The following is a 72,089-nucleotide window of genomic DNA, read 5'->3' on the forward strand; positions in this document are numbered from 1 at the left end:
GCCGCCTGGTGCTGTGCGGCATGCTCCTGTGCCGCGCCGGGTCTGGCGGGGCCAGCCGATCTGCCGGCGAGGAGCCCGCGGCATGGCGGCAGGAGCCGGGACAGCGCGGAGGGATTCACCCACCCAGGCAGACCCGTGTGACAGAAAAATGGCGGCGGGAACGGGTATCCCCGCCCCCGCCTAAGAGGATGACATCAGGTAGGACGTAAGCGGCGGGACGCTTAAAAACGCCGCCGCCGTGCCAAAGAAGGAACGCCGCGAGTGAGGGGGGGGTAGAGGACTCGGTGAGGGTCTTGACTGGCCAGCAGGGCCGATCTGCGGACGGCAGAGTGAAGCAACTCCGCCAGCCTGTTGGCCAAAGGCAAGGTGAGCCCCTGGCGAGACTGGTGCAGCCAGGGACGGGGAAAGGAAGTAGCCCAGGGCAGAGCCATTTTTAGGCTGGTGGGCTGACGCGTTACAGCGGGATGCCCCGTCAGCCGGACCGGAGCTAGACGGTTCCGCGTACTTAGGGCCCGGGCCCGGGTCTGTGGCCTGTGAGCAGGGGCGGGCCTGGGCCCCCCTTTCCCCACCCCGCGGATAGCGGGAGAAACCGAGGTTAAAAAAACCCCCACAACGACCTGCAACAAGCACACAAGGGTGACGCTTAAGGCGGCCCGCCCCTGTAACAGGGGCCGGGCCGGGGGTGCAGTCAGGTGAGACTGGTACAGCTACAAAGAAGGGTGTCCTGCTCCTTGCATCATTCCTTGGGAGGCCAGATACATTTACCTTTACTGCTTCTCAGCTCTGCAATCTGTGTGCAGGTGGCCTTGTAACTTCCCTGGCCCTTGGAGCATGGCCTATCAGGGGCGTTGCTGGGCAAGGTGTGGGAGGGTCCTGGCTCCACAATCCTCAAAGGGTCAGGGCCTCAGACAAAAGGAGTAGGCAGGGACTAGCCTCTCCCCGCCAGCACTTCAGTGCCGCCCGGGTCTCTGGTGGTGATGTAAAGGCCCTAGAGCTCTGTCAGCAGTCCTGTGGCCTATCGGTCAGTACAGATAATTATTTAACCTTTATTTGTTACCCTAGAATCTAGGTGCCTCAGAATCTTTGATATATTTACCCACATACACTTGGAGTGATTGGGCAGTGCCATTATTCCCATTTTACAGGTGAGGAACTAACATGCACGGAGAAGTTAACTGACTTCCTTAAGGTCACACAGGAAGCTTATATCCCAGGCAGGCATTATAACCAGCTTTCCCATATTCTAGACTAAAGCCCTAAGCACTGGACCATTCTTCTTTTCTGGAATCCCAGAAAGCATTTACAGGGACAGTTTCTGTGCTTGAGGGAGTATTTGCACTGCATTTGTGAGAAGCAAAAAGGGGGGCAGAAAAGCCAACAACAATCCACCCATAAGTATATTCCTCATGTCTCTTTAAAATCTAAGGAAATCCTTTACAGACCCTGTTTGAATGTCTCCAAGGAAATGTTTACTTCTGGAAATGATCTTTGATTCAGTGCAAGGTGAGTCAACTTTTCAAGCAATGAAACGTTATTGCCTTCTTGTTTATTTGGAAAGTTTATTCTGCTTATTTAACTAAGAAGAAATTACTGAAAGGCAAACAGAGCATCCATACAACCCAGTGAGGCAGCTTTATCCAAGCCTTACTGAACTGTGTGTGAAGTCACTGAGCTGTATCCACACATACAGTGCTATGAATGCCCTCATTGTATCGGGAACATAAATATTGTCTATAAGCTCTGGGCTCCTGAATAACACACGCTCTTAAAAAGGTTCAAAGACTTACTGTACTTTAAACTCTAGTAATACTGATGTTGCTTGCCTTAGACATCTGTTCAGAACATTCCTTTAGTCAGCACTGCTCCGTTTTATGAGAAAAAATCTGAAGAAAATATCAAGCCATTACCATTACATCATGTTACTTACTTTTCACACCTCTGTAAGGTACAAGTTTATACAAGCTTAAAAAAATCAATATGCTTGAAGTGAAAGTTTGCCCCCATTTTGTGCACAGCAGCTTTCCTGGACTGATAGGCAAAGGATTTCTTAGTCAGACATAAGACTTTAAATGGTATTTGTAAATAAAGTGTTTTAATGCAAATCTGCATTTTGTAACAAGCTACCGGGCAGCTTCCATCTCACTGATCTCAGAGACCAGATTGTGGTATCAGCAGGAGGAAGTTCATAACCATTTAAAATAGTGTCATCTTAAATTCTCAGGGGCCTAGTTTACACCAGGACCTTAGTCTGAAATTAGACCCCCAACGTTAATTTTCTAAGCATTGCAGCCACACTACTAACCCCGTTATTCCAGAATAAGGGGCCGTGGAATTTGAACTCTGTAGTCCTGCTTTTCACACTCAATAATGCTATTCCTGAACTTGTAAGTCTAAAATAACTTTAGTGTAGGTGCTCGGTGTCATTACCATAAAATCTCGAATATAATGCACTGAGATGAATAATGCGCATCCTGACTTTTGAATTTTATCATAATGAAAAAAATCTATACTCCTATATATAATGCACACCCTATTACCTTTAAATTCGGTTGATTTTAGTAATGTTTATAACTTATTTTCATAAATGTCAGCAATTAATTAACTATAAACTATTTCATATGACAAGTAAGATGTAAATTTCATATTATTTATTGTTTTTAAATATTTTAAAGCACTGTAGGAAACCCTGCCATTTCAGTTGATGTTGATTTCATGTTTAATGCCGTCTTAGCATGGCGTTGGCATAGTGGAGGTTCGTTGTCTTCTGACGCGGAACTGCCAAAATAAAACTTTAAACAATAACTCCTATATATAATGTGCACTTTGACTTTGACCCGGAAAAAAGTGTGCAGTATATTCGAGATTAAATGGTAATTCAAACTAGTTGGCCTCTAGGAGTCCTGCAGCTTTCCAGAGTGCTTCTTGGGGCTCTGAATCATCATAGATACAGAAAGCTCCATTAATGTGAATAACTACCTTGGACTGCATTTGATCTTCTCCGTAGTGAGAACACAGAACTTTGAATTTATAAAATCAGGTGCCCAGAAATCAAATTTAGTAAATTTGAAATAATCGCCTATTATAGACATGGCCAAGCAGAAGTAAGATTTATTTATGTATGGGAGGTGGGTGTGAGTCTGTGTGTCCTGCTTTAGCAAGGCTTTAAGGATAATCAGTTCTGATGCTTCAGGGCATGAGCTTGTCAGCAGTACAATGCAACTAGAGAAGAGATTTGCTGGTGATTTCCTTTTTTTGAATTGATAAGTACAGGTTGAATCTCTCTAGTCTGGCATTCTCTGCTGAACCAGAGAATTTGCCAAACCACAGGCGGTCAATATTGTTTAGCAGCATTACCAACACTTCCACTGCTTACTGGGCTCTTAGAATCATAGAATCATAGAATCATAGGACTGGAAGGGACCTCGAGAGGTCATCGAGTCCAGCCCCCCGCCCTCAAGGCAGGACCAAGCTCCGTCTACAAGAAGACATGTAGGGGTAAATTAGAGCTAAATAACAACACAGAACATTGAGAACAAGGACTGGTAGCTGTAAACATACTTTAAGGGACTGCAGAAAACATAAGAGGACATCCAGCTAACTCACATCATGCAGGGCCACGGATGTTGTAGGACCAAAGAATGCCAGGCTAGAGAGTTTCAACCTGTAGTAGACTGATATCCAGCTTGAAGAAACATAATGGCTACGTCTACACTGGCCCATTTTCAGAAAGCGGCATGCTAATTTTAAACTTCGTAATAGGGAAATCTGCGGGGTTTGAAGTAGGAATAAGAGATCCTCCGGAATAGGGCTTTATTCCAGAGGATCGGGCCAGTCTAGACACTCTTTTCCGGCTTTTCTACAAGCCAGAAAAAAGCGGCGGACATCTTTATTTAAATCCCGCGGGGGATATTTAAATCCCCCGCGGATTTCCCTATTACGAAGTTTAAAATTAGCATGCCCCTTTTGGAAAAGGGGCCAGTGTAGACGTAGCCGTAATCTGATAAGCTACAGCACCAAAGAAAAGTGTCATGTATCTTATTGTTTTATAGCCATCCTGTTTTATTCTTGTCCAGTGTCACTAGATTATTTCTAACTATAGGAATCTAAACTTTCCTATCATCGAAATATCTGAGCATGTTATGGATGGCTTCTTGGATCACCAAATACCTGGGCATCACTTTTTTTTTTCTGATTATCTATTTTTTTTTCCATACATAAAGCTTCTAAACAAAAACAATATACATGTCTCTGTGGTTCCAAATTCCAGCTGGAACCAGAAGAGACAGAAAAACACCCAAAGAAAGTCTGTACTTTACCCTACTTTATACATAACCAGTAAGTATTGAAAGTTTGCAAAGAGTTTGTACCTGGTGCTATTTAGCTTGATTTTATATGATCAAGACTTGTGGGTAGTTCAGCTAAAATTTAGATAAACAGCCCGACAATGGCATAGTTAATTGCTTCAAACTCAATCTCTGAAATGTTTGTGGTTCATTCATCGCTAATATATTTTTATGCTCATCAGCTGTGATTTCATATTTGCTCTTGTGGTGAAACATGAATCTGTCCTCATTCATAAAATCATACATTCTGAGGTCACAAAAATGACCATGACTGTATATTCTTCCCTCCTTCATCATGAAAACAGGTTTTAGTTTAAACTGTCTCATTTATTTTCTTTACAGTATGGCAGGGTAGTTGTGCTTTACTGGGGGAAAACAGTGTGAACTGCAACCTTGTCTTCTGCTGGGAAGATATAAGACCAGATCCTTAGCACAATGTAAATCATCATAGATCCACTGAAGTCAAAGAAGCTAGGCTAGCTTACACTGACTATGGCTACATCTACACTGCTTCCCTTTTCCGCATGAAGAAATGCAAATGGAGCACTCATTTGCATATGTTGCACTCTCATTTGCATTTCATCCTCGGATCCCTTTTGCGCAAGAGTTTTTTGTGGAAAAAAAGCGCTGTGTAGATGGGAGCCTTTTTGCGCAAAACTCCCCTTTTGTGCAAGAACCATTCTTCCTCATTTTTTGCACAAAAACCTCTTGCGCGAAAGGGATCTGAGGAGGAAATGCAAATAGCAGCGTGACATATGCAAACGAGCACTCCATTTTCATTTCCTCTTGCGGAAAAGGGAAGCAGTGTAGATGTAGCCTATGAGTCTAGCCTACAGACATTTTTTCTCTCCAATTTTACCCTTTCAGTCAAGGGCAAATTTCTCTCCACCCATGTAAGTCCTAGTATTATACAGGTGAAGTGAGATGGAAAAGGCCTGGCCAGAATGTGGATATAGTGTGCTTCAGAGTAGAAAAAGGAAGGATGTGATTAGACTAAATAAAAAGAAAAAATATTCAGGCTGCTGAAAGCTGATAGGCCCTTGTTTTATCCCTGGGAAAGGATTATGTAGTGGATCAGTTCTTCCAGCCCACCTACACCACTAGCACAGGATGCTACTATATAACTGCAAGTCCCCTCTTTCTATTATTCAGGACTTTTGCAGAGATACATCTCTGGGGTACACAACAGTAGAGGTCCCACTATGCAAGAAGTCCAGTAGTGTCCTCTCTGCAGTCCCATTGCAGAGATTATGTGGTACAGAGATTTGCAATTATTATTTACTTTCTTTTGTATTATAGCTATGTTCTATTTAGTCATCTCTGAGTTATTTCATTAAATCCCAGCTTAAACGGTAGGACTACAGGTAACTTTAAAATCCTGCTTAATAAGGTTATTCTGTTTGATCCCTAAAGTACTTTTCTTGATTTTAATATTTTAATATTTACTTTACAAAACTGATGACTTTCTGTTTTCTCTTGCTCTTTTTTTTAACACCATCTTTGGTGGTTGAGCGGAGAAGAGAATTGAAAAGCCTTGGCCATTCAATAGGAAAAATAAAATCCTCCTGAATAAATCTTCCAGTCAGCAGAGCATGTTTTGTGTTTGGACTGTTTATGAAGTTTACTAGTGATAAAGGGTCAAATTTAAGCCAATAGCCATCTAATATAATGGAGGGGGTTGGTATTTGTATCACCTTTCTCAGGCAAACATTGCAAAAATATTTAAATATAGTTCATTCTATTTTATGGCTTCAACTATTTTACTCCAGTTTGCTTTTAGTGAATATTTTATTGAACACGTTTACTGTCAAGAATGTTTATGAAAGCTACTCAGTTTAAGCTTCACAGCTGATCCCAATACAATGATGGATCCAATTAGTACCCCGAAGTCCAAATCCCTGAAAGACAGGAAGGCTGGCCAGGACTTCAGATACACAGAATTGAAATTCCTTGCTTTTCCATAGACTCTCTGTGTGACAAAGAGCAAGTCATGTAGCCTCAAGTTTCCTATCTGTAAAATGGGTAAAACAGTACTTCCTTACAAGATTTTATGTTTTGAAGTTAATTATCTTAAAGATTATGCTGTGCTCAAAAGCTACCATGAAGAGGATCGAATAAGAAACTACGATAGATAGAAATTTGGAAAATTTGAACAAAGATTGAATTCTGAACCTCACATATTGTATCATTTTAATGATTATTTGAGTGTCAATACAAATCAGTCACATTGGTTGGTCACATTATAATTGGCTTCAGCTACCATTCCAAAAACTGTAACATTCTTTGCTTGCAGTGGCACAACAAAAGGTTTCAAATTCTTTCCTGCCTTTAAAACATCAAAGAAAACACTTCCAGCTTCACTCTTAAAAGCAATAGCCCTTTGGTCAGTATAAGTAGATGCAGACATATCTATAGCCATGGGAGCTGGTTTTTGGATTTGGTCCATGTTCAGTAGTCAAATTGGTATATGGGAAGGAAAAGTAACACCAGCAACAATGAGTTTCAAATCAAAAGAAGATTACTATGATTAAGTCCTTGACTATATTTTTTAAATGTTCAGTGGTATAACTGCATCTTTGGTACATTACCAGATTAAGGTGTATTGCTATCAGCCTTGCTTTGGTTAAATTAGAAGTTTGCATTAGTCTAAATGATTTGAGATGCTTATACAGCTATGGATTTCCTTAATATAGACAGGGCCTAAAACTATTATTTGAAGGACAGATTAAAACATTGAGAACCGGGATCAAGTTTCCACTTTAAATGTGCATCTACACTGCACCGTTATTTCAAGATAACTAACGTTATTTCAAAATAACAATGTGAGCATCTACACAGCCATTCCGTTATTTCAAAATAATTTTGAAATAACGGAAGGCTTAATCCAAAATCTTTAAACCTCATCCTACAAGGAATAACGCTTATTCCGAAATAGCTATTTCGAAATAAGTCGTGTGTAGAACCTCCACTGCCGCTATTTTGAAATAACCCCTCTCCAGGGCCATTCTAAGTTATTCCTCCCCAGTGCCTCCTGGGGCTCTAAATTGAGACAGCATGACTACATTAGGGAAGCCTGCTTCGGACTAATTTTGAGGCTTCCCTACAGTGTAGACGTGCTATTTCAAAATAAGCTATTTCGGAATAACTATTCCAGAATAGCTTATTTCAAAATAAATGTGCAGTGTAGACGCAACTTAGATGTGTGTAACTGAAGAGCAAATGGACACAGTAGTACCTGAACTCTGCCCATTGATCCAGCTCCCTCAGAATGTCTTGTACCATTTCACAGTTCTGCATAATTCCAAGATGCAGTAATTTTTCTATTAAATAAAAAACTCACAAAAAATGTTTTCTTCTTTCCTCCAGTCATAACATTCTCCTAAAAATCACACCAGCTCAGGGTGAACAACATTCACTCTTGCTTCACTAACAATCTAGTATACAAAGATCCTCTAAGGCTGCATCTATACTATCACTTTTGTTAGTACAAGGTTTTTCATTCCGAGGGGTGAAAATACACTCCTCTGAGTGATGTAAGTTACACTGACAAAAGTGCTGGTGAGAACACTTCTGGGTCAGTAAGAGATATTCTCCCAGGCTATGTTCCCTCTGGGTGGCACTGTTGCCTCCTGGCATGGCGTTCAGCTGACTTCTGCACCACTCAGCCAGGCCGTTGTGCAGGAGCAAACAGCACAAGCAGCTGTTTGGGCCCTGCGCTCCCCATGCATCACCATCATGCCGCATGGGGAGCGTGGACCCCAAACGACCATTTGCATCGCTTGCTCCCACGCGGTAGCCCGGCTGAGCAGCACAGAAGTCAGCGGAGCGCCACGGCGGGAGGCAACAGCACCACTCAGAGGGAACAGCCAGTGTTTCAGCATTAGGGTATGTTTACACTAGCAGCCTATTTCAGAATAGGGCTGCAAATGTAGGCATGCAGAATTGCAAATTAAGCCCGGGATTTAAATATCCCGTGCTTGATTTGCCTCTTCCAAGCCGGGCGCCATTTTTGAAATTCACAAGCCCAGAATAACTGCCCTCGTCTACACACGGCAGTGAAACGGGTGTTTGAAATAAAGCTCTGTTTCGAACTACCTGTTATTCCTCTTGCAATGAGGTTTAACAAGTAGTTCAAAATAGGACTTTGTTTGTAGACACGGGCAGTTATTCCGGGCTTGTACATTTCAAAAAAAAATAAATGGCGCCCAGCCGGGAAGATTCAAATCAAGCGCGGGATATTTAAATCCTGGGCTTGATTTGCAATTCCCAATGCCTACATTTGCAGCCCTATTCTGAACTAAGCTGCAAGTGTAAACATACCCTTACAGAGTCACAGACATTGGGCTACTATATATATGATAACAGCTTTGGTAGTGTGGACAGTCGCCTTATTTCAAAATTTTGAAATAACTCCCCAGTATAGACGTGCCCCTACTGACATAGCTACTGTCACTTCTTGGAGGTGGTTTTGTTATATCCATGGGAGAGCACTATCCCATTACCATAGAGCAGCTACGTGGGAGATCTTATTGTAACACAGTACACCTGAGACATTGTACACTTGCTCATACAGACATGGCCTTACACTAGAAATAGGAGCTTGGTGTCATTATTTTGGCTTTCCAATAGGACAAGCCCCAAAAGTAAAGTTTAATTCTTTTGATACACATTTTAATAGCATTCCAGTTATTATAGAAATGGGTTTCCCTCATAATGCTTGATACTAGAGAAATGTTAGTGTTCTTGTAGACACAAGATTTACTAACATGTTCTTCACCATGTATATAGACTGATTTTTCTTTAAAGACGGGCACTGCTTATAATCAGGCAAGCCGTTAAAAAGGTAAATGGGCCTTCCTTTGCTATCCTGTGAATTCAAGGTCCTATTCTGAAGAAACTGTGCTGTTGGCTACAAAATTTAGTCCATGATACACCTATCAATTTTACTATTTAATGTCCAATATCATCTCTCTGTGGAGATGTAACTACTGTCACATAATTAATAGTTCTGTATATTGATCACCCTGTACACCCTAAGGAAATGGTGGGAATGTTTAGCTAAAGGCAACTCTGATGATTTCAGAGACAAACAGGATGTAGTTATTCAATTTCCATTTCTTTTGGCACTATATAAAATTAGACCTCAAACTGAGCTATGAAATTTGTTTATGAGGAGAAACTACTGGAAAGGTTAAGGAGTTATTCTGATGAGGATTTGAAGCAAGATGACTCTAAAATAAAATTCAGATCAATATCTAAAATCAGGTTAGATCTGCTCAATGTTTTATATTCAATCCATTTACTGTATTTAAATAAAAAATGGATAATTTTCACAGAATGGAAATGTGTTAGAAAATCCATTTTCATGTTAGAGTTCTGTGTTTTATGTAAAAAAAAAAACAACATCCTAAATCATGAAAACAGATTCATTAGAGTTTAGGCACTTAATTTTTTTTGATTGCTGTAATGTCTCAGCATAACATTGTATTTAATTTATTTTTCCCAACATGGCTGATTTTTTAAAATTTATTTTGTTTTTTCAACAAATCCTGAATTATTTATTTCATGGGAGGAGTAAAACATTTCCCAAGTGGCTCTAAGGCTATCAACTCAAATACTCTGTCAGGATTGAAGTTTGGCATTTTTATTGGATCTTTGCACAGGAAAGACCTTAAAAGCAAAATATCATGGTCTATAGAAAAGTTATTTCAAGTCAGCTTTAGAGATTTCCAAACTATAATACCATTTTTCTCTTTTTTTCTAAGGACTATACTGTTGGCTTTTGGTAGTATGAGATTCTAGATTTATTGCTGAAGGAATATGAAACACAGTACCAATAACATGTTTTTAGAACTCCCCAAAGCTTTTCTAAAATAGATTTTTTTGTAAAATATAGACTATAAGATGGTGTATTATAGTATCAAGGGTATATTTACATAATTCAATTAGGGTATGTCTACACTACCCCCCTAGTTCGAACTAGGGGGGTAATGTATGCATACCGAACTTGCTAATGAAGCCCGGGATTTGAATTTCTCGGGCTTCATTAGCATAAAGCCGGCTCCGCCATTTTTAAAAGCCGGCTTGTTCGAACCCCGTGCCGCGCGGCTACACGCGGCACGAGCTAGATAGTTCGAACTATGTAGTTATTCCGAACTATCTGTACGCCTCGTGGACGTAGTGTAGACGTACACTTAGAGCTCTGGCACTGGTGACTAATTCATCCATCCCAAATGTATACAGATACAATATTTACTCCCTACTACACTGTCCCAGTGGGAATGGGTAAAATTATGCTGACCTTAAGAATAAGGATGAAGATCCTGAATGCGATGTAGTTAAAATCATAAAGGCACATTCCTTGACTCTCAAATATGTAAAAATGTATATAATAAAATAACCATTTAACTGAAAATCTGGCAGACTCTTAACTTGTACCTTTCACTAGCAGAGATGCTTAATTATTTTAAACTAAGAGCTGCACATATTTTTAGAAAGGTCAAGGGATCACAATCAGATGAACACTCAGGAAGCACAAATGGAGCAGAAACCACCCACAAGTCCCTTTATTCAGAATTTTGGAGGCCTTTTGATTGCTGAAGGTCCAGTGTAACCACCTCCTACATTTTCTTTCCTAAAGTTCATACTGCAGTTGAGTGTGTCATGCCATCTGGAATGATTCACGACTATGAGGGCCAACCGCAGTGCAGACTGTCAAAAAGCAGGGCAGAAACTCCTAACCAGTGGTATGTTCTACAGTTAGGTTTCACCAAGTCTGTAACCAATGTGAACTCCTAAAGTAGTACAATAATCTTACATAACCTTACAATCACAGACAGCCCCCTTGGGCACTCCAAGTTAGATTGCCACAGAGGAGAGCTTGACTTAGTGACACTCACTTGGGCCAAAGATCACAAAATATTGAAGTTGCTCCTAGTTACAAGAGACAATTCACTTATCCCAGGTCAATTTGTATCTCTGTGCTTGTAGCTAATCCCACAGTCAACAAAGAAGAAATAAGCTCCTATATTTCCAAAAGGTGACAGGGATGTAGTGATCTGTCAGAATTAAATATTTTTAGTGCTAACCTAGGATCTCTGTTTTTGTCTCCTTGTCTCGAGCTCTGTGAGAGTCCAAACAACAAAAAGAAAAAAATCATGTCATCTGTCTTTATTTCCCTTTTTCAGAATCCACGATAGGATGAGCCCTTCTGCACGTAGCCTGTATAAAGGAAGTTAGCAAACTATATCATGGGGTTTCACAATGGCCTATTTAGCATTCCTAGCAGAATTTTTACAATTGTGAAGCAAACTGTAGCTATTAGCACATAGAATGGATACAGACATTGCAAGTAAGATTAATGCATGCAGCAACTTACCAGTATTTTATAGAATATCAACACTACTTATATCCTTATAAGTCTAATACTTATCCTGAACAATGCTAACATACAGGTGAGCTGGTCTGGTTTCCAGCAGTGAATCTGTGGGTTCTTAGATGATGCCTATAGCCTTGGAAAGACTGGCACCTAGTCTACCAGCATTACAGAGTGGCTGGAATGTGCTGTGTTCTGGCCATTTCCAGCTAGTTTATACTTATTTAGGACAAGTCACAGAAGACCATACATACAATTTTCTTAACACAGTCACCCTTAAAAGGCATAGATTGGACACTGCTGCTATATCATTACGAATAATATAATAAATTATTATTAGAAATCACGTATAATAATTGGCTAGTGAAATTCCTTTGTAGAAGAATGATTACTTTTAAAGCCATGACTGAGTGACTAGGTAGGTTAAAATATTCCCCTACAATTTTCTGTGTGTTACAGTTCCTGATGTCTGATTTGTGTCTATTTATCCTTTGTCTGGTATGGTCAGTATACATGACAAAGGGCATTGCTGGCACCTGATGGCATATATCATACTAAAGGATATGCATTTGTATGAGCCCCTAATATTGTGGCTTATGTGGTTATGGAATGTGAAAAGAAGTCAGTAACATATTTAGAAAACATGGCTGGAGCCCTGCATAGCTACAAATTTGTATCCACAGCTGCAACTATATCTGCAAAAATGAAGCACGGCTATCCACATCTGCAAAAGTGGATACCTGTATATATAAAGCAGATATCTCTGTATTTGCAGAGCTATAAATATGGTGTTACATGTAGAAGTGGTAGATAAGAGAAAGATTGGAAGATCCAAAGGTACTCTACAGCTGGCCAACATTTTTTTTAAATGAAATGTTTTGGCCAATTTTAGCTGAAATTTTGACATTCAACGAGAAAACAAATCAGTCAGGTGGTTTTTTGTTGGAAAGGTGTGGGGCGGGGGTAGGGAGTAATTTGTCCAACTAGAGAGCTGGCTGGGATTTTTGTTTATTACTTTTTGAAGTCATCAATAAAAAGTGAAGAAAATAGCTATTTATACTAGGGCTTTTTTTCTAACCAGCTCTATTCTATCATACTACAGACTATAAAACTAGATAGTCTGATCTTTATAGCCCAGTCCTGGAAAGGCACCATCAGACAAAAGGAAAAATCAGGGACCAATGTAGCTGGAATCTTTAATGCTCTGAAGGAACAGGGAGCTGATGGAGATGTCACTGCTAATAAGTGAAGGCTGACTTTTTTGCTCGTGGCTTCAAACTTTGATATCTCAAAAAATAAGATGGATGTGAATCTAAAAGAAGCTTGAAAACAGTGTCAGTCTGGAGAGGTGCCAGGATGATTCTTAACAAAATACCAAGTGCCATCTTTCAAGACCGATTCAAACATAAAATCCCTTTATATTAACTGCAGTATCAGTCATTGCATACTACACCTAGAAAAAAGAGGCCTTTATCTCTATCTATATATTAAGAAGCCACACAGGAGATGTTTATTTGCTTCCCCTCTGAGCCACCCAGCTGTTCCTTCCATTTGTGGTCTTAGGGCTAATTACATAATGTCCTTAATTTATACCCACTGGTAAATCAGATCAGAGCATTACCTGGAGGGCAAGCTCTAATTAGAGGAATTTCAGAACAAATTGTCTAAAGAGCTTGTTTGGTGTGATTAAATGCAAGTGATGGGCCCCTCTCTCTTTTTCCTTTAAAAACATGAATATTTACTTTGCACTAAAACCTGTCAGATTAAAAAGATAAAAAAAATCAATAACAGCAGTTCATAGTAAGTGGCTATAATATGAGTGGTATAATCATCAAAAGCAGCAAATATAAGTTTTCTTATCTGCAAGTGAATGTCTATATCGCTGAATATGCCTCACTGTGGATATGTCTCCACTGCACACCTAGCTCAAAATAAGCAATGCAACCTGAGTTGCATAAATTGCGTAACTTATTTCGAGTTAATTTTGAAATAGCTTATTTTGAAATTTGGCGCTGTCTACACAGCACCAAATTTTGAAATAGAGCAGTATTCTGAAACGTCCCTTAATCCTTGTGTAATGAGGTTTACAGAGGCATCGGAATAGCACAACTGTAATTTCAAAAGCTATTTCAAAATGCTGGGTGTGCTGTCAATACGTGGAATAACTATTTCGGGATAGAACAAGTGTTCTGAAATAGCATCACTGTCTAGATGCACCCTGTCTGGGCATCTGTCAGAAATCACAATGTGGACTGTACCATCTAAGACTGCAGAAGGAGCAGGGAAACTAGTGCACCTCCAAACATTCATGGTTTTAACAACATAGTTTTTGGAGATGAAGAAAAGAGATTTACAGCAGCATCTTTCATCTGAGGCTAAATTATTGTTTTTTCAAAAATTAATCAAGTCCCATACACCCCTATGGGCTATGTGTTTCCTTTTTCTAATGGATAAACTGAGGTTCAGAGTGGTTAATGGGTATATTGCAGCACAACTCAGTAGGGATGCATCTGTACTGAACTCTGAGCTCAAAATAAGCTATGCAATTTGAGTTACACAAATTGAGTAGCTTATTTTGAGGTTATTTCAAAATAAACAGCTATTCCAAAATGACCCTTAATCCTCACAATAGCATGAAATATTGAAAGATATTTAAAAATAATGAGCTCACTGTCAAGACACAGAATACATGTTTTGGGATACCGGAAGTATCCCAAAATAGCGCCACAGTGTAGATGTACCCTAGGAGCTGTAAGTGAGAATAACTTCCATCTTGCCTCAATCATGAGAGAAAGTGTTGAGCTAATATTTGAAGTGGATGGGGAACTCTGGCTCCCCTCATCCCACCTCACTGGCCAGAGTAGCTGATTGTGTACATAGGAAGGTGAAGGCCCTTTATGGACAGATGTGCATGCAACTGGATACAATTATTCTGCCAAGGGCTCCCATATACACATATTATAAATGGGTACCAACCCAAGTCCTAAAGTTATCTCCCCCAAAAGTCTGGTGGAGCTGAGATCTGAACTTCAAAATTTGCTGCAATCTTTATAATGGTCGATATTCACTTTTGGAAGCTTGGATACAGAACCAAACTTAGCTGCTCTGCCTTAGCTACACAATAATTTAGGTGCATGGACCCAGGTCCAGTACACAGTTAGGGTATGTCTACACTACAGCGCTAGTTCGAACTAACTTAGTTCGAATTAGTTAATTCGAACTAAGCTAATTTGAACTAACGCATCTAGAACTAAAAACTAGTTCGAATTAGCGTTTTGCTAATTCGAACTAGCGCGTCCACACTGATTGGACGCAGGGGGGCATTTAAGGGCAGCTGAAACCGGTTCTGGCAGGGCATCAGGTCAGTAGTTGCTTTGTGTGGCTGCTGTCTGAGGCTATCTGAGGCTCGTGCTTAAAGGGAACCCCCTGGACAGCCGGTTCTCAGCTTTTCCTGCTTGCTTGCCAACCTCGCCGAGGGACAGCAAAGCGTCGGTCTCTGTGCCCATCTGTGTCGGTGCTTCCCTTCGGGGGGGCTGCCGCAGGTGGCAACATGGAGCCACGGCTCGCCCTGCACCTTCTGGTGCACTTTCTGGACTTGCTGCTGCAAGCCTGCCAGAAATGGCTCGAGGCTGCCTGGCACCACCTGGGGAACGTCAGCCCCCTGCCTCTCCGCCTGGCCGCCCTGGGGGCCGTAGAGGAGCCGCGTCGGTGCCCCGGCACCGGCGTGCCCTGCCGCGTCTGGCGTCTGGACACCAGCAGCGACTGGTGGGACCGCATCGTCCTGGAGCGCTGGGACGACCGACAGTGGACCCAGAACTTTAGGATGAGGAGGGACACCTTCCTGGAGCTCTGCGAGTGGCTCACCCCTGCCCTGCAAAGAAGGGACACTCGCATGAGACCTGCCATCCCCCTCCAGAAGTGTGTGGCCATCGCCCTATGGAAGCTCTCCACGCCGGACAGCTACCGATCCGTCGGGAACCAGTTCGGTGTGGGGAGATCCACTGTCGGAGCGGTGCTCATGCAGGTACGGTGCTCGTCGGCCACTGAGCCGGAGGGGGAGGGGGGCTGCGAGGAGGGGATGGGCCGCCCCAGGGACAAAGGTGGGGGTGGGAGGAGGCGAAAGCGCTCCGCACCGGAGGGGTCGGGCTGTCCCGGCCGTACTACACGCCGCCAGGGGGGTTGCTTCCAGGAGTGGGGTGCGGGGCACTGCCAGGACACGCACGCTCCCAGCCACCCGGGCGCCCCACTGATTGGTGCTTTGCTGTGTCTCTCTCCGCAGGTGGTCAAGGCCATCAACCAGGTGCTGCTCCGCAGGGTGGTCCACCTTGCCGACCCGGACGCCGTCATCCAGGGATTCGGCGCCCTCGGCTTCCCCAACTGCGGGGGGGGCCATCGACGGGACGCACATCCCCATCCGTGCCCCGGAACACCAGGCGTCCCGGTACGTCAACAGAAAGGGGTACTTCTCCGTGATCCTGCAGGCCGTGTGTGACCACCGGGGACAGTTCACGGACATTAATGTGGGCTGGTCCAGCAAAGCACATGACGCCCGGGTGTACCGCAACTCCTCCGTGTGCCAGCGGCTGCAGGCCGGGACCTTCTTCCCCGACCGCCACATCAGGGTCAGGGACGTGGACATGCCCGTGTGCCAGGTGGGGGATGCCGCCTACCCACTGCAGCCGTGGCTCATGAAGCCCTACACGGGGCACCTCAATCCCTCCCACCAGGCCTTCAATGCCAGGCTGACCAAGGCCCGGATCGTGGTGGAGGGGGCCTTCAGGCGACTGAAAGCCCACTTTCAATGCCTCCTCACCTGTCTGGACCTGGCTGAGCACAACATCCCTCCCGTGGTGGCGGCATGTTGTGTGCTCCACAATTTGTGTGAGCGGAAGGGGGAGGCTTTCCTGCCAGCCTAGATGGCTGAGGCTGACCGCATGGCTGGACACTACAGTCAGCCCCTCACCGCTGCCGTCCGGGAAGCCCAGCGGGGGGCCATCCGGATCCGGGAAGCCCTGCGGGAGAGCTTCCAGGTGGAGGAGGAGGAGGACTGACCTCTCCCTTGCATGCCCCACTGGGGCCTTCTTCCACCCTACCCCCCCCTTCCCCTTTCCCCTCCCTACCTACTGTCAAATAAAGACACCTGTTTTTCCAACAAAAACATCTGTTTATTTCACAGAACTGGGGTGGGGGGAGGGAGGAATGAAGGTGGGAGAAGGGAGGGGGAAACCTGGGATGAGGGAGCTGGAAGGGGAGGGGAGGGAAGGGAGGAAGGGAAAGGAAAGCTCAGGGGTGGGAGTCCGGCTGCCTCTCCCGTCTTGCCACACTGCGGGTCCGGGGGCGTTGGTGGGGAATGGTTGTGGAGGGGGGGGCAGGAGGGACAGGGGGTGTGGAGGAAGCAGGAGTGGGAGCAGGGGGAGCAGGGGGAGCAAGAGGAGGAGCATGGGGAGCAAGAGGGGGAGCAGGGGGAGGAGGAAATGGGAAGCGATCCAGCAGGCTCTGGAGGTGGCCTCGCAGGGCACAGCCCTGCTCCTCCAGGGCCTCCAGACTCCTCCGGCTCAGCCTGAGGTCCTCCTGGACCCAGTGGTCCTGGAGACGGAGCTGTCGATCCAGGAACCGGAGGTGCCACCTCTGGTAGTCCTCCTGGTTCCTGGCTGTACTGCTTGCCCGGGCGCAGGCGGCTGCTGCAGGCGGGGTGGTGCGCCCTGCAGGCCCAGGTGCTGCAGCTGTGGTGCAAGAAGACCAGCGGTCAATTACCCCAGGGGCCCAGGTGTGTGAAACCCAGCTCCACTGTGCAAGGCCAGGGCCCCTGCAGGATCCCCAGCTGCTGCTCCGTGGTGGGCAAGGCCCAGGTGCATGGTCCCGGGGCTCCCTCTCGCCCCAGCCCCCCGTACACATAAGGGGAACATGAGGGTACTCACAGGTGGACACCTCCCCGGCCTCAGACGACGCAGGCGAGCGGGTCTGTGGCGTGCCTCGGGGGTCCCGGGTCCTGGGCAGGCTGGCGGCAGGCTCCTGGCACTCAGAGCCCTCTTCCTCCTCCTCGGTGTCCAGGAGCGGTCCCTCTGCCCCGGGGTCAATCACGTCCCGTGAGGCAGGGACGGCATGAGCCCCCAGGATGCGGTCCAGGGCATGGAAGTGGGGGCAGGCCTCCGGGTTGGCCCCTGGCAGGCAGGCCCGGGAGTAGGACTGCCGCAAGTCCTTTATTTTGCAGCGCACCTGCTCCCGGCTGCGCTGGTGGCCCCTGGCGGCCAGGCTGGCAACCATGCAGCCGTAGACGGCCGCGTTCCGGTGGCTAGTGCGGAGATCGTGGACATTGGAGGCTTCCCCCCCAAACCTCGATGAGGAAGCCTAATACGAACTAGGTACTCCGTGCCGCGTGTAGCCGCGCGGCATGGGGTTCGAACTGCTGGCATTTAAAAATGGCGCGGGCCGGCTTTATGCAAATGAAGCCCGGGAAATTCAAATCCAGGGCTTCATTTGCAATTGCGGTATGACTACATTACCCTCCTATTTCGAATTAGGAGGGTAGTGTAGACATACCCTTAGTCTGTGTCTACACAGCAGGCACCTATTTTGAAATAGTATCAAAATACTGTCAAGCTGGAGGACTTCTTACTCTGACTCCTATAACCCTCATTGTAGAAAGAATAAGGGAAGTCAGAAGAAGAGTGCTCTATTTCAAAATAAGTGCTGTGTAAATGCTCTCTATTTTGAAATAAGCTATTTCAAAATAAGCTACACAATTAACAGATTGTGGGTCTTTGCCCACGAAAGCTTATGCTCCAACACTTCGGTTTGTCTATAAGGTGCCACAGGACTCCTCACCGCTTTTACACAATTAACGTAGCTCAATTTGCTTAGCTTATTTAGAGTTAAGCCCTGCAAATGTAGACACTCCCACCACACACACACACAAATAAGATTTCCCTCCCTGAGAAAAGTGATGGGGATGAAACAGGATCTTGTGTATTTACATTAAAATGTGCAAAGTACTGGAATATTTGTATTTAGTGATCAGAGGAAGTTTGGCAATGGTTGAGGAATTAGGAGATCTAGATTTAAAGCCAGCTCTGCTAGAGACTTATGTGACTTTGATCAAATCACTTAGGCTACGTCTACACTGGCCCCTTTTCCGGAAGGGGCATGTTAATTTCACCTATCGTAGTAGGGAAATCCGCGGGGGATTTAAATATCCCCCGCGGCATTTAAATAAAAATGTCCGCCGCTTTTTTCCAGCTTTTAAAAAAGCCGGAAAAGAGCGTCTACACTGGCCCCGATCCTCCGGAAAAAGCGCCCTTTTCCGGATGCTCTTATTCCTACTTCAAAGAATAAGAGCCTCCGGAAAAGGGCGCTTTTTCCGGAGGAGCGGGGCCAGTGTAGACGCTCTTTTCCGGCTTTTTTAAAAGCCGGAAAAAAGCGGCGGACATTTTTATTTAAATGCCGCGGGGGATATTTAAATCCCCCGCGGATTTCCCTACTACGATAGGTGAAATTAACATGCCCCTTCCGGAAAAGGGGCCAGGGTAGACGAGCCCTTAATGTCTCTGTGCCTTGGTTTTCCATCTATAAAATAGAGATCACAATCATACCTTTCTCCCATATTTTATTTATCTTGCCTATATAAAAATATTTGTTGCCAGAATATCTTTTATTGAGCACTTATATAGCACATTACGTGATGGGGTTCCTATCTTGGTTAGCACCTCTAAGCAGGACTGTAATACATGTAATAACAAAGTCTTAGTTGATATATTTTTTTAGATTTGCAACACATCAAGCAATACTGCTTAGATGGATTGAAATAGACAATATAAAATGAATTATGCCACTGTCAACAAAGCCAAGAACTTACACATGTTGAAACGTGTATTTTAAGTAAGAAATTTTCCCAGGAACAAAAGGCTGTTAGGCACCTAACTCCCATTTAAACTTAGAGAGAATTAGTCACTTAACTGCCATTTTGTGTCTTTGAAAATCTCCCTTTAAATGAATACAGAAAGGGAATCTGTATTCAACAATAACATAGCACACTTTAATTTCTGAACTATTCTTAGGGGCCATAGCAACCTTGGATTATTATATTACCCTCATGATTTTACATTTGAGATGCGTATATTGGTGAAGCCAACAAACAACAAAAGACATTACTGCATAATAATATGAAATTCACATCTAAGGTTCAAAATCAGGACAAGTTATTTTAGGGTTATGTAAGCAAGTATTCAACAAAATGTGTGCAGCTCTGTTTCACATGCCTAGGTGAATCTGTTTGAATTAGTGAGGTTGTCATGAAGGAATGCCTAACTTTACAACCTTGATTCACATCCTTCCTGCTAACTACTCTATCAGGACAAAAAAAGTCTATATTGCTTGATTGGAAGTTTATTTTATTTGCTCAAGACATGGAGTTAAAGTTGTACTTTCCTTGACTGTGCCTATAAAATGGTCATATCTTGGAGTTGGTACCCAATAAAATAAAACAAACTGACTAACTTTTCAGTAGTATCCAATCAATATTATGTAACCTGAAAAAGAGCTTGAAGTGCAGGATTTAAAGATGTTTTTAAACTCTCTGTAAAAAGACAAAAGAAAAAAATAGATTGCGGGGGGGGGGGGGAGGAGGAGAAGGATGAGGAGGGGCTTAAGATCCTAGATGTTCAGCAGTGTTCAGAATATACAACTCTAGATGAAATGAGTAGAATCTATGAATGCTGCTAGATTCATATAGTTCAAAGTCAGAAGGGACCATGGTAATCATTCAGCCTGCACCCTATGTAACACAGACCATAAACCTTCTCCAGAACAATTCCTAGAGCAGATCTCTTATAACAAAGCATCCAATTTGTATTTAAAAATTGTGAGTTGGAAAATCCACAACAACCCTTGCTAAATTGTTCCAATAGTTAATTATGCTAACTCAGAGAAGGGTATGTGGGAGGAAGGGGGAAGAGCAGAGCCTTATTGCCATTCTGAAGGTACCTTGCTTCAACTTCCACTCACTGAACCATATTATATTTCTCTCTACTAAACTGATGAGCCCATTATTCAATATTTGTTCCCTAGGTACATATTTATAGTGTGATCAGGTCACCCCTTCACTTGTCTTTGTTAAACTAAATAGATTGAGCTCCTTCAGATTGTCAGACTAGATTGAGCTTCTTGAGTCTGTCAATAGTGATTGAAATGTAGCCTTGTTAGTCTGGTGTAGCTGAAACAAAAAACAAGACTATGTAGCACTACATTGTCCTGTTTTTTGAATCTGTCACTAATTCTTTAGTCATTCTCATGGTTTTCCCCTAGAATCTATCACCATTCTCCTCAAATTATGGACATCAGAACTAGGCAGCATATTCCAGCAGCAGTCTTAACAGTGTCAAATAAAGAGGTTAAAATAATCTCTGCGGGTATGTCTACACTACAAAGTTAGTTCGAACTAACAGACGTAAGTTCGAACTAACTTTCATGGGCGCTGCACTAGCGCTCCGTTAGTTCGAATTTAATTCGAACTAACGGAGCGCTTAGTTCGAACTAGAAAAACCTCATTTTACGAGGATTAAGCCTGGTTCGAACTAGCTAGTTCGAATTAAGAGGTATGTAGCCCCTTAATTCGAACTAGTGGGAGGCTAGCCCGCCCCAGCTTTCCCTGGAGGCCACTCTGGCCAACACCAGGGAAACTCTTCTGCTCCCCTCCCAGACCCGGACCCCTTAAAGGGGCACGGGCTGGCTACGGTGCCCGTGCCAGGTGCAAGCCTGCCAGCACCCAGCCAGCAGACCCTGCACCTGGCACGGATCGAGCCACCCACCCAATGCCCTCCAGCCCTCCCCCTCTTCCCGGGACCAGGCTGGCGGCTCCCGGGAGCTTGCCCGGGACCGCAAGAGGCGGGCACCTTCCTGGGCTAGTGCAGACATTGTGGACCTCGTCCACGATCTCCACACTAGGCACAGGAAAGTGGCCGTCTAGGGCAGGAGAGCTGCCAGCCTGGCCACCCAGGAGCAGGTGTGCAAGAGAATCAAGGGGGTCCAGAGAGACCCCCAACACTGAGCCCTAAGCATACAATGGCCGTCCTGGGTCAGACCAAAGGTCCATCTAGCCCAGTATCCTGTCTGCAGACAGCATCCAACCCTAGGACCCTGGAGGGGATGGACCGAAGACAGTGACCAAGCCATTTATCTCGTGCCATCCCTCTCCAGCCTTCCACAAACCTTGGACAGGGACACCACTCCTACCCCCTCGCTAATACCACTCCATGGACCCAGCCTCCCTGACTTGATCTCACTTCCCTTTAAACTCTGTTCTAGTTGTAGCCTTCACAGCCTCCTGCAGAAGGAGTTCCACAGGTTGACTCTTTGCTTTGTGAAGAACAACTTTCTGTTACTAGTTTGAAGCCTGCTACCCATTCCTTTCCTTTGGTGTCCTCTAGACCTTCTTTATGGGAACTAATGAAGAACTTTTCTGTATGCACCCTCTCCACCCCACTCATGCTTTTAGAGACTTCTATCCTGTCCCCCCTCCATCTCCTCTTTTCTAAGCTGAAGAGTCCCAGTCTCTTTAGCCTCTCTTCATATGGGACCTGTTCCCAACCCCTGATCTTTTTAGTTGCCCTCCCCTCTCCCAGCCTCTCTCTTCCCCTCTCCCACCTCCTTTTCTCAGTCTCCCCCAGTTTTGTTCAATAAAGACAGATTCCATTTTGGAAGACACATTATCTTTATTTTGTACATCAAGAAGAGGGGCTAGGGAAGGGTAAGTGGAAGGAGGTGAGGGAGGAATGGGGCACGAGCCCCCGATGGGGAGGACTGGGCTGGCTCTGCGGGCTTCTGGGGGTCTCCTGCAGCTCCCAATTGCCCCCTCTCCCCAGATGGCAGCCTGTGGCAAGTGCAGTCGGTCTGATGGCCGAGTGCTGTGATGTGCCCAGTGTGGGTAGTCCGGGCAATCCAAGCCAGGACTGCTTTGCAAGCGGGGCACCCCTGAGAACTGTCTGTCCGGGGTGGGGGTCGGGACCCTTTAAGCACAGCCCTCGGCTAGCCTGAGACAGCATCTCCACGCTCTAAGTCCTCCTCAGATGCCCTGCCGGCACTGCTTCCAGCCTTGTTAGCCCGGTTCAGGGTCCACTTAATGTGGACATGCTAGTTCGAATTAGCAAAATGCTAATTCGAACTAGTTTTTTATTCTGGATCCGTTAGTTCGAATTAGCTTAGTTCGAATTAACTAATTCGAACTAAGTTAGTTCGAATTAACATTGTAGTGTAGACATACCCTACATTCCTATTCAAGAGTCCCCTGTTTATGTATCCATGGATCATCTTCATCACTCATATTTAGCTGATTATCCATCATAACCTACAAATCTTTTTTCAGTCACTGCTTCCCAAGATAGCATGTAAGTGTGACCTATATATATAATGTTCCAAGATGTATTCATTTATATTTATTTACATTAAATAGCATATTGTTTGTTGGACCCAGTTTATCAAGCAACCCAAATCACTTTGAATCAGTGATCTGCCCACTTAATTATTTACCACACTCCCTCCTTTTTTTGTGTGTCAACAGGAAACTTTATGAATTGTAATTTTGTATTTTCTTCCAGGTGACTAAATAACAAAGTTTAAATAATGTAGGGTCAAGAAGCAATCCTTGTGGGACACCAGTACAGAAACACCCTTTTTTTGATTATTCAATTTGATTTACAATTACATTTTGAGATCTGTCCATCAGCTAGCTTTTAATGTGCATTGCATCAGAAATATCAGATTAATTTGACAGAATCTCTTTTCTGTAAAACCATATAGATAGGCATTAATTGTATTGCCCTCTTTCACAAATCAAAGTTAAAGAATGTCATATTTGGAACCCAAAATAGTGAGAGACCCAACATCGCTGAGCACTTTTGAAAATGTTGGCCCTAATCCCTGCAAGGTTGAGCTTCACACTGCTGGTATGCGTGACTTTACAGAAAGGGCTCAACACCTCTGAATCTAATTGTATTTAATCGATAAAACTGGTGGGGAAATCCCATTCAAACAGACATTTTGATTGCTTTGCTGAGTCACTGTTTCTAAGCATGGGCAGAACTATGGAATGTGGGGTGAAATCACTGAAGTGATGACAAAACTCCCATTGGCTTCAATGCAGTCAGAATTTCTCTCTGTTCATTATGGTATTCTGCTCTCTGCTGAACAGATAGATTCAAAAGCATATTTGTTCTCATTCCTCTGAAGTCTAGAACATGTTTGAACTTTTTGTAAACACTCCTAGAATTGAGATACCAATAGCTTTTAATAACAAATGACACTGATTTCATATACAATTCTTATACTACTAAATATAAATGGTATATTTGTTAAGTTAGCTATTCAAAATTATTTTAAATTCCAGTTGATTATTAAAGATATTTTCATTTCATTATTACTGAATACTCATAACTCTTTTTCTGTTAATCGTCTGCAATAAGGTCAATCTTTTTAAGTTACTATCTTTTCAATAACTGTGTTAGTGTACTGTAGGAGAAAGAAGAAAGATCTTGAAAAATGGCAAAATAAAAATGATTAGATGATTTGGGATGGGTAAAATGGGAAAAGTATTTTACAGAGTGAAGCAGATTAGGGCTATTTAGCATGGAAAATTTAAGGGGAAAATGTACAGTGTATGAGATGCTTATTTAATAGTACAGGGAAGTCAATTTGAGCTTTCTTATTTACCTTTTCCCATAATAGAGAAAATGGAACATTTGAAGAAATTAATAGAAATATTATCTTAAAAGGAAATTATACAGAGAATAGTCCACCTGTGGATTTTTCTGACATGGGAAATATTGAGGGAAAGATTTAGATAAGGATTAGACTTTTATATGAATAATGGTGACATCTGGATTTACTATAGCTAGGATAAAAACTACAAAGGCTATTTCAGTCCTAATTATTCTGGGCATAAACCAAACACCAGCTGGAATGAGTGTGTGTGCGGGGAGAGGGAAAATCCACCAATGGTGTGATAATACCCAAGTAGGTGTATTGTGCAGCTGTTTCATGTTTCTCTGATGCAGCCAACTTCCTCATTGTTGGAGCATAATACTTAAATAGACACACCACCAGTCTCTTCTGGTAATGACAGTTTCTATGGGCCCCTCTTCTTGCTTTCCTCCACACAAACCCCAATGACTACAATTGGAGTTCTGAGTACATAATAAATCTCACAGATTGGACCCTTTCTTTTTTAAATTAGAAGCTTATTTTGCAATCAATAAGACCTGATCCTGTGAGGTGCTTCTCTGAGATGTGGCTATTGAAATTCTAAATCCTTCAGCTCTGTATCACAACTGACACACCAATGGTGCTTTTGTAATAATCTGTTATTGCAGAGCAGTAAGTGCATGGGTTTGTTCCAGATGTCCTTTACATCATTCAGTCACCTTTCTGTACAATGTGCTAATAACTTTTAACTAAAGATCATATTGTCATGATAGGAACTTTTATAAAAATGAACAACCTATAGACTCTGACAAGAAGGCCATATTTTATGTTTTGTGTGGGCATATCTAGATGCTACATCATAAACAAAAGGTTGAATTATCAAAACAAATGTTATTGAATAAAGCACTCTCAGCTTAGAAGAAACCAGTCATGCTGTCCATCCACTTTTTTCCCTTTTGTTTAGTGCAATTCAAAATTTGAAATAATCCAATGTTTACATGAAAGCCACTTCAGTAGTGGTTTCAATTAACTTGAGCACTCTGTTGTAAGGACAAATGCTTTCATGCCACAGAATTGCAGTCTGAATATAAATTTCAAATATTTCAGGTCTGTGGCTCTGGGGGTTGGGTTTGACTCATTATAATGATATGAGATGATTCAGAAATTCAGAATAGGATCTGGGTTTGAAATTGTAGCCAAGCCAAAGTAAGTGTACATTTGGTGAGGAATGTGTTCTTTTTCTCTTGGTTTTAGGAAACTTTTTAGTTGTTTGAGAGAGACATGATCTGTGTAGAGAACACTTGTATTCTCTAATGCTTTTCCTGTACGTTCCTAAATCATTAAAGCTCTGAGCTCCCACAAAGAATGAGGAGACAGTGGTATGTAGTAATATCATATGGTTACAAAAGGGCCTAAAGTCATTGAACTTAAATCACTAAATTTTTAAAGTTGTTGGAGATTAAAAAAAAAAAAAAATTCTGTTGTTGCTATAGTAATTATAGAAGTTTCTTCCTACCTCAGGTTTATTTTGAACTACAGGTTCAAATAAACTTGAAAAATGTGGAGAGGAAACTATTTTTTGACTGGATTTGATCAAAAGTATATGAACAACGCAAAATCATGAATCGGTCCTTGGCACATGAAACTTAGTCCAGATTCTAGAAACTTGTGGGGCATATTGAAAAATTAGAGCGAATTTTCAGATTTGTAGGAGAACTTTGTCCCACAGTTCTACCCCAAAGTTCTGCCCCTTGCTTCATCAGTTCACTGGACTTTAGGAAAGTTAGCTAGGGTATACTTACACCGAATTTAGACACTCATGGTTGGCCCATGCAAACTGATTTAGGCTCGTAGAACTTGGGCTAAGAGGTTGTTTAATTGTGGTGTAGATGTTTGGGTTTGGGCTTGGGCTGAAACCTGAGATTTGGAGTCCTTAGTAGGAGTCTTAGAGTAGGATCTTAAAGTAGGGTCTATCCAGAGAACATATGTCTACACTGCAATTCAACAGATCCTTAGTCCAAGTCCCATGAGCCTAAGTCAGCTGGCATGTGCCAGCTGTGGGTTTTTAATTGCAGTGTAGACATACCTTTAACTTCTTTACCTCGGTTTCCTCATATGTAATAAGGGAATAATAAATGTTCCCTCTGTACTTCCTTGCGGTGTTGTGAATTTTAATGACCATGAATGATCATCAAGTGCTTTGAATTTCTTGGAATGAAAGTGTGTTATATGATACATGTAAAGTATTATAACTGCAGTGACTTTCTAGTAAGAATTAAAGGAGTCTGAATACTTCAGACAGAGCTTTAAAATATTCTTTCACTTACAAAAAATGGCTTTGCACATACTCCATTTGTTTTCATTCCAATGTGCATTGAATGGGTTTTGCTGGCTTGAATGTTTTCAGAAACCAAATTTCACATTTGCACATATGGAGTATTTGAGCCTAGAGAGCTTCCTTAATCATTGTCATATAATTGGCAGTATCATATGACTTATCTGACGAAACATAACCAACGTGTCACATGGAAAATGTCACATAGGGATGAGTTTGCCACATACTATGTATGAGTATCATACACTGAGTAGTCCTCTTGGGTTCTATGGAACTATAGAGTGCAAACTACTACACTATAAATGAGTTGTATCAGTCAGGCTCACTTTGCATACATGTGAAGAACTCTTCATGATTAATCTAACCAGATTATTAACAATTACTAATTGAAAATTTTCAAATTACACGTACATTTACAAAAATGCCCGTCTGATCAGAGATGTTCTATGAGAAGGGGGAGGGGGAGGAAGGCAATGATGGATGAAAAATTATTAATTGTGAATTATTCATTCACTTGTAGAAATTATACAGACTGATATAGGACAGTTCAACAGACCGCTCCTTCATAAAAATAGGAAAATCTGCACTATGATAGCCTTTGTAAAGAACCCATTCTGCGGCTTTTCTTGAAAACTTGCTAACACATAAAACAAAGAGCCAAATACTGCTAGTCATAGCAGTGTGAAATTTCCCTTTGTGCATCTACAGCAAGGCAATAATTTTCGCAGAGGGGCCACTTATTGAATTTTGGTATGTGTTCACAAGCCGACTCCACCTCCAGAAGAGGCAGGGTCTGGGGTGGAAAGAGCAGGACGTAGGATGGAAGTGACTGGGCTGGGGATTAGCTCCCCCACCGAGTTGACTGGGGCTGGAGGCTTTGAATTAAAAACACATCAAAAGGCATGAGGCGTTCAGTCCCACAACTATCTTGTTGTCTGACTGTTGTTCGGAATTGCTATGGCTATTTAAAGAGTTCATTCAGCTCCAGCCCCTGTTAGGATAGTGCCACGATTGGAAGCCATGACCATTTAAATTGGATCCTGCCTAGAAATTTGGTGGCATGGGAAGCAGGATATAAATAGAAAGTGGCCAGATGCAGTCCACAGGCTGCATCTTGCCCAACTTTCATCAACAGGAGGAATATGAGCCAAAAGGAGGAGTGATCTTTGGAAAGAAATAAAAATGCAGTCAAGTAAGTTATTGTACATGAAATAAGCATGGGATTGAATCTTTGCACCTGACTTTCATGCCTTAGGTACAATCGTTCTGTAGAACGAGGCAGACATGCTTTCTATGCATTTCTCATGCATTAGATAAACTCTTGAGATACTTGAAATCCCATTTTTTTCTGTTGCGATTAATATTAATATAAACCTAATCAAGGACAGACTGAATTCACAAATAGAACCTTTCCCTTTCAGCATCTTTCCTATAGTTTCTCTGTTAGCAGTTTCACTGGCTAGTAGAGGTAAATGTAAATAAATTGAGCATATTCTTCAAAAGGAAGAAATAACCCATCTATTTTTACTTAAATATTCTTTTAAGGTTTCCCAGCTGATACCACTTAGTTAAGCAAAGTCTGTGAAATAGATTATAGTAAATAGAAATGTTATAGTCTCCTTATTTGGATAGGATTTATTAGTGGTCCATGTTTCCATTGAACTTTTCATGCTGGTGTTGGTAGTAGCTTGTCTAAAGCATCACCTCAATGGATTTTGCAGATGTGCCAGCATATCCACAGACCCAAGGCATGAAGAAATCTCTGCTTCACATGCGCACTGAGGTGAGCCTCCAGCACACCAGTTAGTTGTCCCTTTAGTCTATTCCAATGAAGGGTAAAAAGAGGAGTTGGTGTTCTAAACATAAAGCAAACAGTTCAATTCCAAGCTGCCCACCACTTTTCCCCCGGGGTATCACTGCCCTTTCCTTGAAGGTTAGGTCCCAAAAAATCTCTTACTCAAATCACCTGTTCCTGGGGGTCTAACTGCTCCCCAATGTGTTCTCCAGTTAGCAGGTCCATCTCTCCACGATGCTATTGAAAAACTCTCTCCAGGCAAAGCTCCATCCTCCTTCCTTGCAAGTCAGCCCTGAACTCAACCAGTCTCTTTTCTTTTGTTTCCCCTCCCAACTTACATGGGCTTCAGGTAAAATAAGGCCATGCTAGAAAGCCCAAGACTATGTCCGCATTGTTCATTCTTGCGCAAGAAGATATGCAAATGAGGCATAGTGATGAATATCGCCATGCCTCATTTGCATACCTAATAAGCCGCCATTTTGCAAAAGGGGCTTTTGCCCAAGAAGGAGCAGTCTATACTTCTCCTTCTTGTGTAAATACCCCCTCTTGTGCAAGAGCCTTTCTGCTGCTTATTTTCATGCACAATGGCTCTTGCACAAGAGGGAGGGTTTGTGCAATCTTGAGCAAAATTCCCTGGCACAAAAATGGCAGCTCATTAGATATGCAAATGAGTCATGGTGATATTCATCACCATGCTTCATTTGCATATCTTCTTGCACAAGAATGCGCAAAGTAAATGTTGCCCAATAGTTTTTTCCTATGTATTTCACTGCTTGTCTGTGGCCTCTTTACCCTATCACAAGATTTTACTTATACAGGAGGGCTGTGTCTAGACTGGCAAGTTTTTCCAGAAAATCATCTGCTTTTCCAGAAAAATTTGCCAGCTGTCTATACTGGCCGCTTGAATTTCCAGAAAAGCACTGACGATCTCATGTAAAATCATCAGTGCTTTTCCAGAAAAACTATGCTGCTCCTGTTCGGGCAAAAGTCTTTTTCCGAAAGACTTTTGTGCAAAAGGGCCAGTGTAGACAACATAGTACTGTTTTCCGCAAAAAAGCCCCGATCACGAAAAAGGCGATCGGGGCTTTTTTGCGGAAAACTGTGTCTAGATTGGCCACAGACGATTTTCCACAAAAAGTACTTTTGCAGAAAAGCATCCTGCCAATCTAGACGCGCTTTTCCGAAAATGCTTTTAATGGAAAACTTTTCCGTTAAAAGCATTTTCGGAAATTCATGCCAGTGTAGATGTAGCCGAGGTATAAAACACTTTGGGCCAAATTCACAGAAAAGAACTGAAGGCTGAGTCTAGACTGGCATGATTTTGCACAAATACTTTTAATGGAAAAGTTTTTCTGTTAAAAGTATTTGCGCAAGAGAGCATCTATACTGGCATGTGCCTTTGTGCAAAAGATTTGCTTTTGCGCAAAAGCATCCGTGCCAGTGTAGATGCTCTCTTGTGCAAGAAAACTCCAATGGCCTTTTTAGCCATTGGGCTTTCTTGCGCAAGAAATTAATGTGGCTGTCTACACTGGCTCTCTTGCGCAAGAATACTTGCGCAAGAGGGCTTATCCCTGAGTGGGAACGTCAGAGCATTTGTGCAAGAACCACTGATTTTGTACATTACAAAGTCAGTGTTCTTGCGCAAATACTCGTGGCCAGTGTAGACAGGTGGCAAGATTTTGCGTAAAAGCAACTGCTTTTGCGCAAAATCATGCCAGTCTAGATGCAGCTGAAGTGTCTAAGTCAAAAAATATAGGTGCGAATGAGACCCTTGAAATACCTGTTCTACTGCTGCCTAGCCCTAGAGGAACCTAAATTCCTTGGCACCAAGATTTTCCCTGTAAAAGTCTCCTAGATGCATACATTTTGGCACTGGGCAAGTGGACAATGTCTGACTATAGGTGTCTAGGTGCCTATCTTGTGCTGAAGCCACACCAAGATCAGGTGAAGATGAGCTTTTCTCTGCCTATCTCACCTGTGGGTCCAGACCCGTACATTTTCTTTAACATCAAACTGCTATTAGGATTGGTTGCTAATTATTATTATATGACAGCTTGTTTAAATGGTCCCCCAAAATGTACTGGGCTCTTTTCAGACAAGTCTTGCAAAATGGAAACCTATTGAAGGCTGTGACTCTGATTCTGGACACACACAAAAACAACAGTAGATATGTAGCTTTACATACCAGAAATAGTCTAACTGGGTGGCCACATATTTAGATGTCAAAATACTATACAATTCAGTTGCAAAAGGACTCGGAGGTTACTTTGAAAATCAGGAGCCTAGTTCCAAGAATTACTAGAATCCACTTTCCTTGCTATACAAGTGGGAAGTTGTTTGCACCTTGAATAATAGAACAGGAGGCATGGGTGGGTGTATATCACCTTTGGATGGTGCTGAAAATTCCTCCCTATACGTGTTCTCTCACACTCAATACTTTAGAATATTCCTCCTCACCCCCAACATATTGAGCCACAATAAAATTTCATTCTGAATGCTGATTACCATTGACCTTTCCTGATGCATGAAGGAAGGTACATGTCTCCTACTTTATTTTGCAAAATTATAATTAAAAGGGGTGTGGGGGAAGAGTTAAATGTGTGAAATTTTAATAGAGGTCCCCAGTGCAGCAATTGTGCAGTATGTCATTTTGGATGCATTTTGACTGAATTTGCTTTCACAAAATACCCACCAGACCTGCTTCTAGAGGCTGTTTTGCCATCTGCACTATTAAAACATCCCCATTAAATGTGCCTGGGGTCTAATCTTTCACACGTGATTACAAATTGTCCATAACACACAGGCTAAAATAGAATTACAGGAATTAATTTTCAAACTGTAAATGTGCAAATTCATTAAATAGGAAGGAAAAGGATATCTTCATTATAATTATTTTCATCTGGATTGGATGCTGATTAGGATGATAAACAGGCACCCGTAATAAAGCTCAGATGTTAATACTAACATTTGCCTTGCCGATGAGCGTGAAAGTTTTAATGTGTTTGTAATGTAAACTTTGCAGCAGCTCTTCCTTTTCTCTTGTCTGTCTGGAAGAATCCCTCTGCTAAACAGTCTGTGCCTCACTAGTACAGTTACATGTTGTACATTCTTAGACTAATGAGAATTAACCATGCCAAAAATGTAACCACACACCAGACATCTGCTCTGTTTGTTCAATGGGCAGAGAGTTGCTAAGGGAATAGAGAAGAAGAAAATAAAACAATCTTCTTCAGTTATGCCTTAGGAAAAGGACACAGACCAAGCAAAAAGCTGGTAGGAAGTATTGTCTAGTGCTTAGAAAACAGAACTGAGAATCAAAATTTGGGATTGCTGACAGTTCTTGTCTTTGGGCAAGTCACTCTGTCTCTTTCCCTATCTGTATAATGGGGATAATAATTAGCTATCTCAGTGAAGGCTTGAGTGTACTTTCAAGTCACAGCCCTGAGACTGGTGTAAAGTCTTAGGGCACAACTACACAGCAGGGAAAAAGTAAAATTAAACTATGCAACTTGAGCTACATCAATTGTGTAGCTGAAGTGGGAATAGCTTAATGCGATTTTTGGCTCTTGTCTACACAGCAGGAAGTCCAAGTTAGAGTATTCGTCCTGTGACTTCACTTACTCCTTGTAAAACGAGATTAAAGGAGTCAGAGTAAGAAGTCCTTCAGCTCAACATTATTTCAAAATAATGGCTTGCTGTGTAGATGCACTCTGAGTTATTTGAGAATAACGCTACTGTGTAAACATGCTCTCACTGTGCTGAACCAGTGGGAGCGATGGTATATTTGGAAACATCCAAGAGCCCCCAACATTCAGTTGGATTTGTACAGTATTTCAACATGTGCAGCACACTATATGCTATGTACATCAGGGCCTTTCCTTACCGCTTAGAGTTATCTTATGCCCCAAGCATACACATGTAAGGCAGAAGTGACTATGTTTAAGTAAAATCAAGTGATTAAATGCAAATGTAAGCTATTTAATGTAAATTCTCCTTGTGAGTATTTGTACAGTGTATAGGACTGGTGTTGTGTGAATTAATACACTCCATACAATGTTTAAAAATCTTAAATATGATGGAGTTCTGCAATATCTCAAAATGGAGTCTGAAACTCCATTTTGAAACCTTAAGAATTTTCTTTAGGCATCCATTTGAAATACACATTCTGTCACGTCCACAGGTAACTGTTAGATTTTGAAAACAGCAAGCAGTTACCTGGCGAGATTTGAATAGACTATGAATATTCATTAGCTATTGTGCCAGCCAATTAGCTTATAGCACGCATCTTCCAAGAGCCAATCAATTTGAACCAGGCAACAAGAGCATCTTTACCACCCAATCATTTTAAAACCTCAAACCCTCATGCATATTCATGAGTGTTGAGCATAAAAGGGCTTTGCTGCGGAGCAGTTGCTGCTGGCCCCTAGGCTTATCCTTGGGTCAGACAGTGTCGGGTCGTCGGGTATAAGTCTGAGAGAGAGAGAGAGTGTAAGGTTCTATATACTCTTGTCCTAGGTCAGATGAGTGAGGTCTTATACAGGGTTTCTCTCTGAAAAGGGACTGACGTAAAGTCATGCTCCCTCAATTTAGTCTAATTTAGTCTTTTACAGGAATAGGCTGACGGAAGGTCAGACCTACCCTGATTAGGTTAGGTATTTAGTTAGGTAGTACTTAGTTAGTATAGCTCCCGTCATCGAGTTTGTATGTCAGGTCGCGTCGGTCCACGCATGTCGGCCGTCGTTGTGCCTGTTCGTCGGGCTCGTCGGGTTTAGATAGGTTTTTTATTTTAGATTTAGTTAGGATAGATAGGAAGGTGTCTAGCTTCCTTCGTCTGATCCGGCTGCACCGAAGTGCAGAGAAGAGGCAGCGAGGACCAGAGGGCTTCGTGGAAGGTGGACCTACTGTCTTCGTCCTCCATCCATGCTTCTAGGGATCTCCTGGGCTGTTCCTCTCCCACGGCTTTAATTAGCCAACGGATTGTAGGTCGCCTAGCGTCAGGATCAGCCGACAAGGGACGCCTAGCTGTCCTCCCTGAAGGCTTTCAACTAGCCCAAAGGTCGCAGGTCGCTAGCACCGCATCAACCGTCTATCGTCATAGATTCTGTGTAGGTATAGGGACCTGGAGGGACTTCCCCTCCTGGTCCATTAGTGTAAAAAAAAGGGGACTGCCCCCTCATGGTTCATTTGAGGTACTGCTTGTTAAATTTGTTTGTTTTTAATAATATAGTCTTGTGGTTTCCAGTTAAATCCAAGTCTCCAGTTTTCATTTGCGCGCCATATAAATCTAAGATTGACACTCCTGGTGATCAGATACGGGTTTGAGAGTCACTACCTTATATACCATCCCTTGCGGATGAGCCGAGTTATTAGATAACTCTCGGGGAAGTTGTCCTTAAGACATCCTTCCTAATTCTGTCAAAGAGATACCGTAACACACAGAAAAAATAGTCTCTTGCCTGTAGTTATTAAATTAAGTATCACCCAATGTCATAGAATCATGGAAATGTAGGGCTTGAAGGGACTTCAAGAGTCATCAAGTCTAGATCTCTGCACTGAGACAGGACTAAATATATTTAGTGCAGTATTATTGTAGAGATGTCAGCATAGGTGCTGACTTCTCCTCTTCCTCTACCCCAGACCCTGCACTTACTCAGTCTATTCCCTCAAGTCGCTGCCTCTTCCCACCCCTACTTTGCCCTAATTTCATACCTTCCATGAAGCCCTGCCCCTGTTCTTCCCCTGCTCCACTCCCATTCCACCTCTTCTCTCAAGCCTCTGACCCACCTCTTTCCACCCTGAACCATCAACTCCCTTCAGTGTACCCCATGCTATCTCCTTCCTCTCCCTTCCAGAGTTTCCTGAATGCTGCAAATAAGCTATTCATAGCACTGCAGAAGTGCTGGGATGGCAAGAGAGGTGAGAGCATGTGGCACACATAGGCTACGTCTAGACTGGCCCCTTCTCCGGAAGAGGCATGCAAAGCAGGCAAGTCAGAATAGGTAAATCCGCGGGGGATTTAAGTATCCCCACGGGATTTAAATAAACATGGCCGCCGCTTTTTTTCCGGCTTGGGGAAAAGCCGGAAAAGAGCATCTAGACTGGTGCGATCCTCCGGAATAAAACCCTTTTCCGGAGGATCTCTTATTCCTACTTGCAAATAGGAATAAGAGATCCTTCGGAAAAGGGTTTTATTCCGGAGGATCGCGCCAGTCTAGATGCTCTTTTCTGGCTTTTCCCCAAGCTGGAAAAAAAGCGGTGGCCATGTTTATTTAAATCCCACGGGGGATATTGAAATCCCCCGCAGATTAACCTATTCTGACTTGCCTGCTTTGCATGCCTCTTCCGGAGAAGGGGCCAGTCTAGACGTTGCCATAGAGGGAGGAGGCAGGAAAAAGACATGGAGGTGAGCTTGTCTGCTCGTGGGTGCTTCATACCCATTAATTTTTCCCTGTGATTTCTCCAGTCTCATAGCACCCATGGAGTCAGTGCCTATGCATGCCATTCCCAGGACATTAGAGCCACAAGGTGGGTGAAGTGATATTGTTTATTGGACCAACTTCTGTTGGTGTGAGACACAATTTTCAAGACACAAATAGGTCTGGAAAACATACTCAGCATTGTCACTACTAAATGCCAGATATAAGAGATAGGTTTAGCATAAGTAATTAACATATTTTAAGTGACCATTGCAGGTGAAGTGGCTGGCTAACAGACCTCCATGAGAGGGACAAAGGAAGTTGGATGGTGGGTTGTTAGTTATAGACAAAGCCCTACCATTTTGGTCAATTTCATAGTGTCAGAGTTAAAAAAAATCATAAATTGTCATGATTTCAGTTATTTTAATTTGAAATTTCACAGTGCTGTCATTGTCAGGGCTCTGAGCCAAAAAGGAGTTGTGGGAGGTTGCAAGGTGATTGTAGGGGGTATTGCAGTACAAATATCCTCACTTCCGCACTGCCTTAAAAGCTGGGCAGCTGGAGAGTGGTGGCTGCTGACAGGGAGCCCAGCTGGTGGCATGATGTGGTATTGCCATCCTTCCTTCTGAGCTGCTGTCTGCAGAGCTGGGCCCACAGTCAGCAGCCACCACTCTCTAGCCACCCAACTCTCAAGGCAGCACCACAGAAGTAAGAACGGCTTGGTATGTCATTTCCATCCCTACCTTTGCACTGCTTCTGGCAGGAAGCCCCCTTCAAAGCTGGGCGCCTGGCCATCTGTCACTGCTTTCTACAGTAAAACTCTAAAGCTACGTCTACACTGGCAATCTTTTCCGGAAATGCTTAAAATGGAACAGTTTTCCGTTATAAGTATTTCCAGAAAAAGCGCATCTACATTGGCAGGATGCTTTTCCGGAAAAGCACTTTTTCCGGAAAAGCGTCCATGGCCAATGAAGACGCGCTTTTCCGGAAAAAAGCCCCGATCGTCATTTTCACAATCGGGGCTTTTTTGCGGAAAAGACTACTGTGCTGTCTACACTGGCCCTTTTCCAGAACAGTTTTTCCGGAAAAGGACTTTTGCCTGAACGGGAGAAGCATAGTTTTTCCGGAAAAACACTGACAATTTTACAGTAGATAGTCATTGCTTTTCCGGAAAAGCAAGCGGCCAGTGTAGACAGCTCGCAGCGTATTCCGGAAAGCGGCTGCTTTTCCGGAATAAGTGGCCCAGTGTAGACACAGCGTAATAGTCCGGCATCCAATTATACAGCACTCCCAATAGGCCAGCATCAAAATGGCAAGAGCCTAGTGAGTGAGCTTTGGCAACAAACGAGTCACAAGGCAGCAGCAGCAGCAGTAGCAGCAGCCGCTGAACTGAGTGAAAAGGGTAAAAAAGGGTTAAAAAACTAAAACATTACAGTATACTGTATACAGTATGTACAATAAAAAGGGTTAAAACACTTTATATATAGTATATACTGTATACAGTATATATGTAATTATTTTAGTATCTCCTGATAGTCCGGCATATCCAATAATCCGGTGCCACCTAGGCCCCAAAGGTTCCAGATTATCAGAAGTGTACTGTAGTTGCCAAGCTCTGAAAGCAGCACAGAAATAAGGGTGGCAACTTCGCAACTCACCTACAATTACTTTGTGACTGCTCTCCAACTCCCTTTTTGGCAGGATCTCTAGTTTGAAAAACATTGGTCTCCCCTGTGAAATCTGTATACTGTAGAATAAAAGCCACACAAAACCAGATTTCATGGTCCTTGGCATACTTTTCATGGCTGTGAAATTAGTAGGACCCTACTTAAAGATCATTCTAACAAGCTGTAGATCCAGTGTCTCTAGTTAGTCCATGATTTGTAGTGTTTAGCCAAATTAAGAATTTAAGCTCCCGGGCTCATCTTTTGAAAGTGCCATGAAAGTTTCCTTTGAGGATAATGATGAAAGTTTACCCACAAGTGATATGCTGTATTAGTATTTTATCATTTTCCCATGTGAATTAATTTGAGAGTGTAGTGATTTTCTAGTTTCACCCATGTAGTTTTGGGGGAATTTTAGTTCACTGGACAAGGTACCCCACATATTAACAAGTATATGTCTAATTTGTTCTTAAAAAGCTCAAATGAGGGGGATTCCAGTCCTTAAATACTCTTATAGTTAAATGGTTTTTTCTTGATATCTAACCTAAATCTCTTGTCCTGAAGATGAAACTGATTACTTGTCCTGCCTACAGTGAACATGGAAAACAACTGATCAATTTCTTATTTATAACAATCTTTAACATAATTGAAGGCAGTTATCATGTCCACTCTTGTTTTTTTCTAAACACTAAACATGCCCAGTTCTTTTCTCATAGACCAGATTTTCTAAACTTTTTAACATTATTGTTGCTTTCCTCTGGACTCTTTACAAATTGCCCAATCTTTCTTGAAATGTGGCACCGAGATTAGGATAATACTTCATCTGAGGCTCACCAGGGCTGAGTAGAGTAGGTTAATTACATTCCACGGTTTATATATAATGCTTCTGTTAATATACCCCACAGTATTAGTCTTTTTCACAAATATTTTGCAATATTGATTCATATTCAATTTGTGATCCACTAAAGCTGCCTGATCCTTTTTAGTAGTATTACTGTCTAGCTAGTTAGTCTCATTTGTTACTTGTAGTTCTAGTTTGATTTTAGTTTTTTCCTAAGTGTAGTACTTCCCAATTGCCTTTACTGAATTTTATCTTGTTGATTTCAGACGTGTTCTCCAGTTTGTCAAAGTTGATTCAAATTTTAAACCTGTCTTTCAAGCTGCTAGCAACCTCTCTCAGCTTGTTGTAATCCACAGATTTTATAAGCATGCTTCCATTATCCATGTAAGAATATTATATAGTATCAAAGCCACGACAAACCCCACAGAAAGCACTATATACTTCCTTCCAGTTTGGCAGCAAATGATTGAAAACTACTTTTAAGAATTGTCTTTCAGCAAGTTTTGCATCAACCTTGTGGTTATTTCACTGAGACCACATTTTCCTAGTTTACTTATGAGAATGTTAAATGGGATTGTACAAAAAAACTCACTAAAAAACAGGCTGTAGTATGTCTTCTGCTTTGCCCCATTCCAGTAACTTGGTCATTTAAAGTGTAAAAATTGAAATTGAAGCCCAAAAGACTGATGAAAACATTACATCATGGCACTTATGGATATTTAAAATTATATGCATTGGAAATAAATATTTAGCATCTATACAGGAGTTTGAAACATCAATGGATTTAATCAATTTAAGGCTGTTAATCCTCATAATCCATTGTTAGGTAAGTAATCATTATCCCCATTTTACACATCAGAGGAATGAAGGCAGACAAGTTATAATTCAGATGTTCCTGGCTCTCAGTCTTGTGCTTCTGCCTATTGATCATATTTTACACTTCATGAGAAGGGTCATAGATCATCTCTAATAGATGCTAGCTAGCATAAATGCCAAGCTTCAGTGAAAGGCCTGAGTGTCTTTTTGGAAAATGCCCATGGCTACGTTTCAGCAAGCAAACAGATTACAATAAGCCTCAGATGCGTAAAAGAAGGGTACAGAAAACCACACCTCAATGCATTGCTGTTAGGTGGACCAATGTCTGCAAAATGTCATTTTCATCCCTTAGGCTACATTTACACTGCACATCAATTTTGAAATAAACTATTCCGGAGTAGTTATTCTGAAATAACTTATTTCAAAATAGCACATCTACATTACATGAAAGCCTCAAAATTAGTCCAAGACAGGCTTCCCTAATGCAGATGTGCTATCTCAGTTTAGAGCTTCAGGAGGAGCTGGGGAGGAACAACTTAGAATGGCCCTAGTGAGAGGCTATTTCGAAATAGCAGCAGTGGAACATCTACACACACCTTATTTTGAAATAGTTATTTCAGAATAAGAGTTATTCTTCATAGAAAGAGGTTTACAGATTTCGGAATAAGCCTCCTGTTATTTTGAAATTATTTCAAAACAACGGAATGGCTGTGTAGATGCTCGCATAGTAATTTTGGAATAACGGCCGTTATTCTGAAATAACTTTGCTATGTAGACATACCCCTAGTAACCCGTTAACATATATTTGGTATGCCCTAACTCGGAAGAATGAAGTTGCTGGAATGGAAATTTTATTACAGTCTGACCTAAATAATTATTGTATATTTGATTCCCATATCTATCAATTTCCCCACAAAAAAGAGCTCTGTGTTTTAAATCACATGAAGTGTAGGAGTGGCCTGGTTTTAGCATTTTGGTCTAGCCCATGACAGAAGTAGGGCTCTATGGAACTTTTGATGAAGATCTAGATTTTGAACTCTCCCAAAGTTAAATAATGTTTGAGTCCTGGCAACTATCTCTGTTAATGAAGAACAGGAAAAATGAAAAAGGAAGGAGGCAAAGGGAGATGAGATGATCAAAGAAAAGGGGGAGAGGAAGGACAACTGAATAGAATTTTCCCACATTATCATGAACTTTGAGGCATATTCACATAATACACACACACACACACACACACACACACACACACACACACACACACACACACACACACACACACACTAGACTTGCCTAGAGGGTGACAGTCATGCCTGGAAGTGGCCATCCCAGTGCCTCCTATATGGAGCAGTATTTTATCTTTTGTTGGGGTACATAAGAAGTGCTCTGTATTCCTTGGTTTTGTGAATGCTTTGTCAGGTAAACATCTCAAGCTCCACTTGCTTCACTCGTGAAGACAGAGTGTCAATCCCAATCAGAAGGTGTGGCAAGCCTAAAGCTACAGATTAGAAATGTGAGCTGCTTGTATGGTAGGTGCAATAAAATGCACTGATGGTGCAGGGAACTTCCAGTCCTAATCTGGTACAGAAGTATGGGAAGAAGGCAATGCTCCCTTACTGGCTAGACCATTGGACAAGCTAAAGTGGTCATGATTACAAAAGTTCCTAATTCACAAATGAGTTAGGCCAGCTCACAGAGACCAACTGTATTGGTTGTTTGAAGGAATACGTTAGTGCACACTAATTGTCTGCAGCTGGTGTAAGGGGTGCGCTGATCAACATGCACCCTCATCCCCCATGTGCTCGTGAGTCATTGCACAGTCTGGTGGATGCTACTTTCCCTACACTCTGAAACAGTGCACACCACAGAACTGCAATATCAAGTAGAAACAAGAACTAAACAGCTCAAAGGGCACGCAAAAAACTCTGTAAGCCACAAGGAAATGACTCAATAGGGAAATGACACAAAGAGAGACTTCAACACACATCTCTTTGGACGGATACAGACAGATATCTATTCACTCAGAAATATTAGGTGTGGTGGCCCTCTCCCTATGATCTTCAATCCAATCTAAACAGCAGCTTCTTGTAATATTACCAAATAAGGCAACTCAGTGAAGAAATCTAAATAAATAGCTATATCACACAGCCACTGTTGTTTTCAACAGTGTCTGTATATCAGGCTTGGAGGAAGATTACTCAGTACCAAACACTCTGAGATCATTTTGCTGCAACACTTTGCAGCAACAGCTAATTGGGTAGAGTAAGAAAACTATTTAGTCCTAATACTCCTCATGAGCCAAACAGACCATTTTTCTACACAGCCTCTTTAAAATATATCTTGTTTTATCCTGCAGAATCTCCGTTTACAAAGCAAAGAGGGCATACATATTCCAAGCTGTACACTGCAGCGGGCTCACAGCCCAGATGGAAAGGATGCGAGGAATTAGATAGGTGGAATTTTGGGGTAGAGCTGGAGCATGAACAAATGCTGATGATAACTAGCTTTTCTGATATTCTGATACCAGCTATCTGCTGAGAGGGAACAACGTGCCTCTAAAGAGATTTTTGCCCCCCATTATGATCAATATGCTGAATGCCAATAAGACAAAATTTAAAAACAGGCAAAGACATCTAAAGAAGTAGCTATCATGGCATGCTGATTCACACTTTAAAAAATCCCTTAGTGACTCTGGTAAATTAATCTGCAGCTGCAAGGATTTTATGTGAGTTCTGCTGAGGGAGGGGAAATGAAGTCCTGTTTTGAGGCTGCAGCCTGGACACGCCTCAAAGCCAGCCCTTCCTCGGGGCTGTTGAAAGCCTTCTAATCCTGGCTACCACCTGCTTGAACACATCACAATTCACGTATAGGCTAGAATCTATCTTTAGCTTCTCTACAGTGTGATATTTTAGGGAACGGCAGATTAAGACAAGGCAGTACAGAGTTTAGTATTGCTTGTGCTATCAGCTACTTGTTCTCAGTACTGACAAGGACATAAAAACAATTATTGTTGCTTTGTAGTGTTTGTGATTAATTGGCTTTTGTTAAGGGATGAGGGAAGTATGTTTCCAACTAAATAATAGAGATGCTCTTCTCTATAAAATTTGATTGTGCCATGTCAGAATAATGTAGTATTTGTTTGAGGAAGAGAATCTCACCTTCATAAAGAAACACAGGAAAAGATGGTTTGAGTGATGTAAATGTGCTGTACTTAATGTTGCTACTGCACGCAAAGTCAAAGAAACACAGCTAGGGCAGGAAAGCCTGTGCGAAACACAGATAGGCTGAAGAGATTGCTTTCAGATCTGGATTAGTTTTATGCTGGGAGAAATCAAAGATTTCAGTTGAGATTCAATGGCTATGAAATTTGAAAGACATCCTTAGGCCATTTTGTCCCTGAAACATGGAAGTTTTGTGAGATCAGCTTTCTGTTAAGATGTTTTTGTCATTTTGGGGCACAGCCACAAGTGAAGTAGAGCTGTATCTTCTTTTAAATCTGCCCTGAAACTCAAACATTTAGGGATGTGTTCGGGTTCAGGAATTTGGTCTGGAAAACCTGAAACTTTTATTAATAATAGTATTAGTATTGGATTGGATCACTCTTCTTGCTCCCTCTGTTTACCTCTGAGTAAAAGATATTCCTAGTGTGTGGATGTCCGCACCATTGATATGGAAGCCGAATCTGCCTGCCCTGTCAATTTGGATTTGGAAGAGTTGGCATTTCCATGCATCTGGGATCCATGCTAGAGGTGAAGTGTGAGGAGTTGGCATGGGGCAAAGGGAAGAGGTTAGGGAAATGTTTTTCAAAGTAGTCCGTGAAACCACTTTGAAAAAACTGTTAACTGGCTGCTCTAGTGTGTTTACTTACCTCAACCTATTGGCTCAATTTTTCCACTTGCAGCCAAGGAGAACTGTGGGAAGCGGCGGTCCAGCCCATGTCGCTTCCCATGGCTCTCCTTGGCTGCAAACAGCGAAATGGAGCCAATGGGAGCAATGAGGCTCCATGGCTACAGTGCCAGTAAGTAAACACACCAGAGTGGCCAGTTAATAGGTTTCTAAAAGTGGTTTTGTGGACCCCTTTGAGAAACACTGAGATAGGAGAAGGAGTCAGAAAGCAGTGGCCAGGAGTTATAAGGAATCCATAAATGCAAAATCTTCAATGAAATTTAGTTGGTGGCTGGTGCTAGAAATGAGAAGATTTGTGGGACACTTTTTCCCCCAGTAGTTCCAACCAGATCCATGTTACCCTATTGATTAGGTAGAGATTGTCAATGAGGTTTACCTAGGCCAAATTCTTATCTCATTTACACGTCTGCAAATCCAAAGTAACTCCACCGACTTTCACCAGTGTAAATCTGGAGTACATCCATAAGAGAGAGAGATCTGAGCTTTCCATCTTGTTGTCTTTCTTTTCAAACTTCAAAGAGGGAAAACAATTTACCTTTTAGGAATTCATTTCTCATGCAATTTCTCATGACATGACTAGGGTGATTTTTTTGTAAAGCTTGAAGACAATCCATTCATCTGCCTTTGCGATGTCAAAGGGTGGAGAAATTATGTTTTATGCTCTGAAAACATTTTCACATTGTGTGCTTAGATAACTCAAAATCAGCTTCAATTTAAATAAGGTGTTTGTCCATAATGAAAAGAGTGCTTTACCTTGTCTGGAGAAATAATGGCTATGTGCTTATTTGAAAATCAGATGGTAATTATATATATTCCAGTAGTATTCTGACTGATTTAACAAGCACTACAAAATGGATTACTCTAACAGGGCACCAGGGCAGGGGTCTACAGTTCAGAGGACCAATCAAAATTTTCGTACTGATCTTAACTTTCTCTGAACTGTTCAAACCTCGTGGGTGTGTTCGGGAATCTTGCTCAAAGCAAGCTTACTCATCAGACTGCCTTTACCTCCTACATCCAGTCAAGTTAGAAAAGAAGTATGTGCATCATATCTAAGGAAGAAAAAATGAACTCAATACAGGGGTAAGTGGGCGACATTGAATGGCTTCTGTTTCATAGGAAGAGAGACTAGATGATGCAGTACTCTTTTTTCACTTTAAACTCTATGACATGGATTGACTGTATTAACTATCACAAATTCAATCATTTCTATAATTAAGTGGACATAGCTGTACATTTGATGTGCATGTGCAGTTATCAACACTGAGTTTGTGAGCTGGGAAATTTCATATGCAATTGTCCCCCAGCTAAAGAAAAGTAGGAATGATGTTTCTGTGAGTTGTACCCGTGGAAAAAAATGTATATTTGGAACAGCCAATATTGCTCTAGTAAATGATACATCAGTGAGAAACCTGAGGATAGGAAATCAGCGATGATTCCAAAACTTTCATTACCATATGCAAGTGTCATAGTTCAACCATGAATAAGAAATCATGTGCATGATTTAAAGATCATAAGGTTTGGTTTTTTTTTTATAAGTCACTCCAAGAAGCAGGTTTATTGTTCTTGTACCTTAAGAATAAGAGTAGACTTGAGAACAAGTTGTACAGGTTGAACTTCTCTAGTCTGGCACTCTCTGGTTCAGCAACATCCATGGTTCAGTAAGATTTTAGTTACACAAATGTCCCACTTATAGCCAAGTTTCCCACAGTCCCATAAAGTTTGTTTGCAGCCACCAGTACTGACAGTAAGTGTGCTGTTCTGATATTTAGCTCTAATTTACCCCTAAATGTCTTCTAAGAGCCCAGTAAGCATTTGAACTGTTGGTAAATCTGCTAGACAATATTGTCTCCCATGGTTTGGCAAATTCTCTGGTTCATCACTGGTAGGTCCCAAGGGTGTCAGACTAAAGAGTTTCAATCTCTACATATGTATAGCAGATATATTAAAAATAACAACAACAACAAAAATGTTTCCAGCCCTAGCGTACAACCCATTTTGATGGAGATGTCTGAATTGTCTGTTTTGTCATGACTTTCAACCCTTCCTCTTCTGAGAAGGGAGAATTTCTCATTCTGACAATAGCAATTATTATTTAGGGAAACCGAGCAGGAGTGTGGAGATTTGTAATATACCTAACAGGAGACCTATTTTATCAGTGTGTGTAGTGTTTTAACATAATTTATCCAGGGGTGTATAATGACATTGATTAGAGTCGCATCAATTAGTGCTACAGATTCTCTAGAAACATTTTATGTTATTTTAATCTATATCTAATTGTTTTAGACCTGGTTTAGATATATTAGATACCTTAGCAAATTGTGGCACTTTGCTTAGCCATATGTTCCCCCTCTCCATCCCATTTTGAAAGAACAGTCTCCAGAAATTTGGGTTAAATTTCCAATTTCTGGACCACTTTATTTGAATCAGTGGAATACTAAAGTTAAAACCAAACAAAATAAGTGGATATTGACTTTAACATCATGTTTCTTCTGTTCCTGCAACTGAGGAGTCAGGGATTCAGCAGGGTCTGGCTTTGGGTCATGGGTAGTTTCCTTTTCATTCCCCCCAGGAAGAGAACATGTAATATATGAAATACCTACCTTCATTATGTGAAAATTAAGTAATCCTCCCAAATACAAAACACGAAATACACATGCTATACCTGACATTTGCACAATGTTGCCCAGGGAAGGAAAAAAAGCATACTAAAGAGACTCTGCAGGGCTTCCGTCATGATCACGCTTTTTCATTTTCTATGCTCTCCCCCCTCCCACAGATCTACAGGGGATTCATGTAGAGTGTAAGGTTTGTAACCCTTCACAGCTTTAGGTTCAGAGGGGGAAACCATATTCTTCATTAGTCCTTGGATGAATGATTAGGAAGACTGGCTGCACCAGGATTGACTTCCTCCTGGGAAAGAGCAATATGTCATTGGATGTCACCATATTTCCCCAGCAGATGATGCACAAGAGAATTAACACTTGTCCATCCAGACAAACTAATGGTAGATTTACACTAGGAAACCCACCAGTAGCTAAAAAGAATGTTCAATATATATATACACTGATTGTTCACTGGATCTTTCTCCTCCTCCTCCGATTCTCTGCATTCCTGATCTGTAAATCATAATATGTTGCTTAGGCAATAAAAGGGATGGGAAACTCACACTGGGAATGTTTAAAAAGGCCCATATTCTCCCATTAGATACATCCATTCATATTTGGGGTCAATAAAAAACCAATGTTGTCAATAGGGATATCAACATTACATTTAACTGGTTAACTACTTAAGTGGCCCCCTGCCCGCAGTGGGGCACAGTGAGTCCATCTAGGCTGGAGCGCCAAGCCCATGGCATGGCATTGTGGTCCTGGCCATGCTGGAGCAACCCCCACCTGCATCAGCAGGGAGTTGTTCCAGCCTGACCAGGCCACTTAACTGGTTAACCGGTGACATCCCTAATTGTCAATTGTAAACAATTTTTTTTAAAGGGAAACAGCGGTTATGATATGAGAATCTTAACTGTTCATTTAACTACAGTAACCACAAACAGAAATGTGATTTTTCCTTTTAAGGCAGTAAGAGGGACTGTGTGCACATAGACTTTGAGGCAGTATTTGGCCCGAATTCTTGATATATCAGACAAAAGCAGAATAATTTGTGTATTGGCCTCTGGCCTTCTGGACACAAATATGCAAGACGTTCATTGGGAAGTTCAAAGCTTCCTTGCTGTGGGTATCTTCTCGGCTGGCTGGTGCTGAGAATTGATATATAAGAGAAAAAGTATATTTTCAGGATTCCAGTAGAATAGAATTATTTTTTTTATTGAGGCTCTTTCATATTCATAGAAATATTTTAAGAATAGAAATAGAAAAAAGCATACAAGCAAATACATTAAACTTTGTTACTACACTGGTCAAATAAATAGATAATGACTTCTCAGTTTGTGGCTTATATGAAATTGTCTCACACATTGAAAGTTAGACTGTAGGGAAATATCTAACAATACATCTTTATTTTGCCATGTTTCAGAGAGCAGACGTGTGATTTTATAAAGACATGACCCTCAACTGGTATAAACAGTTATTGATATTAATAGAACTATGCCAGTTTACATATGATAAAGATCTGGAACTATTTAAGATCTCAGCTCACTAAGGAAACCATTCATGAAAGCATCCGTATTCAGGAAAACACTTACACACATAGGCTGGGTCTAGACTGGCATGATTTTCCAGAAATGCTTTTAACGGAAAAGTTTTCCGTTAAAAGCATTTTCGGAAAAGAGCGTCTAGATTTGCACGGATGCTTTTCCGCAAAAGCACTTTTTGCAGAAAAGCGTCCATGCCAATCTAGACGCGCTTTTCTGCAAAAAAGCCCCGATCGCCATTTTCGTGATCGGGGCTTTTTTGCGGAAAACAAATCTGAGCTGTCTACACTGGCCCTTTTGCCCAAAAGTTTTGCACAAAAGGACTTTTGCCTGAATGGGAGCAGCATAGTATTTCTGCAAGAAGCACTGATTTCTTAAAGTAGGAAGTCAGTGCTTTTGTGGAAATTCAAGCGGCCAGTGTAGACAGCTGGTAAGTTTTTCCAGAAAAGCGGCCGATAGTTCACACTGAAGTCAATAACCCATAAGACCTTAGGGTATGTCTAAACAGCAGCTTATTTAACTGACATTATTCTGAAATAATGTAGTGCTGGTGCTGGTGTATCTACACTACAAGCCTTTATTTCAAAATAATGTCAATCTGAAGGTCTTCTCAGTCTGACTAATGGTAACCCTCATTTCATGAGGAGTAAGGGAAGTCTAAGAAAGAGTGTTATTCCTTCGACTTCCTGCTGTGTTAAGCTATTTTGACTTCAGCTACGCAATTGATATGGCTGAAGCTGCATATCTTAATTTGACTTTAGCCATGCTGTGTAGATGTACCCTTACTGAATTGGGTCCTGTCAGAACATATTTGCTATCTTCACTGTTGTATTGTGTTTTTAACCAAATATGAACAAAAGTAACAAGTTAAACTGTTGTTTGCTATGAAGTTCTGAGTGGTATTTGTGATCAGCATAGAATGATATCTATGAGGTCCTAAATAACTAATTTATTATTATAGCAAGGATATATACCTTCCTTTGCTTCCAGTTTTAGTGGTGCGGACAAACTACCAGACAACCCTAACCTCGGATCTTTACAGGCATGCATGAAAGACTTTTATTATTTTGAATTGCTTTGCTACAAGTTAAATTTATTTATCACTCATATCTTCACTGGTACCCACTGATCTAACTCACTTTATTATTATTATTATTATTAATTGTTATCATTGTTAACATTGTTATCATTCATCTCTAAATCTTTCAACATGTAGCAATGACTTACAGAAATTAAAAAATATACCACTACCTACCATACAATGATTAATTTAGCATATAAAATAAACAAGTAAGTACTTATGTGCCATAAGAAACCCAGATCTTGCTGCAAACTTGTGTTCATGATTACAAGCAATTTATTTTTCATACCTCTCTCTTCTAACTATTGTATGTTCCAGTTAGGGAGCTTAATATTAAATTACACACAGTTTTAACTACATAGCTCGTGTTCTCCCACCACATTGCACATGCCGAAGTAAACACCATACATGTGGTACTCATTTCACATATATTTCAGTTGCTGATCTGTGGTTACTGTCATTCGTTCAAGATAACAAACACAAAATTATGGAGGGAAATGTGGTGCAAAGTAGCCTGGGAGTTATCCACAGAGCACGTCTTTTATATCTGGAGTTGTAATTCAGCTCACAGGAATGCCTTTCATGTATGAAAAAAGAGGTTATTATCCTATCAGTATACAATCTGTTAATAACAAACATCAGGAGAGAACAATTTATTTGGCCTGACAGCTTTGTTGAACAGGCTGAGAAATTGTTATGAACAGTGGAATACACCAAGAAAAATGTTATTTATTTCAGAAGACAGAGAGGGGTTTTCCTACCATAATTGGTAGTCTAGGAATAGCCTTAATTGACAAAAAGTAGGGTGAGTGATATGACTTAAACCTGACAATATAATAGATCAACAGCAGTAATGAGATTAAACCCTGCCTCATCTGAATCATTGTCTACTTCCCTAACCACTGAAGTATGCTGCCTCTCAAAGTTTTTACACCTAAAAGGTCATGAGATAACTAATGAAAAAACTGTGCAAAGACTTAAAAGCTTCCATTGTTGTATATGTGTGTGATGTAAGTCAGAACCACATTTTTTTCTTAAAAAAACTTGTTCCATAAATTTGTTCCTCCCGCCGTTTATTTTATGAGCATGGCTAACTCAAGCAATGAGCCCTTGGTGAATTGAGGCTAGCAAACTTCATTATTTTTTCACTACTATACTGTAAAACGCATAATGGGTTCTTGATCATGTTCTTTTATTTTCAGGCTCTCTCTCATATTTTCAAAGAAGTTAGGTTGAAAACTGAAGAAGGATCAGATATAACAATCTCTGTGTTCCATTTATGAAGTACATGCAAGTGACATATGAGAGTTCAGGAACACAATTAAATCTGTATTGATGTGTTATAGTCATGACACTGTAGACAGACTGACTATGAGTTATTTTCATTATAAATATTTACACACACCTCATTAATTTTTTTAACTGAACTGAGTGCTGGGGAAAGATGCTAGGTTGGCAGGCTGAAATTCTCTGTTTATCCAAAAGATAAGTACAGCAGTGGCAGCCAACTATCTAAATTTCCCCACATTTCCTCATGAATGTTGCTTTGGCCATTAGCTGAAAAGGATACAGATAAGAGTGCCAGTTTTGGGGGTGATTTGGTGATGTCTGCCAGAAACCAAAGGGATACTACCACATTATTTCACAAAGGCCACTGCAGAGTCATCCGCTATAGTAACAAAATTCATTACTATTGCATCTGAGTCAGTTTGGAATCAATCACCCAGAGGGGAGATATTCCATCTCAGTGGCAATTCTCTATCAGATTTCTATCTCCAGTATAACCAATTTATCAGTAATATGTACACACTTGAGCTATGGTCCACATTTTGAACAAGAGTCCACAGAACTAGTGGGTGAATCCAGGCATAGACACACAAGCTCTCATTTCCGCAGTCAAATTGGTGAATTACACACCTAGCTCCCCAATGTGGGGAGAGGAGAGAGAATCATCAAACACAAACTGCTGTGCCTGCCCATTTTGTGCATGCATATGAGAAGACCCACTGAAAATAATGGCATTTATTCAGATGCTCAGGGATAAGGAAGAATATGGGAGGAGTTTACCCCTACTATAAGGCTATGTCTACACAGCAGCGTTATTTCAGAATTACCCAATTAGCACATCATAAGATGGGATTTTCATCTCTCTCCTCATTGGTCTTCTCTCTTGAGCCTCTGGTCTCTCTCTCTCTCTCTCTCTCTCCTCCTCCTCCTCCTACTGCCTTCCCCCCTCTCTCTCAGCTCTCCTCTGCCTTCTGCCTCTCTTTCCGTCTCTCTCTTTCTCTTCTCCCCCTCTTGCCTCTCACTCTCTCTTCACTCTCCTCTGTCTCCGTCGGGGGTGCACGCTCGTCCAGGCCCCACCCCCGAGTGTGTATGTCACCCCCCCCCACCCGCCTCCCTTCACCTCCCACCGTGGCACGCGGCTGACTTCTGCGCCGCTCAGCCAGGACACTGCACGGGAGCAAGCAGTGCAGACGGCCTCTTTCTCTCTTCTCCTCCTACTGCCTCGCCCTCTCTCTTTCTCAGCTCTCTTCTGCCTCCTGCCTCTTTCTCTGTCTCTCTCTCTTTCTCTTCTCCCCCTCCCACCTCTCACTCTGTGTTTCTCTTCTCCTCCTCCTGCTGCGCATCTCTCACTCTTTCTCTCTCGCTGTCCTCCACCTGCTCCATTCTCTCTGTCTCCTCCGTGTCCTATGTGTCTGCTCTGCTTTCCTCCTTTTGAATCTGGCGCCCTTTCCTGATGTCAGAGATGCACACTTGTCCAGGCCCTTCCCTCTGGCTGTTCCCTCTGGGCAGTGCTGTTGCCTCCCGCCTTGGTGCTCAGCTGACTTCTGCGCCGCTCAGCTGGGCCGCCGCCTGGGAGCAAGCAGTGCAAGCAGCCATTTGGGCCCCACACTCTTCATGCAGCACCCCCGTGCTGCACGGGGAGGGCGGACCCCAAACAGCTACTTGCACCCATGCAGCAGCCCAGCTGAGCGGTGCAGAAGTCAGCCAAACCCCACAGCAGGAGACAACAGCGCTGCCCAGAGGGAACAGCCAGTGTTTCAGCGTTACAGAGTCACAGACATTGGGCTACTGTATATATGATAAGTGATGTTATTCCAAAATTACAAAGAGCATGTCTACACAAAAAGTCATTATTCTGAAATAATGGAGAGCTGGAGGACTTCTTAATCTGACTCCTGTAATCCTCATTTCACAAGGAGTAAGGGAAGTCGAAGAAAGAGTGTTCTTCCTTTGACTTCGTGCTGTGTAGACAGTGCCAAAAGCCAAATTAAGCTATTTCAACTTCAGCTACGCAATTGATATAGCTGAAGTTGCTTAGCTTAATTCGACTTTTGCCTTGCTGTGTTGATGTGTCCTGAAAACCCCCCCGAAACACTACCACTGCACCCACCTATAAATAGGCTAATTATTCTGTTGAGTATTCTTGTTAAGTATTCTGTTTGGTGGTTTTCTACAATGGCTTCTATGGCTATGTCTACACTGCACTCTAAACTTGAAATAAGATACACAATTTGCACACTTATTTCTAGTTTATTTTGAAATTGGCTATTTTGAAATTTGGTGCTGTCTAGACAGTACCAAATTTCAAAATAAAGTGCTATTTCAAGACATCCCTTAACCCTTGTGGAATGAGGGTTACCGGGATGCCAAAATAACGTGTGGCTTGTGAAGATGTGGGGTAGCTATTTTGGGATACCTCTGGTATACCAAAATAACTTTTCTGTGTAGATATACTTTATGACATTTCCGTGGAAATTAGGGTATTGATTCAAATGTGAAAAGAAAAAAAAAACTACAGTTTTTTTTACAAGTTGACATAGAGACAGATGGGTGGGGTTCAGCTGAGAGATCCCTTATTAGTCCAAATTCAAATATGCGTTCAAAGGAAAAAAAAACTCCCTTTTTTACTGAGCCCATTGTGATTATACTATAGGTTTTCAGTTGGATTTGATCCCAACCATTCTTGCTGAGGCATCTGCAGCAAACATTTCTGCTGCTCACTGACATGTTAGCACTGTGGAGAATTGCCAGATCATACACTCCCACACTTATGCTTAGGTCTTTGTATTGCAAACTAACTTCCCCTTTTAAATGCAATATAAAAGGAAAGTTCTGTTGCTGACATAACTCTGAACAGAGGGGTCTGCAGAGGTTGAAAAAAAAACAATTTAGACAGTCACTCAAAGATACAGTTTTGGATCAGGAAGACTAGCATTAGTGGCACTTGAATCAAGAGCCTGTATGAGGCACAAAGTGGAAGAGGCACTCAGATAAAGATGGCAAGCTTTTCCGTACTTATGAAATACTTTTTTAAAAAATAACTTTAAATGCATGTGCTAATCTTCACAACATCATTGCAAAATGGATCCCCTTTGTAAAGAGGTGCAACCTGAGACCCTGGGAGATCAAATGATTTATCTGAAGCCACTCAGTGACTCAACAGTACAGTTAGGATTAAAAAACAAGTCTTGGATCTTACTGTGCCACACCACAACACATCTTTCCAGAAATTTATTTTCAGTCTATGAACTGTAGTCAGTAAAAGTAGTAGATGAAAAAAATCTGCAGAATGGATTTCCAGATAATTATTCACATGAGGGAAAGGCAGGCAGTTGTGTATATATGCACAAGTACAGGGGACGGAGCCCCACACCCACTATAATAGTTTTGGAACTGAATAACACTTTCCATTTCTCTAATGTCCTCCATCTGAAAAAACTCAAAATGGAACGAGGCGTACAGATAGTTCGGAATGGCTTGCTAGTCCGAACTATCTAGCCCGTGCCGCATGTAGCCGCGCGGCACGGGGTTTGAACAAGCCGGCATTTAAAAATGGTGCCGGCCGGCTTATGCAAATAAAGCCCAGGAAATTCAAATCCCGGGCTTCATTTGCACGTTCGGTATGCATACATTACCCCGCTAGTTCGCACTAGCGGGGTAGTGTAGACATACCCATATATATTTACTAAAAAAGTGTGATTATGTTAAATGATCTTTAATGCACAGGAAGAAGAAATTGGACCATCTCTGTGTCTTCAAATATCATCAGGAAACTGCATGATACCCAATTCATATGTCTCAGCAAAGCAGGGGATTTGAACAGGGGCTCTACAAATGGTAGATTTAAAACTAGTGCTTAAGCAACCAAGGATATGTCTACATTGCATTTAGCTGGCCAGTGCCATCTGACTTGTGCTCATGCGGCTTGGGGTGCACAGATGTTTAATTTCTAATGGTGTAGACATACAGTCTTGGTATGCACCCTAAGCTCTGGGACCCTCCCACTTCACAGGGTCCTAGAGCCCAGGCCCGAACATCTATACCTCAGTTAAGAAATCCATGTTCTGTGACTCTGAGGCTGTGTCTACACTGCAGGCTTCTTGCGCAAGAAGCCTTTTGCGCAAGAGTTTTTGGCTTCTTGCACAAGCGCACGTCCACACCTAAAGTGCATCACTTTTGCAAAGCGCTTTTGCACAAGAGAACATCCACACTGCATGGACGCTCTTGCAGAAGAAAGCTCTGATTGCTATTCTGTGCTATTTCCAATAGGCTCTTTTTGCGCAAGAAACCCCTCCAGATCATCCCTACAAACCTTTTTGCGCAATAACTGTAGCACAAAAAGGAGTTATGCCTCATAGAAGGAGGTTTACCTACACCGAAAAAAGCCCTCTGTTTTGCCATTTTACTGCTGATTTACTTGCGCAAAAGTGCATTTGAGGTGTGGATGCTCTGCAGGTTTTTGTGCAAAAATGGCTGGTTTTGCGCAAAAAATCTTGGGCTACGTCTACACTGGCATGATTTTCTGGAAATGCTTTTAACGGAAAAGTTTTCCGTTAAAAGCATTTTCGGAAAAGCGCATCTAGATTGGCAGAATGCTTTTCTGCAAAAGCACTTTTTGCGGAAAAGTGTCCATGGCCAATCTAGACACGCTTTTCCGCAAAAAAGCCCCGATCGCCATTTTCGCGATCGGGGCTTTTTTGCGGAAGACAAATTTCTGCTGTCTACACTGGCTCGTTTGCGCAAAAGTTTTTCGGAAAAAGACTTTTGCCCGAATGGGAGCAGCATAGTATTTCCGCAAAAGCACTGACAATCTTACATGAGATCGTCAGTGCTTTTGTGGAAATTCAAGAGGCCAGTGTAAACGGCTGGCAAGCTTTTCTGAAAAAGCAGATGATTTTGCAGAAAAACTTGCCAGTCTTGACACAGACTTGCAGTGTACACATAGCCTCAGTCAGGTGGCCTGGGTCAGCTGTGAGTCTCTAATTGCAGTGTAACCATACCCTAAGAAACTCTACAAACTAAAACTGTTATGAGGCACTTTATCTTATGTAAAGTCTGGGGTTCTCACTCAGTACTTACTATGCCTTAAGTCTAGTCATGATCTTCTGGAAATTTGTGAGGACTGAGTAAAAAGTGAATATGTTATGATAAATGCACTGGCAAATCTTTCTTCTCTGATGTATATCTGGTATTAGTATTATTGTTATGGAGATCTTACTAAGACAAGAAGGATTTTCCATTCGAGTAATTAGGTTAGTATTAGGGAGACTCAGAGTTAATAGCCTACTCCATCACGGACTTCATGTGTGACCTTGGACAAATCACTTAGCTTTTCTGTGTCTCAATTCCCTTCTGTAAAATAGGGTAATATCACTTAGTTACCTCACCAGGGTATGGTTAGAAAACGTACATTAAATACTTATGAAACATTGTGAGATCTACTAATGCAAAAGTGCTATATATGAATTAGATATTACTACCAAAATTTTTTCTTAGTCTTTATTCAAATAATACTTCAGTGGAAAATAGAAATTGGCCTGTGTAAGGAATAAGCGAAAACTAAGTAAGAACGAGAGTTGGGTAAATTCTGTGAATTCACTCTGATGTTGTTAGTGACCCATTACATTAACTTTTGAGACTTATTTGTGAATGTAGTTTTTTTTGTTTTCAAAACAAAAAAATTCTTTGCAAAGAAAGTGAAAGTTATGCAAATATGTCTTCACACAAATATCTGAGATGGTAATTTTTATATGGACACCTTAAAATGTCTTTACAAGTTTGCATGTCATCTCATAAGGAAGCAAGAAGAAAACATGCAACTTAAGTGATCAGCCATGTAGGAAGTATGGCAAAATATCAGTAAGTGATCAATCTCTACAATATACAGGATGAATAGTATATAATCAATTCATAGCTTAGGCTGAAATAGATTCACTTAATGCATTGAGATCCATCTGAAGTCCATCAAAGTACAGTATATGGTAGTATTTAGATCTTCAATCAAGTTCTTGTTAAATAATTTTGAATTAAGTACAGTCAGAATTGAAGGCTGTTCACTAATCAGAAAAAATAATTTGAGCAGTTATATAAAAGACCTCAGGGTTGGGCTCATTATTATTTTTATAGTGTCAGCACTGTCATGTGATCTGGCCTTTGGAGCATCTTGTTAATTCAGAATGCCTTTTAAATGAAAAGCATTGTGTTTCTTTTGATGTCTTGTCTGAAGTGGGTTTTTGCTTTCTTTTAAAATTATTTTTTGTAACAGTATAACATGCAGTGGTATTTCTTTCAACAATGTAAGTCAATTTTAAAAGCTCTTAACACTTGACATTTTATTTCATCTTTCATTTTCAGCATAAACAACAACAACAACCCATCTGCTATTTAGATTATTGAGACTTGTAGTAATTATGTCATTATCTTTTGATTATCAGGCATTCTCAAGACTATCATCATGGCTCTAGTGAAGCTGGTACCCAGTGAAGATAAAATAACAAGTGACCTAAATCTTGGCCAAAAATTCTAGTAAAGAAAGAAAGAAAGCTAGCTAGCTAGCTCTTTTTTCTACCCGAACTTACATTGACTTCAAAAGAGCAAGGATTTCACCATAATTGTTACTGAGAAGCTAAATAATTACAAAAAACTGGATGAGATATAACAATGGTTACATTTTTCTTTTACTTATACTGGATATTCATGTTATTGTCTGCTAGATCATATTATGTCAGAGTTGATACAGTATGTTGCAGACTCCTACACAATACTTTTCTAATGGAGTCTTTACAATAGCTATTTCTTTTGTTGCTTGGCTTAATCTAAAATAAACCTTTCAGACTGAAAGCATATGTTTCCTTTCCTTTCTATCCACAAAAGAGGCACATCACAAACTGCATAAATACAGGCTACTCTTATATAACTTGCCAGTGTGCTTCATTCTTGACCGCTGGAGAGTATTTCCCACTTGTTTATATATTTAATCTTCAGTTGGGGTAACAAAGACCCAGGAATCATTCCAATAATGCATCATTTAATATCTTGTTACACTAGGTGTTTCTGGGGGGTATCCACATTGTTCTATTGCACTGAAAATTCCAAAGAGGGTAAGACTATTCCCTGAGGAGATTGTGCTATTAAATAACTACACATATTTAATGTGTTTTTTTCTTAGTTTATTTGGGCACTATGTTTTGTCCCCACAGTTTATTAAAACTCCTAGGTTTGAAAAACATTAGTTTAAAATATGTCATGTTGTATACCACATCATTGTCTCTCCATACACCTAGATGCATGCAGCACCCCTCCTACTACCTCCATACACAAATCTAAGCACAGTTTTTAAAAAAACAAATGAATTCCATAGCACATAACCACAGTGGCAGCCTTACCAAGTCATGTGGTTCAGCATGAATAACTTAGACTAGACTACTTTTGTTGTTGAATCTCTCTTTAAAACAAACATTGCTAAGACCATATCCTCGGTGATGGTATTCTTTCTGTAAGCTTATGCTCAATGAGCCTGATTCTCATCACATTGGTTTTATAAAAGCGTTAACAGAGATGAAGTTCACACACTTTGTGATAAGTCAAGATCATGAAGCTCTGCAGACCAAGTGTGCTAATCTGCTCTGGAATGTTGCTTGCTCCCATTTCGAACATCTGTATTTGTATTTAAGGTATAAGAGTAATAACAAACCAGAGCAACTTCAGCTTCCAAGGCTCACTGAAGATATTTTAGAGCTTCACCATGCTAAAGGCTTCATTTTTCATCATAACATTCAGGTATCAATCAATTCTACAAATGTACACTACATATATCATTTGAGTGTCAGAGATTTTCATCTCAGCCTTCTGCACTCATACAATTAAATGAACAAAACCAACTCTGTTTTTCCTTGCAGGGCTAAGATCCCTAATATTAAAAACTGGAAGCTAGAGTGCATGTGAGCTAAGGTTACTCCAGGTACAACACTAGTGCTTTTAAAACTTGGCGCAGGTCAAGCTGTACATTTTATTGTTTAGAAAAGATAAGAAAGAGAAGGGTCTACAAACTACACATACATCAGAATTATGTAACTATATCAGTGTTCCTCAAAGTGGGCTGCTAATAGGCTGCTCTGGCTCATTCATCTAAAGGCTCTGGAGCCAATGGGAGCCACAAACTGAAGCAGGCCCACTTTGAGAAACACTGAACTATAGGTATGGCTACACAGTGCATGGAAGTGAGTTTCCAGCCCAATTTGACAAACTCAGACTAGTGGGACTTCTGCTCATGCTCTAAAAGTAGCTGCATAAACAGTGCTTTGAAGTTGTACCTTGCACTAGAGTTTGGACTCTGAAGCTTTGGGAGCGGGGTAGACTTCAGAGATGGAGCCACAAAATGCTTTCTACACAGCTACTTTTAGAGTGACGGTGTGAGTGAGCCCCACTAGCACAAGTCTGTCATGATCACTGCTATGGGCTGTGTACACTTATGTACCCTATATTTACTAGTGAACTGAGATCTATTTGTTCAGATTGCATATGACATTAGGCTGTGCTTTCCTACAGTGCATTGAGATACATCTTACAAGACTGGGAAAAGTTAAAGTGCTTTTCATATTCTTTCTCTTAACAGAACAAATGCATCTTGCTATGCATATTCCTTAATGGAACCTGCACCTAACTGCTTTCTTCAATAGGCTTTTTATCAATACTGTAATGAAGTTTGGACACAGTCATTAACAGGTTACATTACTAAAACTGACAGAAGAATTGCATAGTTCATAATTTATGTGTGTGTGTGTATATATACACATACATAATATCATACATAAAAAGTTATGTTAGAAGAACATTACTGAGATTGCAAAGTACTAAAAAGTTAGAAAGTACCCAATTTAAGTTTGTCTGTGCATCTTTAATTTGTCCCCATTATGCATACGCATTATGCAGTCTTCAGTTATGTCAGTCTCATAATATTTTTGATTCAGGACCCCTGCCTCATTCAGAGCATAAGATGAATGGATCTCACTTAAATAACAGCTGTTGATAATTTTGTTTTCTCTTCATTATTCAATGTGTGGCCTTCACCCCCATTTATTCCAACCTATACAGAACTTCAAACCCTGCTCTGAAGATAGATGTATTAATTTCCGTATGGGGTCTTCTATGGTGTTCATCATTATAGGATTTTAATTCTTCGCAATAGCTATGAATTTATTTTGACAACAGCCTTGTGAGATTAGAGGTGATCATTGTCCAAGTTTTACAGATACAGAACTGAAGCAATAAGAACACAGGAGGAGCCATAATAGATCAGACCATGTATCCCCATATCCTATCTTCTGATAGTGACCAATATAATTCCAGGTGCTCCAGATTGAATCGTCAAATAGTTAATTTTCAATTGTTGCTCATTCACAGCTTCTGGGAAACAGAGGCTAGGAACACCATCCGTACACATCCTGGCTAATAGGCATTGATGGACCTCTCCTCCATGAATGTATCTAGTTCTTTTTTTAGCCCTATTATCATCTTGACCTTCACAACATCCTCTGGCAAAGAGTTCCACAGGTTGACTGTGTGTTCTGTGAAGAAATACGTACTATTGTTTGTTTTAAACCTGCTACCTTTTCATTTCATTTGGTGAACCCTAGTTTTTGTTGTTTTTATTTTTTCTTAGTTCTTGTGTTAAAGAAGTGTTATTTACTCCTCCTATCAACTTTCTCTATACCGCTCATGATTCCATATATCTCAATCATATCCCCTTTAGTCATCTCTTTTCCAAGATTATAAGTCCCAGTCTTATTGATCTTTACTCATACAGAAGCTGTTCTACTCCCCTAATTATTTTTGTTGCCTTTTTCTGACCCTTTTCCAATTCCAATTTATCTTTTTTGAGATGACCACATGTGCAAACAATATTCAAGATGTGGGATTACCATGGATTTATATGCAGGCAATATGGTATTTACTGTCTTATTATCTATCCCTTTCTTAATGGCTCCCAACATTTTGTTTTCAGCAAACTGTGATTCCAAGAATTCTTCCTTGAGTTGTAACAGTTAATTTAGAGCACACACACACACACGCAAACTCAGCGGTCCTGTGCATGGCACGTGAGCATGCTCACAGAGTCAGGCAGCGCCCACTCCTGGGGACATCTGGAACCACTGGCCACAGCATGCATGGCCTTCCTCCAAGCACATTGCCTGCGACAGAGCCGAGAACTCTTGCTCTCGGCTCACAGATGCATGCTAGGCTTCAGGCACACTGTATCCAGGGATGACTGAGCATCTCTCTTTATTCTCCACAGACAGACCAGTTTCAAGAGAAGAGGTAGTCAACTCCACTTGGGACAGCCTCCTGGACCCGAGACCTGCAGCTATGCTGGGAGAGCTGGCAAGAGCTGCTTGCACAGGACTACTCCATGTGCACAGATGTGCTCTGCCTTGTCCTGAGCATGATGCCTGCTCCTGCTCCAACATCTGCTCACACTCCTGCTGTAGCTCCTCCTTCCACTCTCCCTCTCGCTTCTCTCTCAACACCATCCCTCCTCATGGATGTCAAGAGCCCTCGAATCCATGGTGGTGGGATCAACAGAGCCTGGCACCACTCCCAGCCCAAGCTCTGAGCCTCTCCTCACCCCTCTCCCCTTCTAGCTGCTTCCTCCCTCCTCCAAGATTCTCACTACCCCCCTTCTTCCACCCTCTCGACTCCCCTCTCCCAGGTTCTTTCCCTAGTCTCTCCCCAGTTTCTTTGACCCCACAATAAAAATACAGAGATTTTAGTTTTTCAGAAACAAATGTGTCCTTTATGTTTTCATCAGGAATGGGGAGGGAGGAGGAAGGGGGGGAGGAAGGGATTAGTGGAGGGACAGTAGTGAGGGGTGAAGCAGAATCCCTCGGTGGAGCAGACCAGGGGAGAGTGTCATTGGTCCCCCGAGGAGAAGCTCAGGGCCTCCTGGATGCGCATGACCCCCGATGGGCCTGCTGCTCGTAGGCTCTGCCTATGCTGTCAGCCTCTGCCTCCCACCCTGGCAGGATTGCCTCCCCCCCTCCTCTCACAGATGTTGTGCAGGACTCAAAATGCAGCCATCATATGTGGAATGTTGTGCTTCCTGAGGTCCAGACAGGTAAAAAGGCATCTGAAGCATGCCTTCAAATGGCTGAAGGTGCCTTCCATGACCATGCGGGCCTTGCTTAGTCTGGCATTGTATATTTTTCTGGAAGTACTGAAGTGGCCAGTGTATGGGTTCAGGATCCAATGCTGCAGGGGATAGGCCAAATCCCTCACCAGGCAGATGGTATGTTCATGTCCCCAAAACTGATGGTGCAGTAAGGGAAGAAAGTTCCAGAATGCAGCTTATAGAACTCACCTGAGTTCTGAAACACACATGTGCTTTCCCTGACCACCTGACATATATGGTTTCTGGTGGTCCATCACAGCCTGCAGGACCACTGAAAAGTATCCCTTTTGGTTCATGTGTAGAGATGCCCATTTGTCTGGGGACTAGAGGTGGATGTGGGTTCCGTTGATAGCCCTCCCTCCACAGTTGGAGAATCCCATGTCAGCAATTCCAACACAGGTGTCCATGTCTCCAAGGTGGATGACTCTACACAGCAGGATGGTGTTGATCACCCTGACCAACTACAGAAGGAGACAAATAGAGAATCACAGGGGTGCCAGGACCCCTGAGAGTTCCCCCAGCTCCCCCTTCTAGTCCCTTCACCCCCCCCCACTCACCATGAACAACCTCCTCCAATCACCTCAAACCCTGTCAAAGCTTTGTGAGGGTGGGACAAAACCTCCCAGGGAAGGGGCTTGCACCACCCCTATCTTCCCTTTCTATAGGGAATCCCATTCTGTCCTTGCCCCCCTTCCCCCTGGGACAACAGCCTGAGAATGCCATACCTGCATGACCAGGGCCCCAACAGTTGATCTCCCCATGCTGAACTGGTTCCCCATGGATCGGTAGCTATCCGGCATGGAGAGCTTCCAGAGGGCGATGCTAACATGCTTGTGGGATGGGGGGGGGGGGTCGCCTCAGGGCAGGGGCAAGCAACTCACAGAGCTCCAGGAAGGTGTCCTTTTTCATTCTAAAGTTCTGGAGCCACTGCCGATCTCCCCAGAACTCCAAAACAATGTTGTCCCACCAGTCTGTACTGGTGTCAGACTCCAGATGCGTCATGGCATGGTGTCCAAGGCAGGGAGGCTAGCTGCAGGAGCCGTGCCCACACAGATACTAGAAGGGTCTCCCAGAAGGGCTAGGAGTTTGGTTCCTGCAGAGCCTGGGAGGCTGCATGCAGAAATTACTGCATGACTTGCAGCAAGAGCTGAAGACTGCTCGGAGGCAGCTCCGGCTCCATAGCGGAGAGTGCTGTGATGTCCAAAAGAAGGGCAACCAGAGCATGTTTCAGAGAAAATGATTTGCTGTCCCTCAGAAAGGTAGGCAAGCAAGCAGGAAAACCTGAGAAATGGCTGTCCATTTACGCACAAGCCTCAGATAGCCTCAAGCAGCAGCCACATGAAATAATTACTGACCGGATGCCCTGTCTGAATTGGTTTCAGGTGGCCTTAAATGTGATTCAGCATCCAATCAGTGTGGATACACTATTTCAAAATAGCTAAGTGCTATTTCAATATGCACTTTGTGTGTAGAGGCGCTACTTCGAAAAAAGCTATTCTGGAAAAGCTTATTCCGAAATAACTGTTCAGTGTAGACGTACCCTTACTGATCACCTATGGAAAATTTGGTTTAAGTGACAGCCCAGCATCATACAAAAATTCCGTTGCAGAGGCTCCTCCAGACCCAAGTTAACCACTGTGTACTTAATGTTCTTGCACAGGGCTCCAGGTTCATATTCAGTCTGAAACAGACATCTGACACACAAAAATTCAGCCCAAGCAATTGAAGATTGGCAAAATCATAAGCAATTGAAAACAAATTGATTTAATAGGAAGTGTCAGGCCATCTTAATAATAAAGGGTATGTCTACACTACGAAGTTAATTCGAACTAACAGCCGTTAGTTCAAATTAACTTTCACAGGCGCTACACAGGCAAACCGCTAGTTCGAACTTAATTCGAACTTGCGGAGCGCTTAATTCGAACTAGGTAAACCTCATTCTACAAGGACTAATGCCTAGTTTGAATTAAGTAGTTCGAATTAAGGGATTTGTAGACCCTTAATTTGAACTAGTGGGAGGCTAGCCCTTCCCAGCTTGACCTAGTGGCCACTCTGGCCAACACCAGGGAAACTTGTCTGCTCCCCTCCCGGCCCCGGAGCCCTTAAAGGGGCATGGTCTGGCTATGGTGCCCGTGCCAGGTGTAAGTCTGCCAGCACCCAGCCAGGAGACCCTGCACCTGGCACGGCACGAGCCAGCCACCCACTGCCACCCAGCCCTCCGCTTCTTCCCGGGACCAGGCTGGCAGCTCCCAGGAGCCTGCCTGGGGCTGCAAGAGGCGGGCGCCCTCCTGGTCTAGTGTGGATATCGTGGACCTCATCGAGGTTTGGGGGGAAGCCTCCAACATCCACGACCTTTGCACTAGGCACAGGAAAGTGACCGTCTAGGGCAGGATAGCTGCCAGCGTGGACACCCAGGAGCAGGTTTGCATGAAAATCAAGGTGGTCCAGTGAGACCCCGACCCTGAGCCCTGAGCTTAGAACATAAAAACATAAGAATGGCCGTACTGGGTCAGACCAAAGGTCCATCTAGCCAAGTAGCCTGTCTGCCGACAGTGGCCAACAGTAGGTACCCTGGAGGGGATGGACCAAAGACAATGACCAAGCCATTTGTGTCGTGCCATCCATCTCCAGCCTTCCACAAACAGAGGCCAGGGACACCATTTCTACCCCCTGGCTAATACCACTCCATGGACTAAACCTCCATGACTTTATCTAACTTCTCTTTAAACTCCGTTATAGTTCTAGCCTTCACAGCCTCCTGCAGAAAGGAGTTCCACAGGTTGACTATGTGCTTTGTGAAGAAGAACTTTCTGTTATTAGTTTGAAGCTTACTACCCATTAATTTCATTTGGTGTCCTCTAGTCCTTCTATTATGGGAACTAATGAAGAACTTTTCTTTATGTATCCTCTCCACACCACTCATGCTTTTATAGACCTCTATCATATCCCCCCTCAGTCTCCTCTTTTCTAAGCTGAAAATTCCCAGTCTCTTTATCCTCTCTTCATATGGGACCTGTTCCAAACCCCTGATCATTTTAGTTGCCCTTTTCTGAACCTTTTCCAAGGCCAAAATATCTTTTCTGGGGTGAGGAGATCACATCTGTACACAGTACTGAACATGTGGCATACCATAGTTTGATACTTCCCCTCCTCCTTCTTCCCCTGTCTTCCCCCTTCCAGCTCCCTCCTCCCGGGTTTCCTCTTCCCCTCTCCCACCTCCTTTTCCCAGTCTCCCCGAGTTTTGTTCAATAAAGAGAGTTTCTATTTTTGAACACACATGTCCTTTATTTTGTACATCAGGAAGGAGGGCTAGGGAGGGGTAAGTGGAAGGATGTGAGGGAGGAATGGGGTACAAGCCCCTGATGGGGAGGGCTGGGGTGGCTCTGCAGGCTCCTCGTGATGGAAACTCTTCTGCAGCCCCCCGATTGACCTCCTCCCCAGATGGCAGCCTGCGGCAAGTGCAGCTGGGCTGATGGCCAAGTGCTGTGATGTGCCGAGTGTGGGCATTCAGGGCACTCCAAGCCAAGACTGCTTTGCTGTCCCTCATTGAGTTGGACAAGCGAGCAGGGAACCCCTGAGAAGTGTCTGTCCAGAGTTGGGGTCTGGTCCCTTTAAGCACAGCCCTCGGCTAGCCTGAGACAGCAACTCCATGCTCAAAGTCCTAATCTGATGCCCTGTCGGCACTGCTTCCGGCCAGCATTAACCTCAGTTCAGGGTCCACTCAATGTAGACATGCTAGTTCGAATTAGCAAAATGGTAATTCGAAGTAGTTTTTAGGTCTAGATGCACTAGTTCGAATTAAGTTAGTTCGAATTAGTGCTGTAGTGTAGACATACCCAAACAGTGGTACCAGATCTTCCTATAATATATAATAAATAACAATACTTTTCACTCTCAGTTACTTCTGGCATTTTAAATCTTTAAATAATGTTGAATTTGTTGTCTGGTTAGAAAGGAAGAAAGACTAAAACTCCTTGGTGAGAGTAAGGTAACTGCCAGGCCAGACTAATGAGCTCAGAGTTGGAGCCAAAATGCTTTAGAGTGTTAATGATGAACAGATGAATCCAAGGACAACAGACAACACATACAGTTGCTATAATCTAGATAGATAAATCATGCATACACACACCCTTCAAGAACTGGAAATTTCAACCTTCATCTTTCAGATCAAAAAGCACAGGTTGTTGCCGTTTGAGATAAATCAAAATGCCTTAAAAATAATAGCCCTGATTCAGGCCAAGTTGTTATGATCCTTCAGGGTAGCAAGATGATAAAAGATACTTCGTTACTACCTTGCACTGGCTATCCATATTGCTGTTCAAAAATTTGGTTTCAATTTTTGGTGTTTCTTGTCTTGGTTTTCTTCTGATTCCCCTCTCCATATTCTCTCTTTTACATTTTTAAATGACAGTGTTTCCGTCTGTCAGAACATACATTTCTTGAAAAAAATCATAAAAATATTTGACCAAAGTCTATACTTCATAAACAACCATAATAAGGACTTTCTTTGTGAATCAAGTATCCCCAAAAATATGCAACCCCCCTAGTATTCATTATTGTGTATAAAATTGGGAACAAACATTTCATAAGGGGCTCATCAGTCTAACAGAGAAAGATCTCATATGATCAAATGACTGAAAGCTCCCTCATCCCAGACAAAGACAACAAAAATCCAACTACTGTATTGCAGTGCTTGTAATGCTGCCCCCTCATGCCCCAAACTACTAAAACCATGGGCTAGATTCTCTCCCCCACTCCAGTCCCTTTTCACTGCTCTGGAAGGTCACCTCAGCAGCTGGGAATGTTTCCAGCAAAAGAATATCTCCAGACTAGTAAAAAAAACAGCAAGCAAATGGTCTGGTAGCACTTTATAGTCTAACATGTAGATGGTATCATGTAGATGGTATCATGAACTTTCGTGGGCACAGCCCACTTCTTCAGATGACTGGAGTTATGACTAGGAGATAATAAAACTCGAAATAAATAGGAGAAGGGAAGGGGTGGGGGAGACCCACCCCCCTACCTCTATGAATAAAGTATCAAGAGAAAGGGTGCTAAATCTGAGTAGATAAAGATCAAAGTCAGATTCTGGGCAGCCTTTTTTTGTACCCTGGGTATGAGTAGCATCTCAGGGACCAATAAGGTGGGATGGCTGGAGTAAGATTACTCTCTGGCTTGTTAAGTATCAGAGGGGTAGCCGTGTTAGTCTGAATCTGCAAAAGCGGTGAGGAGTCCTGTGGCACCTTATAGACTAACAGAAGTGTTGGAGGATAAGCTTTCATGGGCAAAGACCCACTTCGGCAGATGTATGTAGTGGAAATTTCCAGTGGCAGGTATAAATATGCAGGCCAGGATCAGGCTAGAGATGACAAGGTGGATCCAATCAGGGAGGATGAGACCTACTTCTAGTAGCTGATCTGGAGGTGTGAATACCAAGAGAAGAGAAGCTGCTTTTGTAATTAGCTAGCCATTCACAGTCTTTGTTTAATCCTGAGTTGATGGTGTCAAACTTTAAGATGTAAACTTTGACACCATAAACTCAGGATTAAACAAAGACTGTGAATGGCTAGCTAACTACAAAAGCAGCTTCTCCTCTTTTGGTATTCACACCTCCAGATCAGCTACTAGAAGTGGGCCTGATCCGTCCTGATTGGATTCACCTTGTTATCTCTAGCCTGATTCTTGCCTGCATAGTTATACCTGCCACTGGAAATTTCCACTGACGAAGTGGGTCTTTGCCCATGAAAGCTTATGCTCCAACACTTCTGTTGGTCTATAAGGTGTCACAGGACTCCTTGCTGCTCTCTGGCTTGTTGACAGTCCTTGGGAAGTCATACTAGCAGGTATAATTTAAGAAGCCTCAAGGCTATTGGGTAAATTTACAACAGGATTTTTTGGGTTCCCCACTGTTGAACTCATCTGTCTGATCCTATCACCCTAACTGTGAAACCAATCTGGCAAGGGTACTCTGGGTGAAATCCTGGCTTCTCTGAAGTCAGTGGGAAAACTCCCATCAACCAATATTGCACCCTGTTGTTTTTATAGTCCCTGTCCACCATGAATATAGCTAATGGATCATACGTATATTAAGGTTGATTAAGATGTGAAGGTGTAGATCTCTGAAGCAGAAAATAAACTGAGATCACAGACTCCATTCACATAATGTAGGGCACTAAACAGCCATGACTTAAGACACAGTCCTAATATCTTCAATTAGCAGTCTCAGTGATACTATTTCAGTTAGAGAGCTCTTATTTGTTTATTTATTTTTACCAATACAGCCCCCTATTGTGGACAAAGCTATGCTTTATGTCTTATACCTTATACCAGCATAGCTTGTTCCTCTTCCTGAGGAAACTCAATCTTCAGAGTTTTTAATTACATTTCAAATCTTTCCAGAATGATTTATCATACAAAATGTGGACTTTTTTTTTCCACAGCAGCAATCCTACCCTCTTTGTAAATTATAAGCAGAATGGTGAAGCAGGATTATTCCACATGAAATGAATACCTTAGTGTCTAATCTTCTCCAGTGTGTAACCTTGACCAATGGAGTTTGAATAATAACATTACTGTAGGGGAAAAAATTCAATCTGTTTTGGGTGGAGACAAAAAATCACTTATAATTTTAAAAGTAAACAATTTTGATCCATTTAATGAGTTTAAAATGGGTTCTTTCCCAGTAAGCGATTGTAGCAAATATATGTTTATCACAGTTTGACAGCAATAATAAACTGAAAGTTATGAAAAGAAAAAGAGAGCGAAAAAGAAGCAAGCCTTTTTTTCAATCCAATATGTGTGATTAGAGCTCATGTGAACTTCTAACAGCTTCCTTTCAGTGACAGACCTGATTAGCTCAGGGAAAGGCAAGGGGAGGAAGAGATGGGGGTTGAGGGTGAATGTATCCCACACCCTCATTCTCAAGGGGAGAGCGGTGCTTTGTCAAAGGAGCTTCCTTGCTGTCTGGAGGGCACATGAGTAAACAAAACAGCAGTCACGCAATTCATGGGAAAGAAAACATAAAATGTTTGAAAACCTGGCACTTGGCAGTGTGAGATCCATCCTCACTACCGGAGGTTCAGAACACAGGGGTCGGGAAATTGGGAGCTTCGAGCCCCCCACATGCAAAGAAAGATCATGACTTGAGGAAAAAGGCAAATAAATTCAAAGCAGCCGTTCAGTTCTTCACTTCCTGAGTTGTCATCGTGTGTGTGTGTGTGTGTGTATCAGAAAATCACTCATCCGCAGAAACCTTGCCATGAAATAGAAAGGTTTGGGGCCAGTTGCATCAGTTTACTGTAACTCCAGCCCTTTAAAAAGTCTTAAACAATTACATTAATCCTCACTGAAGAGAAGGTGGGAGATTATGGCACTACAGTAAAAATATCTTCAAAAATAATTATATAATAGTCTGGTTTCAATACTCACAAATTTTTTTTACTTCAGATTTCCTAGAAAGCCTAAGTGGAGAATGTTTTGTTTTCCAAAACAAGACTGACCTGCTTGGTATAATTTCAGACATAAGCAAAAATAACAAGATACACCATTATTTACAATTTGACTTTGTGTCAAATCTTGCTATCTTTAATGTTGTAAAGCACCCAGGCAGGCCCAGGCCCTGTAGTTTCCAGCTGTAAAAAACATTTAGGAATTTCTTCAAAACTCAGTGGCTTTCTAAACAAGTGTACATGTATGCTTTTATTGATTTGCTCAGGAGAATAAGGGCTAAATCAGTGGTTAGAAAGTTAAAACTTAAGGCAAATACTTACATAAGAACATAAGAATGGTCATACTGAGTCAGACCAAAGGTCCATCTAGCCCAGTATCCTATCTGCCATCAGTGTCTAATACCATATGCCCAAGAAGGGGGGAACACAACAGGGAATTATCATATGATCCCTCTCCAATCATACATTTCCAGACAAACAGATGCTACGGACACCATTCCTACCCCATCCTGACTAATAGCCATTGATGGACCTAACCTCATGAATCCATCTAACTATTTTTTGAACTTGTTAAAGTCTTAGTCTTCACAACATCTTCTGGCAAGGAGTTCCACAGATTGACTGTGTGCTGAGTGAAGAAAAACTTCATTTTGTTTGCTTTAAACCTGCTGCCTATTAATTTCATTTGGTGACCCCATAGTTCCTATATTGTGGGAATAAGTAAGTAACTTTTCCTTATTTACTTTTTTCACACTAGTCATGATTTCATAGACCTCTTTCACATCCCCCCTTAATTTCCTCTTTTCTAAGATGAAAAGTCCAAGTCTTTTTTAATCTCTCTTCATATGGGACCCGTTCCAAACCCCTATTCATTTTTGTTGCTCTTTCCTGAACCTTTCCAATGCCAATATATCTTTTTTTGAGATGAGGTGACCACATCTGTATGCAGTATTCAAGATGTGGGAGTAGCATGGTTTTATATAGAGGCAAAAAGATATTCTCAATCTTATTCTCTATCCCCTTTTAAATGATTCCTAACATTCTGTTTCCTTTTTTGACTGCTGCTGCACATTGAGTAGATGTTTTCAGAGAACTATCCACAGTAACGCAAAGATCTCCATCTAGAGTAGTAACTAAATTAATCCCCATCGTGTCATATGTATAGTTGAGATTATTTTTTCTAATGTGCATTACTTTACATTTATCAACATTGAATTTCATTTGGCATTTTATTGCCCAATCACTTAGGGTATGCCTACACTACCCTCCTAATTCGAAATAGGAGGGTAATGTAGGCATACCGCAATTGCAAATGAAGCCCGGGATTCGAATTTCCCGGGCTTCATTTGCATAAGCGGGGCACCGCCATTTTTAAATCCCGCTCGTTCGAACGCTGTGCGCGGCTACACGGGGCACGAACTAGGTAGTTCGAACTAGGATTCCTAGTTCGAACTACCTAGTTCGTGCCCCATGTAGCCGCGCGGCACGGGGTTTGAACAAGCGGGGATTTAAAAATGGCGGCGCCCCTCTTATGCAAATGAAGCCCGGGAAATTCAAATCCCGGGCTTCATTTGCAATTGCGGTATGCCTACATTACCCTCCTATTTTGAATTAGGAGGGTAGTGTAGACATACCCTTAGTTTGGTGAGGTCCTTTTGAAGCTCTTCACAGTCTGCTTTGGTCTTAACTATTTTGAGCAGTTTGGTATCATCTGCAAATTTTGCCACATCACTATTTATCCCTTTCTCTAGATCATTTAAAAGTAAGTTAAATAGGATAACTTCTACATAATAGGTGGAATTCTGGCCCCATCAAAGTCAATAATTAAATTTCCATTAGGTATAGGATTTTAACCAACAAGGTCAAACTGCTGAAATGACGAGTTACCCTTTACTCTCTCTTAACTAAGCAAAATGCTTACTGGCTTCATAGGAGTTATATCCACTTACAGTTGTGTGAATTTGACCTCCGAGTTGCTGAATTAAGATCATTCAGTGTCTAATGAATTTGGGAAATTAGTTTAAAATCAAGAAAATAAAATTCAACAAAGACAAGTGCAAAGAACTACATTCAAGAAGGATAAATCAAATGCACAAATAAAATGTGGAATAAATCCAGCAACTTTTTGACTAGCCAAAGGATCTCGGGTTATTGTGAGTCACAAATTGAATATGAGCCAGCAACATAAGGTAGTTTCAAACATAGTTAATATCATGCAGTAGTATATTAACAGGATTGTCCTATGCAATATGGGTGATAATTTTCTCATTCTGCTCAGCGTCAGTGAGTTCCAGCCTTAAGTCTACATTCAAGAAAGATCTGGACAAATTGGACATAGCCCAGAGGAGAACATCAACAAAAAGATGTTTACAAATTCTGGTTGATGAACAAAGGATAAAAACCTGGATAAAAACCTGGATATGTGTAGTCTTGAGAAAAGGTGACTTAAGAGGGGCTGATAACACATTGAAGGATTCTAATATGTTAAGGGCTATTATAGAAAAGTTTAATTGTTCTCCATGTCCACTGAAGATGGGATGAGAAAGATCATCTGAATCAGCAGCAAGGGAGATTTAGGATAGACCACAAGAAATATCTTTCTAACTCTAAAGAAAGTACTGAACTGGCATAAGCTTCCAAGGGATGTTTTGGAATCCCAGACATTAGAGGGTGGCAAGAACAGGTTAGACAAACAGCAACCAGAAATGTCTGTATATGCTTGATCCTGATTCAGCATGGTGGGCTGGACTGGAGAATCTCTTGAAGTCCCTGTTTGCCCTGCACTGCTAGTAATCGGTATTGTGAATTCTTCCTATAGTAAACTGGATATTTTTTCTTCATGGGAGAGATCTTCACTGCAGCTGGGAGCATACTTTCCAATATAGGTAGACAGATGTTCTAATTCTGCTTGAGCCAGCATGCTAAAAACAGCAGTCTCACAGTAGCTGGGGATAGTGCAGCTGACCACCTGAATACAAACCCTTTGGGACCCCTGACTTTACTGCTGTTTTTAACATGATAGTTTGAGCAAAGCTAGCATGTGACTGTCTGCCTGCCCTGGGTAGACAGGAACCATAGCCCTGGTTCATGTCTAACTTTACAACTTTCACTCTCTTGCATAGTAAATGACAAATGTATTTTCATTACATTGTTCAACTTCATTAGCCATGCATCTGGTCTGCAGATATGCCTGTATGCACTGGGTAAGTTTAACACATTGATGTGTCTTACTGCATTTGTGGTTATGTACCTACTCTTCTGCTGTCCTCTGGGTGTGTGGTTTTTTTTTAACATATGTATGTCCAGACCAGAAATAATATTAATTATAAAATCTAAAGTACTTGAAGGCCACTTTAAAAAATGGGGGTTCTGATTTTATTTTGGGATGTTTAGTGTAAAGATAACCAAAATATCTCAGATTGTGAACTTCAAAATTGAACCAACATCAGTGGTCATTAAAAAAATATTTTCATTAATTTAATAAACTGTCTGTCCGATGGGGCCATGGAAGTTAAGAAAAACTGGTTAATCAAAGTGAGACAGAAATTCAGATAAAATTCATAATTTTCTTTTTCTTCCCAGTGTTCCTGTATCTTAAAGAAACTCCTCTACCACTGTAATGACCCTCAGCTCAATGAGGGTATGTCTACACTACCCCGCTAGTTCGAACTAGCGGGGTAATGTAGGCATACCGCACTTGCAAATGAAGCCCGGGATTTGAATTTCCCGGGCTTCATTTGCATAAGCGGGGAGCCGCCATTTTTAAATCCCCGCTGGTTCGAACCCCGTGTAGCGCGGCTACACGGGGCTCAAACTAGGTAGTTCGGACTAGGGTGCCTATTCCGAACTACCGGTACACCTCATTTCATGAGGAGTAACGGTAGTTCGGAATAGGAACCTAGTCCGAACTACCTAGTTCGAGCCCCGTGTAGCCGCGCTACACGGGGTTCGAACCAGCGGGGATTTAAAAATGGCGGCTCCCCGCATATGCAAATGAAGCCCGGGAAATTCAAATCCCGGGCTTCATTTGCAAGTGCGGTATGCCTACATTACCCTCCTAGTTCGAACTAGCGGGGTAGTGTAGACATACCCTGAGTTAGTAGTCTTATCACAGTTTCTAAAGGGCAACTGACCCCAACACAAAAGTCATAATGACCATTACCACTAGTTGCACCTTTGCTTGCAACTTCAGCTGACATCATGGACTGGATTGACCGTGGGAAATAAATGAAGATTAGGAGTATTAAAAAAATCACTCCCTAAAATGACATACCTTTGACAGCAAAATCCTTAGTATACATGCAATCATATCAGCAAACATTCCTTTTGCCAGTAGAGCTTATTTAGTTTTGGGAACTGATATAAGCTACACCAACTAAACAAAAACAAACAAACAAACAAACTCAACAACCTGTTCTGCTGGTATAAACTGCCTTTCCACAAGGCACCTAGTGCTGGCCATTGTCGGTAGACAGGATATAGGGCTAGATGGACCTTTGGTCTGACCCAGTATAGCCATTCTTATGTTCTTATGTTCTAAGAATAAAAGGAAAAACTTTGTAGCACTTTAAAGACTAACAAGATGGTTTAATAGGTAATGAGCTTTCATGGGCCAGACCCACTTCCTCAGATCAAATTCTGGAAGAGAATTGGCATAAGCATATATACCAAATGAATATATAGATGGTCATGCCAATTCTCTTCCAGAGATGGACAAAGCTGTGCTGTCAGAAGGCCCTAGTGGAGACAGGCTCTAGGCACCAGCAAATCAAGCACAT

The 72,089-nt window shown here is 41.9% G+C and overlaps 1 long non-coding RNA gene across 1 annotated transcript; it reads left to right on the forward strand.

Annotated features, from left to right (window-relative positions):
- Positions 1-227: 227 nt before the first annotated feature.
- Positions 228-28,947, forward strand: LOC142828966 (uncharacterized). Its single transcript, XR_012903155.2, has 3 exons — positions 228-366; positions 1,441-1,503; positions 28,465-28,947. It is a non-coding gene; the product is annotated as an uncharacterized LOC142828966 (long non-coding RNA).
- The last annotated feature ends 43,142 nt before the right edge of the window (positions 28,948-72,089 follow it).

The sequence above is a fragment of the Pelodiscus sinensis genome, chromosome 5, assembly GCF_052426305.1.
Source record: "Pelodiscus sinensis isolate ZL-2025 chromosome 5, ASM5242630v1, whole genome shotgun sequence".
Taxonomy (NCBI): domain Eukaryota; kingdom Metazoa; phylum Chordata; order Testudines; family Trionychidae; genus Pelodiscus; species Pelodiscus sinensis.